This window comes from Salvia miltiorrhiza, chromosome 1 (assembly GCF_028751815.1).
Source record: "Salvia miltiorrhiza cultivar Shanhuang (shh) chromosome 1, IMPLAD_Smil_shh, whole genome shotgun sequence".
NCBI classification, from domain to species: domain Eukaryota; kingdom Viridiplantae; phylum Streptophyta; class Magnoliopsida; order Lamiales; family Lamiaceae; genus Salvia; species Salvia miltiorrhiza.
In genome coordinates this window covers 5,893,407-5,965,495 of record NC_080387.1, presented here as the reverse complement: position 1 = coordinate 5,965,495, position 72,089 = coordinate 5,893,407, and the positions used below count along the sequence as shown (strand labels likewise).

At 38.2% G+C, this 72,089-nt stretch overlaps 1 protein-coding gene and 6 long non-coding RNA genes across 18 annotated transcripts in view; 4 read left to right on the top strand and 3 right to left on the bottom strand.

Moving 5' to 3' along the window:
- Positions 1–10,214: 10,214 nt before the first annotated feature.
- LOC131016185 (uncharacterized) lies at positions 10,215–12,975 on the bottom strand. The gene is made up of 3 exons (XR_009098879.1): positions 12,612–12,975; positions 11,391–11,475; positions 10,215–11,034 (listed from the first exon to the last, which is right to left on the bottom strand). It is a non-coding gene; the product is annotated as an uncharacterized LOC131016185 (long non-coding RNA).
- A 7,512-nt stretch (positions 12,976–20,487) lies between these two features.
- Positions 20,488–23,904, bottom strand: LOC131016178 (uncharacterized). The gene is made up of 4 exons (XR_009098878.1): positions 23,715–23,904; positions 23,551–23,632; positions 21,353–21,417; positions 20,488–20,766 (listed from the first exon to the last, which is right to left on the bottom strand). It is a non-coding gene; the product is annotated as an uncharacterized LOC131016178 (long non-coding RNA).
- Positions 22,805–23,488, top strand: LOC131016222 (uncharacterized). Its single transcript, XR_009098888.1, has 2 exons — positions 22,805–22,882; positions 22,980–23,488. It is a non-coding gene; the product is annotated as an uncharacterized LOC131016222 (long non-coding RNA).
- Positions 23,905–45,740: 21,836 nt separating the features above from the next.
- LOC131016196 (uncharacterized) lies at positions 45,741–49,216 on the top strand. Its single transcript, XR_009098882.1, has 3 exons — positions 45,741–46,313; positions 48,350–48,414; positions 49,001–49,216. It is a non-coding gene; the product is annotated as an uncharacterized LOC131016196 (long non-coding RNA).
- Positions 49,217–55,610: 6,394 nt separating this feature from the next.
- LOC131016201 (uncharacterized) lies at positions 55,611–58,972 on the top strand. Of its 2 annotated transcripts, XR_009098884.1 has the most exons (4): positions 55,611–55,883; positions 55,971–56,026; positions 58,061–58,125; positions 58,712–58,972. It is a non-coding gene; the product is annotated as an uncharacterized LOC131016201 (long non-coding RNA). The 2 variants fall into 2 exon arrangements; XR_009098883.1 differs by having other exon boundaries at positions 55,611–56,026.
- Positions 58,973–60,800: 1,828 nt separating this feature from the next.
- Positions 60,801–64,575, top strand: LOC131016162 (uncharacterized). The gene is made up of 2 exons (XR_009098873.1): positions 60,801–61,991; positions 64,070–64,575. It is a non-coding gene; the product is annotated as an uncharacterized LOC131016162 (long non-coding RNA).
- A 3,906-nt stretch (positions 64,576–68,481) lies between these two features.
- Positions 68,482–72,089, bottom strand: part of LOC131016099 (CBL-interacting serine/threonine-protein kinase 3-like) — a 5,529-nt gene continuing 1,921 nt past the window's right edge. For all 11 annotated transcript variants that reach the window (XM_057944684.1, XM_057944737.1, XM_057944691.1 and 8 more), the window contains exons 4-15: positions 71,797–71,868; positions 71,447–71,554; positions 71,272–71,352; positions 70,578–70,631; positions 70,371–70,496; positions 70,203–70,292; positions 69,991–70,113; positions 69,796–69,906; positions 69,606–69,719; positions 69,464–69,520; positions 69,300–69,374; positions 68,482–68,917 (exon numbers count right to left, since the gene is read on the bottom strand). In XM_057944684.1, coding sequence (XP_057800667.1) covers positions 68,843–68,917; positions 69,300–69,374; positions 69,464–69,520; positions 69,606–69,719; positions 69,796–69,906; positions 69,991–70,113; positions 70,203–70,292; positions 70,371–70,496; positions 70,578–70,631; positions 71,272–71,352; positions 71,447–71,554; positions 71,797–71,868 — 1,086 coding nt within the window. In that variant the 3' untranslated portion in view covers positions 68,482–68,842. The remainder of the gene's footprint in view (positions 68,918–69,299; positions 69,375–69,463; positions 69,521–69,605; positions 69,720–69,795; positions 69,907–69,990; positions 70,114–70,202; positions 70,293–70,370; positions 70,497–70,577; positions 70,632–71,271; positions 71,353–71,446; positions 71,555–71,796; positions 71,869–72,089) is intronic.

The following is a 72,089-nucleotide window of genomic DNA, read 5'->3' as shown; positions in this document are numbered from 1 at the left end:
TTAAACTCATGATAAGATCTTTAATAGTATGATAAAAAAAAAATCATCAAAAATGAATTTGAAACAAATTAGTTATGAAAGAATAAAAATTTAAAATATTTTTTTCTTCTCTCTCTCTATTATTTTTTACAACTTTTTAGATGTTTAAGTTATGACAAGGATAATGTTTAAGTTTCAGATGAGATGATGTTCAGAGCTCAATTATAGCTTAAATTCCAAATGAGATGAAACTCAGACGTCAGAGATGATCTATTAAAGCTCCAAACAAGATAATTCTTATAACTTAATTACAATGTTGCAAACTCCATACGAGATAATGATCACAAGTTAGTTACGATCTTTAAACTCCTGATAAGATGATGCTCAAAACTAAGGATGTCAATCGGGCCAACCCATCGGATTTCGAGCTAACCCTATTGGGTTGTGGGCTATACGGGCCGCGGGCTATTCAGGTTGAAATTTTTTCAGGTTATAAATTCTCAACCTTAACCCTAAACATTTAGATTTTGGGCTAGCCCGACAGGTTAGTTCGGGCTCAAAATCTTTATAAAAAATTAATTAAAATATTTATTTTGATAAATTTTACATTTGTAACAAATAAATATACACATAAATAAGTGATCTTTCAACATCGAATTACATAATAACCAATATGAAAATCATAGAGGGATAAATATGCATATATTTTTAGTAAATGATTATAATTTTCTAATTTTCCATTTAAGTATCTTTATATATATAAGAAGCAAAGTAAATGTAAATAAGTTCAATTGCAAGGATATAATTGGAATTGGAAAAAAAATTGCATCAATCACGCAATCACGCTAATAACAACTACCGTGAAATTCTCTCTCTCAAAAAAAACAAAAACAACTACCGTGAATGGTGAACACAAGAAAGAAAACTGGCAAATGTTTAGTGTTAATTCCGATTGTTAAGGTCTTAAGGATATAGTTTAAATTTTCAATTTATTTCCTTTTTTTTTTCTCATTTTGTAGATAAAACATATTTTTATCATTTTCATGAAATAAAGATGATTATGAGTAAATCATTTACATAATTTTTTAAAAATATATATGCTATCAATTATTATTATTTTCGTAATTTTGATCTTAATTTTCAATATTTATTTCATCATCAAATAAATGAAAATTGAATTCATAATTAAATATTTAATTTTTATTGAATCAAAAGTTATAAAGGAGAGATAAATAAAATCATATATGCTTGAATTTATTCAAAATTATTGTTGCTTTCTAAATATGATAACTTTTTTATTTTTATTAATGTATGTATTTTTTTGTATCGCACAATTATCTTTTATAGGTATTAAATTAAGTTTGGATATCTTTGCATGTCTACTAATATTTTGAAAATAATGTGTTGAGATATGGTCTGTCAAGGACCAATATGCTTAATAACAACGATTTTTATCCCTTAAATTGTGAAGATCTTTGATAGAATTATAGCTTCACTAAATAAATTTTGGTCCAGAGTTTGAATTTCATATGTTGAATTTTTTTTTTATTCAGCATTTTTCACAACAAATTCATAATTTACGTAGTGAATTCATAGACAACTTATTTTATATTGATAAATCTGATTTAATTTGTATAATTATATAAAGTCCCTATATAAGTGATATTAAATCTATATATAGACACATGTTATATTTTTTATACGAATTACTTAGGTTAAATTAAAATATTAGATCACTTTGCAAATAATAATTTTGGTATAAAATTTTAATTTTATTTGTTTGTATTAATATTATAAAATATATATATGCACAACTTACGTGATGAGGATGAAATTGAGCACTTAAATATATTCACATCTAATTTCAGTGAAAATACGAACATGTAGATAAAACCGCAGATCTGAGGCTAAAGGGGAATCATAATAAAAGTGGGAAGCGAAAGATTTATATTTTCTAACTACATAGATACAGACTTTAAACACGTGGCAACCAACGATTTGCACTTCTCAAATATTATTATTTGGGCTTCGAAATCAGACTAAATGAGCCTTAGTATTGTATCTCAATAGACTATAAATAGACCCCTTAAGATTAAATATAAATAAGTCCTTTCATAAAAAGAAATCAAATCAACAAATGCTATCTTATTTTTCACATTTTTTGCACACTCAATTTCTTTGTTTTTAGCTCTTAACTCGATTTTCTTCACTTTTCCATAAATTTACCGTTGAATCTAATACCCAACTCAACAATACACGAGTCTAAAATTATATTCACTGCGCATAGCGCGGGAGGTACACTAGTTTATATTAAATATTAGATTCAAAATACAAACCAGAGAAATAATGAGTAGAACTTTCAAATAATGAATCAAAATATACTTCACATATATTTGGAAAAAAAAAATCTTATTATACTAACTTTCGGAAGCGAAGTAGTGAAATTGAAAAATAAGATAACGAGAAAATTATTATAAAATTAGGCAAACATATTATTTTCGGGTCAGCCCTATAGGGCTCAGGTATTTTCAAGCTAACTCTATTGAGTTGTGGGTTATTCTCGAGGCAATTCTATCGGGCTGAAATCTTTTAACCTTAAACCTCTCAAGTTATTAGTCTATTCGGATCAGTCCACAGGTTTCGAGTTGGATTGACATCCCTATTCAAAGGTCAAATGTGACCTTTCAAGTTTCAAACGAGACAATGTTCAAAGCGATATTTCTATTATCCAATAAAGGTAATATTTAATTGATAAAAGTGATTGAAATTAATATAACTTCAAATATTATACAAATGAAAATTGATAAATAATTATAAATAACAACGTAAATTAGTTCCTGTTTAGCCCTATTTTGTGATGAATCTCTGGGTGTTTACGTGTTATATTGACTTTTATTTTGGTCTCTTTCACTTAAGAGTTGAATGATTTGAGCTTTTGTGCTAATTTTGTTGTCTCAGGATTTTGTGCTCACATTGATTGATATGTGAACAAAATTAAAGTCAGAATTTAGTTGAATGGTCTGAAGAAGAATCAAAGTTCGTCTCGATACGAGTTCGTAGGCGAAAATGGATCTAAAATCCGACTTGAAACGAGGGAGAACGGACCAAAACAAAAACGCTGCGCATTGCAGTCTGCGAAAGGCATACACGGCGGCGCCGTGGCACGGCGCGCGCCGTGCACGGCGGCCGCCGTCCCACGGCGCCGCCGCCTCTGTTCAGATCCGAAAGTACGATTTTTCGATTAAAAACCCCTTTCTAGGGTTTTACTTTATCATTCTCGTCTCCAGCAGCCTCCATAGGCGATTTTCACCTCTTTCTTAAGGTTTTTAGAGTTCCACAACACTTACTTTCAATCTTGGATTCATTGGATTGCTTTGGATGTCAATTAACACTTCATCGGATTGGTTTTCCTTGGATTGCTATGTTTTGTAAGAACTCCCTTTGATTCTCTTTGTTTATGAATCCCTTGGTTATTTAAGTCTTTGTTTCTTGTCTTTAATGAATATGATGATTGAAGATTATTGTTGTTGATTCTATATTCTCTTGGTTTTATGAATCTTTTGGTTAATTGAGTTTTGTGTTTTATGTATTTGATGAATGTGAAGATTGAAGTTCATTGTTGTTGATTCTAGATTCTCTTGGTTTTCTAAATCCTTTGGTTTATTTGAATCTTTATTTTGTGTTTTGATTAATATGATGATTGGAGATAATTGTTGTTGAGTTTAGATAATCTACGTGATTCGTAGTTTGTTGCTATTGTTTACCCTTTTCCTTTCTTGTTGATGAATATTTAGAGATTTCTTTTATGGAGATTAAGATTTTCTTGCATTCGAATCTTATGCTTGATTGAGTTTCTTGCCTAGGTAGTTATTAATCTTTGATGTTTACAAGTTTATGATCGTTTGGTTTAGTGTTGGAGTTGGAAACTCTAGTTGATTTCGTTAATGTTCAAATGCCATGTTCTAGTTAGTTCGTCGTTGAGTTGCTTGCGAAATTCTCTTTGATTGTGTGTGTTTGCTTAACATTCATTTGATTAAATGTTATTATGTTATTTCGCCTAGATAATCGTTGTTTATGGTGTTGAATTGATGATTGCTTTCTAGATTGCTAGTTTAGAACCCTAGCTTTGTTTGCCTTCTTGCATTCTTATTGGCTTTCTATCTTTTGCCTAGTTAACTTTATATGCTTTATTTTAATTACGCATTAGTTAATCGGAGAGAAAGTGTCAGACCCAAATTACCCGATTAGAGTGTTTAGATTTCTTTTAAGTTTCTTGTGAGCAATACGATTAGAGCCCTGCTAAGTCTTCCTTGTGAGACGACTTGAGTCACCTTACCACCCTAGGACGACCTCGTATAAATTCGAGTCCATCCGTTAGGTGTTTTTGGATGAGTCAAATTTTGGCGCCGTTGCCGGGGAAGGCTTTAGGCATTTGATTGTGTTGCATTGTTTTCCGTGTTTTCTTTTGTTTATTTCTTTTGACTCGATTATTTTCTCCCTCCGGTGCGTTTGATTTGGTTTGCTAGTGTTGTGTATGCAAGGTCGTCGTAGCTTGAAGAGAAAGCTAGTGCCTTACTTTGACAACATTCATCGACCTCGTGAGGTCCTTTCAAGCCTGGAGAAGGAGTCCGAGTCCAGTTCGAGAAGCCTTGTGGAATCACAGTTTAGTGAGGAAAACTGTGAAGAGAGAATTGCTTCCAATCCCATTCTGGAAGCCGTTGAGGAGACACTTTCCGTGCATTCTGAAGAAGAAGAAGAAGCTCGGCCCAATCCTGACCAAGAAGCAATGGCGGAGCAGAATGTCCAGTACATGGGAGATTTTTCCAGGCCAGTTATTGGGACCACTAGCACTTCTGCGATAGTGTTTCCCACGGCGGTCCGGAATTATAATCTGAAGCCCAACGACTCAAACCTGCTGCCGCTCTTTCACGGGATGCCCAGTGAGGACGCCTTGCAGTTCATCCGTGATTTCTGCACCCAAGTGCAGACCTTCCCACTGCTGGAGCTCACCGAGGATCAGTTGAGACTCAAGTGCTTACCTTATGCACTCAAGGACCGGGCGAGAACGTGGTTATTGTCCTTGCCGCCGAACTCCATTACCACATGGGGAGAGGCAAGTGAGAAGTTCATGCTCAAGTACTACCCTAATCACAAGACTCAAGAGATTAGGAGCCAAATAATGAACTTCATGCAAGGAGCTGACGAGCCTTTCCACGAGGCTTGGGAGAGATTCCAAGAGCTCCTCCGCCAGTGCCCACAGCACCAGTTACCACCTGTCATGTTGATGCAGTTCTTCTATGACGGATTGATTCAGACGGCACAGTTTATGGTGGACAGTACAGCAGGGGGCAACATTGCCCGGAAGACAGTTGATGAGCTCAAGGAGATTTTCAACACACTTGCAGCGAGTTCTCAACAGAAATCAGCTAGAGGAAGGAGGGTTGAAGCCAATGCAGTAGCTCCCAACAATGAGCTTCAGAAGCAAGTAGCAGAATTGATGAGGCAAGTTCAGCACCTCAAGATGAACCAGGCAGAAGCCCCACCAGTTCACGCGCCACCAGCAGAAGGATGTGGAATTTGTGGCGATTTTGGTCATGGAACCAACGCGTGCCATCGCATGGGGGGATTCACACCTGAAGGAGAAGCAGAGGTCTATGCTGCTCAGAGCTATCCGGGGAGGCCTCAATTTGAACAGAGGCCTATCTTTAATCAAGGGAAACAAAGCTCCAATTCGGGTTGGAGAGCTCAGCAGCAGAACTACACTCAAGCTTATCAGCAGCAGCAGCCCCCGCAGTATCAGCAGTATCAACAGTTCCCTATGCAACAAGGGAATTTTCAGCAGCAGCAGCAATACCAGAATGCCTCCCAACAGTGTCAGAAGCAAGCTCAACCGCAGAAGCCGTCTCTCGAGGACACCATGCAGTTCTTCATGGAGATGACCAAACAGAACATGGAGTCTCAGAGTGCTACCATTAAGCGCCTCGAGACTACAGTTGGGCAACTTACAGGAGCCCTAAATCAGCTGCAGCAAGAACAGCCAACTGGGAAGTTCCTAAACCAGGACAAATAGCCGCGTCAAGCTCATGCCGTGGCGGTAATCAAGGAAACTACCCCAATAACCACGGGGAAATGGAGAAGCAGAACCGTGCAAGCAATCAAGGCAACCCAATGCCCCAGTGAGCCACTGCTACCTGTCACTGTTGCACCAGACCAACCACCACCCAAGCAAGGAGATCCAGGTAGCTTTATCGTTGATATTAGCTTAGGAGGGGTTGAAAAGGTCTTGGGAATGCTTGATTTGGGCGCGGCAGTCAATTTGATGCCGCTTGATATTTTTGAGAGGTTGGGAAATAAAGAGCTGAAATGCACGAACATTAAGATAGAACTAGCTGACGGCTCCATTAGCAGCCCACGAGGCCTTGTCGAGGATGTTGAGGTAGTCGTGAGGGGGATTAGTGTTTTAGCTGACTTTGTTGTACTTGATGTGGGAAAAGGGATTAGAGGCGAGAATGGGCATCTCGTGCTACTTGGCCGACCCTTTATGGCTACCACCCATACTCGTATCGATGTGGGTACGGGAACTGTAAGTATGGTAGGGGAAGGTAGAGCGGTAACATTCTCAGTTTTTGATAAAAAACCTACTACCCCCACTTCCTTAATTCAAATCTGCTCTTATGTTGAAACATTTGATGCTTTGGATGAGGATTGTATTGTGCAGGAATTCCTTAATAAGTTTCAGGAGGAGGACGAGATTGTGGAGGAATTCCTTGCTACCTTGCAGGATGAAGCTGACATTGAGCAGGAATCTCTGGATAAGCTGCACGAGGAAGGTGATATTGAGCAAGGCTTTCTGTGTGCCTTGCTCCTAGAAGAGAAGCTTGATGAGGTTGGGTCATTCAATCTCGTGGGATGTGTGGATAGAGGGCCATCCCAGGATACGAGCATGGAGGACTCATTTGGAGGACCCGCAACTGCAATTCAAGAAGATGTGTTTACAAGGGCGCTAAGGCAGCTGGATCTTCAATCGGATTTTGGTTAAGGGGTTCTCTTAGTCGGGCTGGCGACTTAAAAACTAGCGCTGCATGGGAGGCAACCCATGTTTTCTTGCTTTTTCTTGTTTCGTTTTTCTTTCGTTTTGTTTGTGTTGTGTTTTGTTGCTTCTGCTGTTTGGTGCAGGTTGTTGCGTTGGAGACTGCTTGTTCTATGGATGAGAGAGAGGCAGACATCGTGGGACACTACAGACTCACCACTGGATCGGTATTTAGGGAAGTTTCCTCTTTCACCTCTCTTTTTGTTTGCACTGAGGACAGTGCCAGATTTTAAGTGGGGGGGTGTTTGTTGGTAGTTGTGAATCCTGTGGGTGTCTTTTGTTGTGTTCTTGGGCTTTCTTGTGTGGGGCAAATGGTCTCCTTTATCTTGATTGTTGTTTGGCTTCAAGTAATAATGCACACTTTGATGATTTGTTCACAAGTAAATTTCATGCTTTGTGTTGGCTTGGTTGCTATCTTTGTCTCTCAGGCTATGCATATTCCTCTCTTGATGTAAGTTGTTTAATGTTTTGGATGCAACACCCTTATGAGCTATTCTTGACGTGATTTGTCCGGTAGATGCTAGAGGGAGTGTTTTCATTGTGATAGCCTACGATCTTATCCCTTGAGTTTGAATGTTGGTTTGTTGTGAAGTTTTCTATAGCTTTGGGTCTCTGCTCCTCTGACAGTAGTGTTATGAGCATGGAAAACCACGTGAGAACATTTTGGATTACCTCCAAAAGTGTTGATCTCACGAAAGTTGGCCCATCTATTGAGAATGGAATAACATCACCTTTAAAAGAAAGATGTATAAAATTTGATTTGGTTTGATTGTTTATCATCTTCAAGGAAAATGGGATTTGATTATAAAGGCAATCACATTAGGGAATTCACCTCTAGCGGAGAATTGGGTCTGATCGGATTGAATTGTATCATGTGGTTGTTGCTTCTTAAAATCTTAACAATGAACATCTCGTGAGGAATGTGAAAGGCTAAGAGACTTAGATTGGTTGGAGATGTGAATGGTGAGGAAGTTTTCTTGTGAACTATCTTTTGGTGTCGTGACTTTGCTTGAGGACAAGCAAAGGATCAAGTGTGGGGGGGTTGTTTAGCCCTATTTTGTGATGAATCTCTGGGTGTTTACGTGTTATATTGACTTTTATTTTGGTCTCTTTCACTTAAGAGTTGAATGATTTGAGCTTTTGTGCTAATTTTGTTGTCTCAGGATTTTGTGCTCACATTGATTGATATGTGAACAAAATTAAAGTCAGAATTTAGTTGAATGGTCTGAAGAAGAATCAAAGTTCGTCTCGATACGAGTTCGTAGGCGAAAATGGATCTAAAATCCGACTTGAAACGAGGGAGAACGGACCAAAACAAAAACGCTGCGCATTGCAGTCTGCGAAAGGCATACACGGCGGCGCCGTGGCACGGCGCGCGCCGTGCACGGCGGCCGCCGTCCCACGGCGCCGCCGCCTCTGTTCAGATCCGAAAGTACGATTTTTCGATTAAAAACCCCTTTCTAGGGTTTTACTTTATCATTCTCGTCTCCAGCAGCCTCCATAGGCGATTTTCACCTCTTTCTTAAGGTTTTTAGAGTTCCACAACACTTACTTTCAATCTTGGATTCATTGGATTGCTTTGGATGTCAATTAACACTTCATCGGATTGGTTTTCCTTGGATTGCTATGTTTTGTAAGAACTCCCTTTGATTCTCTTTGTTTATGAATCCCTTGGTTATTTAAGTCTTTGTTTCTTGTCTTTAATGAATATGATGATTGAAGATTATTGTTGTTGATTCTATATTCTCTTGGTTTTATGAATCTTTTGGTTAATTGAGTTTTGTGTTTTATGTATTTGATGAATGTGAAGATTGAAGTTCATTGTTGTTGATTCTAGATTCTCTTGGTTTTCTAAATCCTTTGGTTTATTTGAATCTTTATTTTGTGTTTTGATTAATATGATGATTGGAGATAATTGTTGTTGAGTTTAGATAATCTACGTGATTCGTAGTTTGTTGCTATTGTTTACCCTTTTCCTTTCTTGTTGATGAATATTTAGAGATTTCTTTTATGGAGATTAAGATTTTCTTGCATTCGAATCTTATGCTTGATTGAGTTTCTTGCCTAGGTAGTTATTAATCTTTGATGTTTACAAGTTTATGATCGTTTGGTTTAGTGTTGGAGTTGGAAACTCTAGTTGATTTCGTTAATGTTCAAATGCCATGTTCTAGTTAGTTCGTCGTTGAGTTGCTTGCGAAATTCTCTTTGATTGTGTGTGTTTGCTTAACATTCATTTGATTAAATGTTATTATGTTATTTCGCCTAGATAATCGTTGTTTATGGTGTTGAATTGATGATTGCTTTCTAGATTGCTAGTTTAGAACCCTAGCTTTGTTTGCCTTCTTGCATTCTTATTGGCTTTCTATCTTTTGCCTAGTTAACTTTATATGCTTTATTTTAATTACGCATTAGTTAATCGGAGAGAAAGTGTCAGACCCAAATTACCCGATTAGAGTGTTTAGATTTCTTTTAAGTTTCTTGTGAGCAATACGATTAGAGCCCTGCTAAGTCTTCCTTGTGAGACGACTTGAGTCACCTTACCACCCTAGGACGACCTCGTATAAATTCGAGTCCATCCGTTAGGTGTTTTTGGATGAGTCAGTTCCCGTCAAAATTTCGACGGGTTACACACTAGCAAAAAAGGTCTTAAAGTTTTAATATGTGATTAGAATGGTCAGACAAGCAACACAACAACTAACGTGGTATACAATGAAGTTTTTTATAGATTGAAAGGTAAGAAAGATGTAACTTTGATCATCTTATTCATATCTTTATAGACCAGTAGCATTCATTAAACATTTATAATGCTATTTACTTAACATTGCTATTCTATATGGATGGGAATGAGTGTTGGATTTCTATGTATGAAAATTGCTTATGTATATCGTATCTTTTACTTGCAGAGGCTATGTGCGGATCTACAATTCTGGATTTAGAAACTTCATCTTCAAGCTAAAGCTTATGAAGGTTATTGTAGATTCAGGTTTGAAGTGAGGAATTGAAAATTACTGTTGTATTGCTTGCTTTTGAAGATGTGGCCAATTGCCTGTTTAGTGGGTTGTTGTGTTGAGTACCGTTAACTTTACTTTTGATAACTAAATTATGGCCTAATGTTCTACGATTTAGTTTCCTTATATGTCGTACATAACACTAATAATTGTTTAAGTATTCATTCTACAATAGAAAAAATACACAAAAACTTAAATGAGCGCTGTACAATTCTTGCGCTCACATGGTGCGCGCTGTATTTTATAATATACTATTAAAAAAAATGCTGCTACCGTTGGACAGCTAGCCTGGACTCTCTCTCTCTCTTATCTCGTTCATCGTTTTTCTCTTTTCTCTCAAAGTAAAACAAAAACAACCGCCCCTCTTCTTCACCTTCTTCAAGTTCGCATCCAGCTCCGCCGCCGAAGCCCCCCACCCAACTCCGACCAGACCCACCATTGAACGCCCCATAGTGGTCCAGTGCGGCCGGCGTAACAGACACCGTTTGCTTCGACGATACGCAACCCATAGCGGCCGCGCCACCCGCTCGCCTTACCAACCCATCGGATTCAACGGAGTGAGGAAAGCAGTAGCCTCTTTTTCCTCCTCCCACACTATCATGGACGCTGCTGTATCTATCTATATAATATAGTAGTAGTAATTTGCTTCTCTAAAAGAATAGTGAGAATCTGAAACCAAGAAAAGTTGGCAGAATTATACCAAAACAACTCTGGGTATGTATTTGACTTTTACGTTGATTTGGATTTGGTAATGGGATTTGTGACACCCAAATCCATTTTAATTTTAAATGAAAACGCACGCGGAAAAACTATGAATATAAATAAATATTTAACGAGAAAATAGTGAAATAAATTTTTATTTAAAATATATTACTCAAAATAACATCTTTAGTTAAAGCTAAATACAAAATATTTGACTCGCCATTCGACCTTCCACGCGTCTCCGGCCTTTAAAACCTGAAAATGTTGAATATGGGATGAGTATACAGGGTACACTCAGTGTGGGAAACATCCAATAATTGTCCACGTTAATAAAATGAGAATCACATATGATCAATACATTCGTGACTGAAAGTCGCACGGTGGCATACCAAGGACTTTAATGTCCTGGACCGATTGAGCCAGCCCCTGGCGACTGGTTGCAACCATAACTTTAACATGAAATCGCATTGTGGCATACCAAGGACTTTAATGTCCTGGACCCATTGAGCGGGCCCCTAGCGATATAATTTAATGCAACTCACATACGGTAAACACATAATATTAAAATGGACAAAGATTAACCACAGCATGTACTGAAATAAATCCCACACCTGAATTTTGAACTTGAACTTGAACTTCAACTTGTATGCTAACTTGAGTAAATCAAATAAAAGTAACGTCCTAGTCGCGCCGCACCTAGTCAGATAAATTCAAATAATAACATATAAGGCCTAGTTGAACTTTAAAAATAATAATAATAATACTAGTTTAAATCATAAAACCATTCAAAGTCGTTGATCTAATAAATTATATAATAGCTTTTCCTTATAAAAAGATTTGGGCTCAATACTTAAGTAAAACTAACTTCAAATTAATAATGCAAATTTGAATATGAAATTTAATAATATCCTTTGTAAAAATATATGCAAATGCAGCCCATAAAAATAAATAGAATTAAGCCCAATCATCTAATAAATTTGAGCCCATTTAAAAAAAACAAACTATCCTAGGCCCAAGCCCAAGTCCACTTTTCCAACTCCCCCAATTTACACACACTCACACCCTAATTGCTCACAAAACTCACGCAGCCCCCACTTCCCTTTTCTCTCTCCCTCGGCCCCCTTCCTGCCGCCGCCACCGGACGGCAGCGCCGTCGCCGGAGGCCGGCGGCTCTGCCTCCCCTTGTCCTCTCCTCAACCTCTCTCCCTCTTCCTCATCTCTAGCTCCCCATCGACCTCTCTCCCTCCTCCCTCGGTTGTTGCCTACCTTCTACCCCTCGCCGCGCCCAGCCGCGGCCGCACCCCCTTTTCCGGTGACCCTCGCAGCCACCATTTCCTTCCCGGCATCGCCCTCACCTTCCTTCTCTCTCCTGGCCGATAGCAGCACCACCATCGCCGCCCTTGCGTTGACAGCGGCGCTGCCCAGGCGCCTTCTCCCTCCTCCCGATCAGAAATGCACCGCAGCAGCCGAGTCCATAGCGCCGCCGCCCCTGCCTCTCTCCGCCGGCCGCCGTGGCGCATGCAGCGCACGGCGCCGACTCCCCTCTTCTCTGTCCCTATTCTATGCCACGAACTCCCACCTCCAGTTTCTTCTCCTATTTTTCCTTTTCTGTGTAATTAGTAATATCTCTGTTCTATTTGATTTCCTTATGGAATTTACAGAAAATAGTTTCAATGATATGTATGCAAGTTTGGAAATAAAACAAGAATTTCTTTTGTGGGAGTTTTGGCTGCTGCGTTTTTGCAAGACAAGAGAATAACTTGGATTTTGCTGAATTAAAAAAATCAGGAAAAGAACTTATCATAGTGTGAAAGAGCAGAAAATGAAGTTACCGGAAAGAGAAATCTGCTTGCTGTGTAAAAATTATGATTTGTAAGTTACAGAGCTAGGAATAAGATGAATAAATATGATGCAAAAACAATGGCGGTGATGAAGATGGATGTGGATAAAAAATAAGTAAGGCGGCTGTTTGATGCTTGGGTGCTACGGTTAATACGTGGGGATTTGAAGTCCACAAAATTAAACTTGAAGCAAACTTAGTTAAATCTCTAACAGAATTAAAATAAAAATTTATATTTAATATAATAGCTAATGTTTTAAAATTATGCAAAGTTACATAAATATATATTCGGCCCAACATCATAAATCTGGTCCAATATAAATAAGCTATAATTTATTGAGGCCCAAATTCATATTAAAAGAATATTTAGGAAAATAAATTTCTATTTTTATAGGTATAATTTATAGTTCAAAGTCACATCTAACTAGGGGCGCGACTAGATTCATCACAAACTCGACTAATATATATATATTAATAACTCGAAACTATAATAATTTTCAAATAAAAATTGCAAAGGAAGTAAACGGTTTTGGGCTGTGACAGGATTGGGGCTCAATTTCTGCACCATTTTTCTATAATTTTGGTTTTATGATTTTAGATGCCTTCAAAATTAGACGCCCATTTTGGTGGGGGATTGGTTGCAGCATACATAATAGTGACAGAGAATGAGAAAATAGAGGTGGTGGTGTGGGTGGTGAATATAATAATGTTATTCGGATAAATGAATAATATTGTTTATGAAAATGACACTATTATCTTATTAAAATGGCACTGTATGATTTTTCAAGTGACACTATCTAACTTGTCAAGTGATACTTTATATAAATAACACTATACATATATAAAAATAATACTTTTAATAATATATAATGACACTATTTTTTATAGTGATAATACTTGTCAAATGATACTATTAATATATCGAATTATTAATATATCGAATTGATATTATGTATTTTTTCAAGTGTTATTCTAAATTTTAAACTGTCATTTCAAGTGTTGAAATGTCATTTGAAGCGTTGAAGTGTCATTGTAAATTTTATAGTGTCATTTCAATTATTCAAGTGTCATTTGAAGTGTTGAAGTATCATTTCCATTCTTGAAGTGTCATTTGATGTGTTAAAGTGTCATTTCAAATGTCATGGTGTCATTTGAAGTGTTGAATTGTCATTTCAGATGTCATAGTGTCATTTCAAATGTCATAGTGTCATTTGAAGCGTTGAAGTGTCATTCTAAATTTCAAAGTGTCATTTGATGTGTTCAGGTGTCATTTGAAATGTCATAGTGTCATTTTAAGTGTTGAAGTGTTATTTTAATTGTTGAAGTGTCATTGTAAATTTCAAAGTGTCATTTGAAGTGTTGAAGTGTCATTTCAATTGTTGAAGTGTCATTTGAAGTGTTGAATTGTCATTGTAAATTTGAAAGTGTCATTTTTAAGTGTCATAGTGTCATTTGAATTCTTCAAGTGTTATTTGAAGTGTTGATGTGTCATTTGAAATATCATAGTGTCATTTAAATTCTTCAAGTGTCATTTGAAGTGTTGAAGTGTCATTCGAAATTTCAAAGTGTCATTTCAAGTGTTGAAGTGTCATTTGAAGTCTTGAAGTGTCATTGTAAATTTCAAAGTGTCATTTTAAGTATCATAGTGTCATTTGAATTCTTCAAGTGTTATTTAAAGTGTTGATGTGTCATTTGAAATATCATAGTGTCATTTCAAAAGAATAAAGAAGAAGGGAAAAATGAAAAAGAAAAAAAGAAGAAAAATGACACTTTTTTTTTTGCAAATGAAACTTTTAATATATATATAAACGTCACTATTTTTTCTTGCTAAATGACACATTTAATAATAGAAAATGACACTATTTTACTTGTAGATGATATTATTCTTAAGTATAATAACACTTTAGATATAGTTTCATTTACATATATTCTTAAAAATAATAAATGACACTATGTTACTTGTTAAGTAACACTATTAATTAAAACATCGAATTGAAATCTTGTAGTGTCATTTCAATTGTTGAAGTTTTATTTGAAATGTCATAGTGTCATTTGAAATCTTGTAGTGTCCTTTGAAATGTCATAGTGTTATTTGAAATCTCGTAGTGTCATTCAATTTTTGAAGTTTCATTTGAAATGTCATAGTGTCATTTGAAATCTTGTAGTGTCATTTGAATTGTTGAAGTGTCATTTGAAATGGAATAATGTCATTTGAAATGTCATAGTGTCATTTAAAATCTTGTAGTATCATTTGAAATCTTCTAGTGTCATTTAAATTGTTGAAGTGTCATTTGAAATGACATAGTGTCATTTGAAATCTTGTAGTGTCATTCGAAATGTCATAGTGTCATTTAAAATCTTGTAGTGTCATTTGAATGTCATAGTGTTATTTTTAAATCTTGTAGTGTCATTTGAAATGTTATAGTGTCATTTGAAATGTCATAGCGTCATTCGAAGTGTCTTTGAAATGTCATAGTAACATTTGAAATCTTATAGTGTCATTTTAATTGTTGAAGTTTCATTTGAAATTCTCGTAGTGTCATTTGAAATCTTGTAGTGTCATTTGAACTGTCATAGTGTCATTTGATAGTGTCATAATGTTTAGGGTTTAGTATAGTGTCATTTACATGTAAGTGTCATTTGAAATATTGTAGAACAAATGATACTATTTTTCTTACTAAATGAAACCTTTAATATAGAATAAAAGAACAAATGATACTATTTTTCTTACTAAATGAAACCTTTAATATAGAACAAATGATACTAGTTTTCAAACTAAATGAAACCTTTAATATAGGACAAAAAAAAGAGCGAAACTTTTAATATCATTTATTAATGATACTATTTTTCAAACTAAATAAAATAAAAAAAATAATTAAAAACTTGAAACGAAAAAGAAAAAAGAAGAAGAAGAAAAAAGAAACTACATGCTTAAAAGAAACTACAAGTATTAAAAGAAAAAAACTATAGAAAAAAGAAAAATACTACAGTATTAAAAGAAAGAAACTATAGAAAAAAGAAAGAAACTACATACTTAAAAGAAAGAAACTACAAAAAATCTCGCCTTTTAATAAAGAAATTACATACTTAAAATAAAGAAACTACAGAAAAAAGAAAGAAACTACAAGTATTAAAAGAAAGAAACTATAGAAAAAAGAAAGAAACTACAAGTATTAAAAGAAAAGAAACTACGTACTTAAAAGAAAGAAACTACAAGTATTATTTTAATAAAAAAAATTACATATTTAAAAGAAAGAAACTGCAAAAAAAAAAATTACATACTTAAAAGAAGAAACTACAAGTATTATTTTAATAAAAAAGAAACTACAAAAAAAAGAAGGAAACTATAAAAAAAAAAAAACTACAAGTGTTATTTTAATAAAAAAATTACATACTTAGTTAAAAGAAACTACGTAGTTAAAAGAATGAAACTACCAATAAATAGCAATACCTACAAGTATTATTTTAAAAGAAAGAAACTATGTAGTTAAAAGAATGAAACTACCAATAAATAGCAATACCTACAAGTATTATTTTAAAAGAAAGAAACTACGTAGTTAAAAGAATGAAACTACCAATAAATAGCAAAAGAAACTACGTAGTTAAAAGAATGAAACTACCAATAAATAGCAAAAGAAACTACGTAGTTAAAAGAATGAAACTACCAATAAATAGCAATACCTACAAGTATTATTTTAATAAAAATATTGGGAGGGGGGAGCTGGAATTCAAACCCACAACCATTGCCTACATATAAGCCCAAACCAACTGCGCTACCTTATCAATTGGTAACAATTCCTTTCGAATTATATATAATTAGTAATAAAGTCATTACAATTTTTTTTTAATATATAAATTGGAGCCGGATCTCGGGTCCGACCCGGCCCAAATCCGCGCTCACTGTGCGCGCAGAAATTGCACGGCGCTCACCTAAGTGCGTCTCGAAAAAATATATAAAAAAATATGTCACACTAAAACTTCTACAGATAATATCAAATTAAAATAATAATTAACAATCAAATTTATTATAAATTATACTATAAAATAATGACCCGTCGAGTTTCGACGGGTTATACACTAGTTATACTAGTAGTGTAGCGTAAGTATAGTAAATTTAGCTAAAATCGCGATGGATAACAAAATCGGATCAAATCAATAGTTAAATGATTATCACTCTAAATATTAAAGTTTGCATACAAAATCAAAACTTGATAATAAAAAATGAGTAATCTCTAAGCAATTAACCCTACTTAAAAATTATATTTTACAAAAGTTTGAAAAATATTGCGTTCTCAAAGGATTGAGAAACAAGAAGAGATCTATTAAGAGAAAGATTTATTCTCCAAACAATCTTAACAGGTTCACGCACAGACTACATGAAATTAGTTTGTGATCCCTTTTCATGGAGATTTACCCATCACAGAAGGAGAAAACGATCATATATCTCCTTTCTACTCAATTCTGAGACAAGATCGGACATTATTTAATTTCGATTCGTCTCCATTGTCGTGAAAGAAACCCTCTTCTCTCATATGTAGAAAAAGAGGGAGCGGAGAGACGGCACTATTATTGATTTTCCGTAATTTCACCACTGGTAGTCGAGAAAAGAGTAATCACAGTTTCTAAATAATGTTTTGGAATTGAGCCTCAAAGCTTCAAATTAAGGAAGAACAAGCGTTATGAGTTGGCAGGTTTGGTTAGGTAACATAATAGAAATGTATCCAATCAATCCATCTATATATGGTGGATAGTACGAAGCCTTTTTTTCAAATTATGCCCGAATGCGTTTAAACTAGTTATGGTGAAATCAAGACACCAAAACAATTTTGTTAGAAAAATATAGTATGAAGAATTAAAATGATGCTTATATATTGTTAGTTGTCGCAGCAACATATGAAGTTCGACCACCAAAATATCTCAATATAAGGATAATTGTAAGGGTTAATTGCCTATAAATCCATAACGTATATATGGAATTGATTTTTGCACCTAATTTAAAAAATTCGCTTTTAAATACATAACCTTTTCCTTTTGTCTCGATTTTTTCCGGTGATCGGTTTTTTTTCACACCGGCGCTGGAATTGACACTGTGGCAGTCGGAATTAACACTGTGGCAGCCGAAAACTGACACCTAAGCTTATTATTGACATGTGGAAAAAAAATAATAAAAAAAAAACAAAAAAAACACACATCATCATCTTCCCCAATCTCCCCCACCCCCAAACCCTAATCTCCCCTTCCCCCACCCGCCGCCGCCACCCTCAGCCGCCGGCGACGGCGACGACGCCTGCCGCCCCCCTCCCCCAACCCACCTCGCCGCCTTCCTCCCCTTCCCCACCTCGGCACCCCCCTCCTCCTCCCCACCTCGACAGCGCGACGGACGAGCTCCAGGGCTCAGCGGCGACTCGACGACGACGTCAGCCTAAAAACAATCTCAAATTTCTTTTCAGACATCCCCAAGAATCAATCGCATCCCCCATTTCTCTCCAATTTTTATCAACTACACACCAAGAACACACGCAGGAAGAAAGTGCAGCGAAATTAAAGAACGCGGCGGTGCGCAGAATTAAAGAACGCGGTGGCGGCGACGACGACGATTTAACAGATATTCCAGGGCTCTTCTCCCCGCGGCGGCGACTTAATAGAAGTGGGTCGAATCCACCGAAAATTCCAGGGCGGCGGTGCGGCGATTTAACAGATAGAAACTAGGGCTCTTCTCCCTGTGACAGGCGCCGCTGTCACCCACGACCGCCGCCTCGCCATCCCTTCTCTCCTCGCCTCTGCTCTCTCTCCTCCCTCATCTCCCGACGCACACACACAGACGGGCGACGCGAAGAAAATCAACGGCCGCCTCTGATGCCCTTCGTCCCTCGTACTCAAACTTCAATTTCCGGTGTCGATAGTCAACAGACCACCATCGTCGTTCGATTTCCGAAGGAGAGGTGGCGGTGGCGGCAGCGGGTGGGAGAAAGGGGGAAGAAGACGATGTCACGATGGGGTTGGTTTTTTTTTTTTTTTTTTTTTGGTTTTTTGTATTTTATTCCACATGTCATAAATTGGCTTAGGTGTCAATTTCCGGCTGCCATTGCATCTATTCCGGCTGCCACTGTGTAATTTTTGACATCGATGTAAGAAAAAATCGGTTATCGGACAAAAATCAGACAAAAATAAAAGGTTATGTATTTAAAAGCGAATTTTTTAAATTAGGTTCAAAAACTAATTTCGTGTATACGTTATGGATTTACGTGCAATTAACCCTAATTGTAAAAGTACCTCACATTTCAAAAAATTATGTTTATGTTACAAAAATGATCTCTGGTACACGGAAGATGATGTGTTTTTCTGGTACGCGCATGTACATATATCACAGGGGATAAAATATGAGATGAAGTGTGAATCATTTTTTAAAATACTCCCTCCGTCCCATTATTCATGGCTCAAAACTTTTCGGCACGGGTATTTAGGAGAGTTAAAGTGTAGTGACCCGCTCTTTTATATATATTAAAATCCAGTATTTTGTGTTTATTATTTTTCATCAGCGAATGGAACCGATTATTATCCGGATATGAATTCAGCTTATGATCCTGAATTTATATTATTGAAGCAGTCAGTGATGTTTTTCAAAAGTTATAACTGGCTTAGCGAAGTCATGTTATTTATTGAGCGAGATGAGACTATCGATTATATTATTTATAATTACTTAAGTTGTGGATTATTGCCGCCTCATGAGTTAATTAAATCTGCGGATTTAATTTAGATTCATTTTACACCCTGTCAATTCTAGCAAGGCGGGAAATCATAGGTTGAAACACAGGATTTATTAAAAAAGTTAGACAGTATCAAAGCAGATACGAGCACGTGATTCATATTACAATTACAAAAGCACCGAGATATACGAATATATCTCATTTATTCACCACAATCGACCTCCATTTCTATCTTCAAAATTACACCAACACTAAGTACCAAAAGGAAATAACAGAATAAGAAAAGGGAAAAGGAAAAGTGGGCTGCAAAGGCAGTCACCACTGCACTCTTTCCTCCTGCTCCACCGCCTATTTTGCACCTTTTGACTAAGCACACTCAAGCGTGCATACCACATCCAACCACCATCTCCAATCTTTTGACTTTACAGCCAACAACTCACTTATTAAAGCACCCGCCTAACACTTCATTCCTTCTCTCATACACCAATCACCAGCAAGGGAGATGAAGAGAAGTTAATTCCTGCTGCCAACTGCCAAGTATCGAGAGGTGAGTCTTGGCCTAAGTTTTCTTCATTCCATACTTGCTTCTTTCTGCATTTGTTGAGGAAACAACATTTGCAATTTCAGTTCATTCCCCATTGAATTCAATAATAACAGCAGCCACCAACACATTCTCAAGGTATTTTTATGCTATCTCAGTTCACTACTTTCATATACACATTTTACACCCCAACAGAGCATGCTTCATGTATTAAAGGTTCAGAAATATAGGATTAAGCATACTACAGAGAGACATAGCAAACCATATGCGAATACATGATTAATGGCATAATCTTTTATTTCATAAGAATCTACATTCTATATTTTTTTTTTACGCGAGCCACAAGCAATGAGAATTCATATGATACAGAAGCAATCAACTCCTAGATTAATTTCTTGCCTTCACAATAGACTATTCAACTGGGGAATGAAAACTAGAATAAAGACCTTACCTTGCTTAACTAAGTTCAAGAACCCAAGTCTGGAACCAAGCCGGGAGAGCTATGCTCGTGTTTAGGTGTGGGGCCGAGAAGCGATGACTGTCACAGGCCACTATCCCAATGACGGGTTAACCGGGGTTATGACTTGGGTGAACAATAAGAAATGGAAATTTAAAAGGGATTTACCAAATAACCAACATTAATAACAACAAACTAGTGGTATATATATATATAACCACTTAGGTAATTAACAAATGAGCCAGCCATAACGACTAAACCCCAAATGAAAGTTAAACAAAATGAAGGAGTAATAAGTTCCACAATACGATAATAAATTCAGAGTGTTTGCAGCGGAAAAACGTGTGAGTTATGCATATGGAGATGCATACTCAAGGTTTCATTACATAAACATCAAAAGGGAAATCCGCTCAACACCGATCCATTCCATCGCCTGCTCAACCTGCACATTTAGAAATACATGCAGGGCTGAGTATAAAAATACTCAGTGACATAAGCCGAAAATACAACATGCATACATATATAAATTGAACTGCCATAACAGTAACACACAGGGGTTTTCATAAATGACCTGCGCTTACTAAAACATTTCATTCATTTTCATAAAGGTGGATGCATCCCATTTTCAGTCTATATGATCCATATCTGTCCTTTCTGTCACGCGCCGGGAAGGAGGCCTCCTTACCACGGACGCCAAGACCGGTCGCAAGCGACTCGCGGTCTCCATGAGTGTACACGTTAACCCTAGCTAGCGACCTTTGTCTAGCATAGGATCCCAATTGGATTTCCTTTAAAGTTGGCGAACCAACACAGATAGGATACATATAAAAACATAAACATTTTGGCAGTCAATCATTTCATAAACATTTCATTTTCATAACATTTTCATTTTCATAAAGGGCATTGAACATATAAGCATTTTATAAGAACTGAATAAATAGTCAAAACATATCATGCATATATATTCGCATATGAGGCCTACGTCACGCAGGGGATCTCTATATACGTAATAATAAAATAATGCCCACCTCAATTGTTCTTAAAGCTGGCGTGGAGTCGTTTCTTCTTCTGCTTCACTTTCTGTCGCCCGGACCTTCATTGATGAAGAGTCGATAAGTTCGTGAAGAAATTGTCATAAGACAAAGTCTAATTCTACGTGCCTAAGGTATCTTTTAATGTTTTAGGGTTCTAGCATCCATATTAATCTCGTTTCATTCAATCAATAAAATGTAACCACTTATCATGTAACTATCATATAGGTTCGAACCCAATTGTTCGAACATCAACATGTACATAATCCATAACTTCCTTCTACACCCGTCATTTAGTCAAGTACTCCATCAATTAAGAACAAGCTATATATTATTACCCTGAAAATTTAATCATTATAAATCATGCTTTCTCATACTTCGCACATTTTCATCACTTAAATAAATAAATCATTTATAAACATATGCTTAGCAATTTAATATCTCAATTAAATCCCAAGCTCATTTGATAAAGTAAATCATATACTTAATCATTCTATAACACAATTCCATATATTTTTTTTTATCATGTAAATAAATAAGAAATTCCATTATTCATTTATAAATAATAAAACATTTTAAAATACATTGAGATGAAATAAAACATTTTAACCATTTAAAAAAAATCCATACTCGTAAGCTTTGAAAATAATTTTATCATGTAATAAATAGGGCTTAATCCCAAAATATTTGCTTTAAAGTCCATTAATAATTTAAATAATAGAATGGACTTCATTTAGAATAAATAATCCCAACTTTAAATATTAAAATTTAAATCAAGAGATTTAAATTCACTAAATAATTTAGTGTAAATTCAAACATTTTTTTTTTAAAAAAAAAATAAGGCCAAAAATTCGTAGGCTTTATTAATCAATTAACAGTTCAAAACTTAATTAAAATGGGCCCATTACATTTTATTAAATAAAAATCGGCCCATTCTTTTTTTTTTTTACAAAGCAGGAAGGCCCAGCAACATAAAATAAAATCGGCCCATTTTATTTAAAACTTTCGGCCCAAGCTAAATAAATAAATCGGCCCAAACAAAATTAATAAAAAAAAGCCCAATTAAATCCTAACCCTAACATAACACACATATATCACACACACAAACACATAACACACGCACATCACACAAATACACACACTCAGCACACACAACACTCTCACTCTCCCTCTCGGCTCTCTCTCTCGCCTCTCTTACTCTCACTCGGCTGAGGGCGGCACCGCCTCCGGCGCGCCGCCTCGCCGGACGTCTCCCCTCTCCCTCTCACTCTCATCGCTCTGTCTCGCCGGAAGTCAGCCGCACGCCGCCGCCTTCGCGTGCCACTGCCGCCTCCGCCGTGGCCAAGCACGGCGCCGCCTGGTCGTCCCCAGCCTTGGAACAGGGTGACAGAGGCCTCTCCGCCGCTGCATGTGCCTTCTCCGGCCGTTGTGAAAAGCCGAGCGTCGTCGCGCCGCTTCCCCCGTTCTCCGCCGTCTCCGCCATGGCCGGAATCGTGGTGGATGGCCGAGCCTTGCCTCGCCGTGAAGGTAGGCTCCAGATCTGAGCTCCCTTTCCTCTCCTTTCTATTTTAAAAAAAAAACAGATCTGAACTCCTCCATTTTCTCCTCTTTTCCGGCCGAACAGAACCGCCGTTCGTGTCGCTGCGCCGCTGCTTCCGCCGCGTCGCCGGAAAAGATAAGTCTCTCCCCCTTTTTCCCGTATCTCTCTCTCTTTTTTTTATTTTTACAGAAGCCCTAACCATCTCTCTCTCTACCCTCTTCTCTCTCGTTTTGGCAGGACAAGGGCTAGCGGCTGTGCCGCCGCCGCCGTCGCCGACCGTGAGCAGCCCCCGGCTGCTCTCACCTCTTTCCCCATTTTCGGACATACACAGAAGGCAAAGACACAAGAACCCCCAAATTTTTCAGTCCAGATTCAAAATATAGAACAAGTTAGGGTTTTAAAAATCTGTTCTTTCATCATTCATTTCCTTTTTATTAAAACTGATTGTACATGTAATAGATTAGAGAATATAGTAAAATGTGTGCGTGTGTATTATTCTGTTGGTGGTTCTCTGATGGTGATAAGCTGATGTAATTGAAACAATAATAGTCTAAAAGAAGTGGTAATGGATGCGTGTGTTCGATCTGTTTTCATTTGAATCATAGTTTTGTAATTTAACAAATGAATGTATGGAGAAAGTAAAGTAGGAGGTAACCTTGATAATTTTCTGAACTCACAAAGTTTGATCTGCGAATCAACAATTTAACAATGAATTTGGATCTGAATCTGCTTGATTACTGGAATTTGGAAACATAAACATAGTTAAAATGGAGGGTTGTATCCCCAAGGAAGAAGAAGAGAATTGGTTGGAACACTTACCTCTGCACTTTAAACTTTGTTGGGTGTGTTGAAAAGAGAAGGAAAGAGCGGATGAACTAATAGAAGGAAACTTAGCTTTTAAAACTTGGCTTTTGTCTAATTGAAATGGCAGAGGATTGATGATAAGATTTTGATTAAATAAAAGCTAATTGCATGTTGAGATGTTAAAGGTGTAGAAGATGGCTGGCAAAAGAAAGTGTAAAGAGTGTTTAGTGGAATGATGAGTGTGTGGAATAATGAGTGTTTAGTGGAATGATGAGTGTTTAGTGGGATGGTTGGCATATGATGAGTGTTTCCAACACCATCAATTTATTTAAGAGTAAGATGGATGTGGAAATGTGTAGGTGCTAGATGAATGTGATGAATAAAATCCTTATTCTGTATTTGTAATACTAATTTCGGGTTCTCATATAACGAAGCTTCGTTATAACTCTCTATAAATTACATATTTTATAACTCGTTTTATAAGTCGAAAATTAATTACGACTTCAAGTAAATAATAGAAATATTATTTCTATCGTATATAAATTAAATAACATGACTTTGCTAAGTCAGTTATAATCCGAAATAATAATTATTGACTACTCAATAATCCTTTAAATCTCAAACGGATTCAAAAAAAATAATAAGAATTTAGCACATCAAAACACATATATAACAATTAAATCATATCAGATAAATCAAATCAGTTTTATTATTAATGGATGCCGAACCCTAATTATTAAGTCTTTAATCAGTGATTAAAAACTGGGATATGACAATGACTGCCCTGCTTTGTCGAGGTAACGGAGCCGTAGACGACTCACGACCTCGGCGATGGCCCTCGACGATTCTGGATGGCAGCAGGGGCGGCGTACCTTCACCAAAAACCAGCAGCAGCGACCTGGGTTTGACGATGAAGAAAAAGGGCGGCGCTGGGTTAGACGCGTGGAAGGCTGACGCCGGTGATGGCAAACGACGACCGGCGCCGTTTGAATCGCCGGATTCCAGTTACAGCAGCGGCGACGATTTCTGAATTGGGAAGTTAAGGCTCCTCTTTGTTTCCTTCAACAGATATGGGAGAGAGAGAACTTCGGAGGGGGAATTGAGGACGAGGTTGGACGGGGCTGCTTCCAGTCGACGACCTCCCGCCGAATTCTGGAGCAGCGGCGGCACCCGCCTCGGCTGAAGGTAGAGCGAGATGGAGAGAGGCGTGAGTGATTTAGGAGAGATAGCAGAAGCGTGTTTGCTTAGAGAGAGAGAACCGAGTGCTATATAGAAATGGGCTCCTATTTTAATTGGGTTGGGCCAAAATTTTTGGGCTTTATTTATTTTAATATTTGGGCCAATTTTAATTTAAGTTGGGCCTTGTTTTATTTTATTCGGGCCTGCTTCACTTTAATTCCTATGGGCCGAGTTTCTTCATAATTAAAGCCCAACTACATTGTATTTTAATTGGGCTGTTATATTATCTGAGCTGAGCCTTGATTGATTTATTTATTTGAGCCCAACTACCCAATCATTTATTCATTGGGCCAAGATTTATTTAATTACTTGAGCCAATAAATTATTTCAATTGAGCCTCACCTTTAATTCTTTTGGGCTCAGTCTTTAATTGTAGTCAGGCCATTTCATATATATTGGTTGGGCCGAAAGTTGGGCCTTATTTATTTTATTCAGATGGGCCTCTATTACTTCATTTCAATTGGGCCTTTTATATAATTATTCAGGCCCACTTTTACTTAATTAATTATTAGGCGGCCTTATGTCGAGCCTTTTAATTACTTAAACTTACAACAGTACTTTCTCCCATTTATTAAGCCCGATTGAGTTTTACGAGGATAAAGCGAGTAAGTCGAAGTATTTATTTATTCTTTCCTATCGACTACGAGGAGCGGTGTTTATTTAATCGGCGGATTAGAACACCCTGTAGAAAACGGATTAATTTTAGATAATTATCCAGCTTCATGAGATGAGACTTAGCTTTTGTTTAAATCCGATAGCCTGGATTAATAGTAAAATTTCCCGATTATTATTTCAGAATAATAATTCATGCATAAGAGGATCATGCATCATTAATTTCGTATTCTCATTATTTGAGGATTTTGCTCGAGCAGTATCTTATTTATATTCTCATAATAAAGGTCAAGCACGAGATTAATAATCAGTCAAGGAGCTACTGTACCACAGAAAGTTTCTATCAGGTGGGCATTACTTTCATATATATCAAATGAGTTTAAATGTTACGTTCAAGCAAGTTATTTCATGACTAAATTAATTGAAGTTATTTCAAATATTGTCTTGCCATAAAATGTTTCAATTTCAGTATGATATCTATCTGATGTTACTTTTATCATGTAATCGAATTCGGGTCTTGAGCAGTTGATAACTATCCTGCCAGGGCTAGTGTACACCAGTGACCGTGAGTCATCTAGCGGGTTGGCCGGTCAAGTGACCGTGAGAGTGAAGGAATATTAAACTGAATTAATGCTCCGTTTGCCCGATGATCGTTTCTTGGATTATTATTAATTTATCATACAACGATTAATCCTAACATGCTCCTATGAATTTAACAACTGCACGTTGGAGTTAGAAAATACCTGAAGAATTCCTAAGAATTCGTCAATCTATCGCTGAACAGGTCAGCCAACTTCAACGCTCCGTTTGACCCCTCAAACGACCTCCAATCGTATTTTGTGCAGAAATACGACTTCTGCGTCTTCGAAAGAGCTTTCCGTGGCCGCCTGATTCGTCTGAATCGGAGTTCTGTGGAGGAAGTTATGGCCGTTTTACGGAGACTGCCAGAACTTGGTTTCCTGCGAAAATCTGACTCCAGCTCTGATCTTCTCGACTGTATCCCGCTCAGCTTTCACCGTTGGATGGACAACGATCTATGAAAGTCCCAAAAGAGAATTCTCCACACTTTTTCCTGCGCCCCACAGCTCTCTCAAAAACCCTAATTTTTATCAGTGTATTTTCCTGAGAGCTGACAGCTGTATTTAAATAAAATTAAATACGTGTGGGCACAGAATTAGTGTAGGAGGCGTCTTTCTCTCCTTCTAGGGCTAGGAGACATTGGGCCAGTCCAGGGACCAGATACAAGGAATAAAGATGGGCCTCAAATAAATTAATTTATCTATGGTCAGCCCAGACCATAATTAATTTATAAATATCAGTTCATTCCACTAGAGAACCGATACTGACTTACCCCTTTATTGCCGGTGATGAGTCGGGGGGCTTGTATTTAGACTTATTAAATCTCCGTATTTAAAATATCCGACATCCATTAATTAATTAGAGCTCTGACAGCTTAAATTAATTAATCTCTTTATAAATCCTTAAGCAGTACCACTCAAACTTTATTATTGCGCCTGAACTTAATCAACCTGCAGGGTTTAGCGCAATAAACCTTATTGAGCTCCTTAAGGGGATGTCATTATCCTATACCGGATACGGGTACTAATACAGATAATCAAATATCATATATTAACCGCTATCACCCAAGATACAGAGTACTCGAGTTAGTATATAACTTTCACCCATAGTAAGTCAAAGTGATATACGAATTAACATATATATCTGAATACTTATTAGTATTAAGATCTTATAAGTCACCGAGATCTTGATTCTTCACTTAAGTCAGATAGAAGAATACATCTCAACTGTGGTCCTATCAATACGTAATGACGTACCAGTATAGACAAGTAGTCAAGACAAACTACTTCCATCTATACCGCAGCCTAAACCAATAACTTGTCCTAGAGTTATTTCGGCTGTGATTATATTATATCTCTTAAGGTTATTCCAATTATATGGTCTTCTGTGATCTACAACACACCATATAATCTACTTATATAGAGATAAAGAACATACATATGCAATCATGAACACAATCAGATAGGAGATTAGATAGTGAACTTAGGAAACATTGTATACAAGCATAAAACGTTCTTGCTTTCAGTATACAAATCCAACAATCTCCCACTTATACTAAAGCAAACTTTTAGTATACAATGCGTCTATTTACCAATCACCTAACACTTCTCCCACTTATACTTAAAGTTTCCTAAGTGGGTGGCATCAAACTGGCATCAATCGCATTCCCATCTTTCAATGACCATTTGCGATAAGCCTTTTGTGAAAAGATCAGTAGGTTTCTCCAAAATGTGAGAATTTATTCTTTGAGCACATAACCTCGATTTACGAATAATCGTATAACTTGGTACTTACTCTCCATGTGTTTGACCCCTTGTGGTTCTTGGATTCCTTAGAGTTTGCAACTGCACTTGAGGTACCACGAAGGTGATGCTCTCACGCAAACTAGGACTCACTCTTAGACCCTGGAGGTAGTGGTCAAACCAAAAGGTTTTACCTCCCAAGGAAAACACATAGCTCGAGGTAATTATTCTTTGTTCCGGTCAGCCTGGAAATCCGAAATCATATAATCCTAAAAGGAACTAAACTGTCTAACTGGTAAACTATCCTTATTCTCTAGTCAGGGACTTGAGAATATAATTTACCACAATTCAGTGTCCTTAACTAGGACTATACTGATATCTTACAATCATGCTAACTGCATAGCAAATATAAGATCTCGTACATAGCAATCCATACATGAAGCTATCTACTGCGGAAACGTAGAATACTGCCTTCATTTCCTCAACCTCAATAGGCATCTTAAGACATAGTCTTTAGATAAAGGAACGCCATATCTAAAAGGTAGCAATCCTTTCTTGGCGGTATTCATACTACAACGAGTATTCTCAGTATCAATGTAAGACACTCGAGATAAGCCTAACATCCTTTTCTAGTGATCCCTTATTACTTTGATCACATAGATGTATACTGTACCTCCTTAGTCTTTCATATGAGACTGTTCGGATAACCATTACTTTATGTCTTAACAATAGCTCCATATTGTCGCCAATTAGGAGGATATTGTTTACATAAGATGCAAGATTAACCACATCACCGATGACACGAGAGCGATTGACACGAGATGTTTCTCTCCCTCCCTCACGTAACCTCGATGGTTTAAGTGAGCTGCTATGGGTAAAATGATCCGAATGTTCTGAGCATGGCACTGGCGAAAATATCATCATAACCTATACCCTCACACTGGGCATAACCTTTCGCCACCAGTCTAGTTTTAAAAACTACGACCTTGCTCATTCGGACTTATCATTCTCTTGTATACTCACTTGCAACCTATGGCTTTACGTCATTCTGGTAGCAAGATTTTCTTAGTATACAACCATATTCTTAATGGATTGCTCCATTGAGGCGTGCCAGAAATCTACATTCTCGTCTTCCACTAATTCCAAGTAGATATCTGGGTCGATTCTCTTATATTCACTACCAGGGACTGAATCCAAAGATTCTCCCAAGAACATAAATCGATCGGGTTGTCCCACAACCCTCCCACTACAATGGATCTGTGGTGGCACATGTGTGTCAACAGTGCGTGCAGTGTCTTGTGGTACAAAACTCTTGCACACTTGGCTTGGGTGATGGAATCGCCTGTCTAATGTCTTCAATTTCTTGAAGCACACTATCTGACTTGGATTAGTAATTATTCCCATAGTCCACTTCTAAGAATCGTGTGTCATTGCTAATGACCACCTTCTGATTCTTTAGGACTAATTGCAAAGATGCATAACTCATCATCGGACATATTTTTCCAAGAGTGACCTATTTCTTCTCTCCACCACACCATCTTATATAGGGATTACACGGTGTAGTAAACTGGGTTGGAATCCCAAACACTGACAATGAATCAGAAAAGATCATTCCTAACACATTATTGACCCTTGATCCCCTTTGTCATGAATGACCCGGTCTCCATCTTTTCCTCTATACAGGATTCGTAGGTTCCAAGTGGTACAACCTGGATTGAATCCAATGTACTGTTTAGGCACGAGCCTTTGGATCCTGTTAAGATAGATGTGACCTAATCTAGGGTATCAATATGTGTAAGATCCTCATGAGAGATTAGCCTTAACTTTTTCTCTTTCTTTTGTTCAATGATGTAAATGTAATATAAAGGTATTTTGTAGACAAGTTATAGTATGAAGAGAGATGTTCAAAAATACCAGAATAGACAACTTTGTCATTTCTTATGATAGAAACACCACTATCAAAAATGACATAAGATTCATCTATTCAAAATTTTGGAACATGATAAGGAACTCTCAAAAACTAAACTATGTCTTTAGGACTTAAAGACAAGTCTTCAATTGCAACAACTGCGACTCTAGTCACGTTGCCTATGAAGACAATCATCTCATCACTTCTCAGCTTCCTTGTCAGCCTAAAAACCATGCAAGGTGCAACAATCATTATCAGTTTCTCTCGTTATCCACTACTCACAACTGAGTAGAAAACGAGCTGACATGTCTCAGTTACTATAGCAAGTGAAGTACCTTAACCCTTTGCCTTGAGTATCGAAAGAAGAAATTTCCAATACTCAATCTTATCACACCACTACTCCCACTATTTCCCTTGTCTTTCTTGCCCCTTGGACCCTTCTTCTTCCCGTCATTCGACGAAGAAGATGGCTCACTTTTGGCAATAACAAGTGCTTGCACATCTCTTTCCCACAACTTCCTTAGCCGTAACTAGAGTAACTCAAAAGAAGTATCTTTCTTGCTCATAACAGCATTGAGGCGGAAGTTCTTAATTAAAAGACTTGGGAAGAGAGTTCAGGATAATATCGACTTTTTCCTCACCGTCGATACTCCCACTGAGCAAGTCAAGTCCGTCAAAATTTGCATGACATGCTCGTGCACTGAGCTGTGCTCACTCATAAAAATAACAAGATTACTCTCATCAAATTTAAATGAGCAGCTCAGTCCGACTCTCCGAACACTTTCTTGAGTTTCAGCATGATGCTAATAGCATCGTCCATGCCCTGATGTTGGAGCTACAAGATTTGTGACATTATACTCATAATATAGCATATAGCCACATTATTCGTCTCATGCCACCTTTTATGTAATTCCTTTTTCTCATCAGTTGACTCATTATTCGGCCCATAAGAACGTGGAGTAGTAAGCAACACAAAAAATGTGTTTAGTTTGTGATAAAGATAGGAATCCAAAACTGCGTTTCCATTTTATATATGTGGATCGGTTAAAAGACTTTGTGCAAGAATAAAGAAACAGGAGACATAGACATATCTGAAAGTAACGAACATAAAGCACATAATTCGTAACAATAATATTGTAACCTTTTGATAAAACAATATTAATGAAACCTCCAACTGCCCAAGAAATCTCACGAGTAAGCCACGTTAGGGTGGTCGTTTACACATGAATTCCTCAACCAGACTATTTACCTAGTCGTTTAATTTCCATCCATGTCAACTTGACCTTTTGACAAAGGAAATTAATTGTTGGACTTAAACCAGACCATATCATATTCAAGAAGGGACTCCGTTGGGGAGTTGTACATTGTACTTGAAATGATATCTAAACAATAACCACAATTTAACCTTGATGATTAAATTCTTGAAATTAGCATACTCACTAGGACCATACCGCTTTCAATTTAATCTCTTGGCTATCTTATTTAAAATCCATCCTCTAAAGTACTTATGAAAATCATACGAGTAAGCCACGTTAGGGTGGTCGTTTACCGCATAACTCCCACTACTTAAATGGATTTAAATATTTTTAATAGAAATCTCAACTTAACAAACTTGTGAAATCAAATATGAAGTAAGCCACGTTAGGGTGGTCGTTTACTCATATTCTCAAACACTTTGTCTTGAGACCGCATGTGGAGGTCTACATAATTTTAAGAATAAAAATTATTTAGTAATAACCACAATCTAACTTTGAAATTAAATTCTTGAATTTGACATACTCACTAGGACCATGCCGCATTCAATTTAGTTATCTTATTTAAAATCCATCCTCTAAAGTACTTATGAAAATCATACGAGTAAGCCACGTTAGGGTGGTCGTTTACCGCATAACTCTCATTACTTAAATGGATTTAAATATTTTTAATAGAAATCTCAACTTAACAAACTTGTGAAATCAAATATGAAGTAAGCCACGTTAGGGTGGTCGTTTACTCATATTCTCAATCACTTTGTCTTGAGACCGTTTGTGGAAAAATAAATAATTTTTAATCATCCATAAAATTATCAACAGCTTAGTCTTTTTAATTCAAAAGGTTTGATCATGCTCAACACATAATCCTAAACATGCTCATCTAGAACGCAACATGTAAAACATGCTCAGAATTCTAAAACATGCTTAAGAAAACGATAAACCTAGCATGCTTGTCTAAGCGCAATTAATAAACACATATTAACAAGCAGAGACAATAACAGCATGCAACGAGCATAAAGGACTAACACCACGACATGCAAAGAACAGAATTAAAACAATAAAGTTCTTCGTGACCCATTCGTGGAACCCCAAAATTCTAATCTATTACAAAGAACAGAAAAGAAAAAGAAATAAAACTCAAAAACGTAAACTCGGCCCGAAACGCTTCAAACAGGCCCGTCTTTGAAAACTAGGGTTTGGGCCCCCTAGGGTTTGACAAAACGCAGCTGCCACCTCCCACAGCAGCCGCCCCGGCGCTCGGCAGCAGCAGCCCGGCGCGCTGCCCGGCGCGCAGCCCCGGCGTGCAGCAGCAGCAGCCCGGCGCACTGCCCGGCGTGCAGCAGCAGCAGCCCAGCGCACTGCCCGGCGTGCAGCAACAGCAGCCCGGCGCACTGCCCGGCGTGCAGCAGCAGCCTCCCGGCGTGCAGCAGCAGCAGCCCGGCGCACTGCTCGGCGTGCAGCAGCAGCCTCCCGGCGTGCAGCAGCAGCAGCCCGGCGCACTGCCCGGCGTGCAGCAGCAGCCTCCCGGCGTGCAGCAGCAGCAGCCCGGCGCACTGCCCGACTCTCCAACCTCCGTCCATTCGATGTTGATTCGTCGTCGTCTTCGTCTCGATTTTCAATTTTTACAGATTACAACAGAAAAACAAAAAACAAATGAAATTCTAATCTAACCACGGATTTTCTCGTGGTGAAAAACGATTACAACGTCAAAACGACGTATCCCACGAATCAACAGACCACGAAGAACAACGGCAGTAAAAACAACGCACATTATTAATCGTACATAAATTAATAATAGAGCCAAGAAATTAATCCTGGGCTCTGATACCAATTGAAGGAATATTAAACTGAATTAATGCTCCGTTTGCCCGATGATCGTTTCTTGGATTATTATTAATTTATCATACAACGATTAATCCTAACATGCTCCTATGAATTTAACAACTGCACGTTGGAGTTAGAAAATACCTGAAGAATTCCTAAGAATTCGTCAATCTATCGCTGAACAGGTCAGCCAACTTCAACGCTCCGTTTGACCCCTCAAACGACCTCCAATCGTATTTTGTGCAGAAATACGACTTCTTCGTCTTCGAAAGAGCTTTCCGTGGCCGCCTGATTCGTCTGAATCGGAGTTCTGTGGAGGAAGTTATGGCCGTTTTACGGAGACTGCCAGAACTTGGTTTCCTGCGAAAATCTGACTCCAGCTCTGATCTTCTCGACTGTATCCCGCTCAGCTTTCACCGTTGGATGGACAACGATCTATGAAAGTCTCAAAAGAGAATTCTCCACACTTTTTCCTGCACCCCACAGCTCTCTCAAAAACCCTAATTTTTATCAGTGTATTTTCCTGAGAGCTGACAGCTGTATTTAAATAAAATTAAATACGTGTGGGCACAGAATTAGTGTAGGAGGCGTCTTTCTCTCCTTCTAGGGCTACGAGACATTGGGCCAGTCCAGGGACCAGATACAAGGAATAAAGATGGGCCTCAAATAAATTAATTTATCTATGGTCAGCCCAGACCATAATTAATTTATAAATATCAGTTCATTCCACTAGAGAACCGATACTGACTTACCCCTTTATTGCCGGTGATGAGTCGGGGGGCTTGTATTTAGACTTATTAAATCTCCGTATTTAAAATATCCGACATCCATTAATTAATTAGAGCTCTGACAGCTTAAATTAATTAATCTCTTTATAAATCCTTAAGCAGTACCACTCAAACTTTATTATTGCGCCTGAACTTAATCAACCTGCAGGGTTTAGCGCAATAAACCTTATTGAGCTCCTTAAGGGGATGTCATTATCCTATACCGGATACGGGTACTAATACAGATAATCAAATATCATATATTAACCGCTATCACCCAAGATACAGAGTACTCGAGTTAGTATATAACTTTCACCCATAGTAAGTCAAAGTGATATACGAATTAACATATATATCTGAATACTTATTAGTATTAAGATCTTATAAGTCACCGAGATCTTGATTCTTCACTTAAGTCAGATAGAATAATACATCTCAACTGTGGTCCTATCAATACGTAATGACGTACCAGTATAGACAAGTAGTCAAGACAAACTACTTCCATCTATACCGCAGCCTAAACCAATAACTTGTCCTAGAGTTATTTCGGCTGTGATTATATTATATCTCTTAAGGTTATTCCAATTATATGGTCTTCTGTGATCTACAACACACCATATAATCTACTTATATAGAGATAAAGAACATACATATGCAATCATGAACACAATCAGATAGGAGATTAGATAGTGAACTTAGGAAACATTGTATACAAGCATAAAACGTTCTTGCTTTCAGTATACAAATCCAACAGAGAGGTGGCCACCTCTCCGGCACACAGTTCCAGATATGATAGATTACAAGAGAACTTAGACTGATCAGTCGAACTTTAAGAATCACAAATGAATTTAGTAAGCTTGGGCCTTTTAGCTAAAACTCCCTTGCTGTACTGTTTATGATGGCATGACAATTTACAGTTTTGAAGCATGTATTTTTATACTTAGGCCTACGTGCCCACTGAGTGCTTTTGTACTCAGCCCTGCATATGTTTTCTAAATGTGCAGGTTGAGCTGATGTGATGATGGTGCTGCAATGAGCGGAGTCACCATGGTTGTTAATAAATAGTTAACCTGTCTAGAATATGTCTTCATACATATGTCTAGCTACTTTCCGCTGCAAAATGTTGTTGATGTTATAGTATGTTATGTCATACTTTGAGTCCTAAGATAATGGTTTCATATGATGTATAACTTGATTAATGATATTAATTAAGTTTTATGCTGTCTTTCATAGACTGTTTTCAATTGAGTATTAATGAATAAAAATGACGAGTTTTATTAAGATGAGTAAGTTTTACGGCTATAAATGACGCCCCTTTTCTTCCCCTTCTTCTTTAACCCCATCCCTAGTCACGGATCACTCGCCCTAACTATCCCTAGTTAGGGCGGGCTGTGACAGAATGGTATCAAAGCGAAGGAAAGCTCTGAATTAGAAGTCTTGAGTTTAGTCTAGAATGAGTCACTAGACTAATAGTTATTAACAACCATGAGCTCAGCGCACCATCACACCAGGCTCAACGAGGTATGTAAAATTTCAAAGTTTATTTGACGTTAAATTTTGAAGAGCATGATGTTGAGGTTATATGATGAGTTATGATGTTACACTTTGAAGGTGCATAGTTTGAGTTTGAGGATGACAACCTGGTTAATAATGAGTTATTATGTTGTAAGAGCATATGTTGACATTACATGATGAATCATGAGAGCGTTTATATCATATCATGTTATATGATTGAGGATGCATAATTATGAGTTATGATGTGATGTATTTGAGATGTTTTGTGATGAGAATTGTTTGAGCAGTTGTGATAAGTCACAATGATTTAGATGAAGGAATCTAATGTCATTGTTAAGAGAGATTTTCTACTAAGTAGAAGGATGAAATGAGAACTTAGAGCTAAAGCTTGAGAGAATTAGAAATTGCTTTAAGTACTTGTTTGTATAAGTTATGAGTTTGAGTTATGAGCTTGAGTATAATAGCATGATTAATGATGAGTTATTAACATGCTGCAATGAGATATTGTACGATATGTTTGAGATGTTTTATGACGCGAGTTTTGCTCACGCAACCTTAATGGTACTTAAGGAGGTATCATGAGCCATAGTCTTTGGAAATGGCTTTGAGAGAGAATTGTTGAGTTGTCTTACTGAATCACGATCATTTAGATTAAGGGATCTCATATCATTGTTTAGAGAGATTCCCTACTGAGTAAAGATGGGACGAGATGAGAATTTAGATGTTTTGAGCTTGAGTTTTAAGATAACAGTACTACTTAGTAGGAGTTTTGCTAAGTTATGTTTTGTTTATTTCTGTTGCTGGAGCCAAGTAGAGTTAGTTCCTAGAGTCACCTTTAAGTTCTCCTTATAGGTTGGCCAGGACTGTTGGCACTGCACGAAAGTGGACTGTTGTGAGATCGAACTCAGGAAAGATCGGATACGAGGATGAGGCGTACAGTATGTGGTACAGAGATACCCTAGCATATTTTCAAACACATGTTCATAGACTATGAAAGGATGAAAGCCTTATGGTTGTTACTAGACTGGATGGCATCGTGCACCTAGTCCCCTTGCTACCAATCGAGTGGTAGGATTGAGCAAGGAAGAAAGCCACTCAATATGATGGGACATGTCGTCTTGAGCATTGGACCCACAGGAGATGGGATTTGTTACAGATACCCAGATTTTCTATGCGGATCTACTGACCGGATGCTTGTTTTCTACCAGGGACTCTAGAAGAGTGTAGTAGATATCGAGTCGATCCTTGAGTATCAGTTACCAAAGATGATAAAATGATAAACGATAATGAGGATGAGAAGTAGCCGAGGAGGGCTAGAGTTGATGAGGATGAGAAGAGAAGTCAATGTAGGCTAGAGCTAAGGATGATCTTGAGAGTATGCGCGGTACACCCTCGTTTTTGATTAGTTGCAATTACATTGCAATGTATATAACTTACTTAGGAGATACTGGTACTTGAGATTTTGACATGATGATAGATAAGCATGCGAATTTAGTACCCTACTGATGTTAAATAGATGGATGTTCCTAGTGTGTTAAAGTAGCAACTAGATGAGTTAACTGGTAGCAATTACCGTAGGAGGTCCAGACCGAGACATAGTACTATTAATGGTGTTGATTTAGAAGGGACATTACGATAGATACTATGGTTTTTGTAGGGTTTAGATAACCCCTTTATGTAAGCCCTCTAAAAAGAGGCATTCTACTGATGGATATATTAGGTTGACCAGAGTGGTCTTTTTGTTAGCATTTCGTGAGTGCTTATTGCCTTACAGATGAATGTTAAGGTGACCGTGAGGGTTTCCTTAAAGTTGAGTTAGTAAATTGAACTTGAGTTTTGAGGATGCTTAGAGCGTTGGTCGAGTTGAGTTTTCCTTTTGTGATTTCAAAAATGCCTCAAAGATGTCATCAAGAGTGTGATGTGAAGGATAGGCGGGATAATACTCCGCCACCACCACCGCAACATGAGAGGAGAGTCAAAAAAATTATTGAACTTTCGAAACAAGAGTCTAGAACATAGGACCCTAAGTTTAAGCTTTTAGCTTGCTGGTATGAACTTAAGTTTTGTTAAATATAGTATGTTGAGGGTTTAGAAGACACAGAATTTCCAAGTTCGGGATAGTATATCCCGTGTGACTGGGGAGTGATTATGTTGGACCTGGCCAGTCCGCATGATCCAAATCTCAGTAGACGTATTTTGGGTTTATAAACCCATGTGTTTCAACTTTCGGTTGAAAAGCCAGATGGGTTCTTACTCTAGGTCATTTTTGTTCGACCTGGTAGTTACTTCATTCTACCCTCTGGTAATTCATTTGAGTCTCTTGAACAATTTGTTTTGATGTCGTTCTAGGGTTGAACCCTTACAACTTTTGAGTTATCCTAGTAGATTCTTTTGATGTATAAGACTAGTGAGAGGCACGTCAGAGAACTTTAACATCCGAGCAACTGGTAAACTACACCTGAGAACAATTCAAGGCTACTCTTGAGAAATATGTACCAAGGAGTACAGTGAGCAGCGAGAGGCTGATTATCGAAGTTTGATGCAAGAAAAGAAATCGGTTGTAGAGTATAACCGAGAATTCTGTGAGCTATCACGTTCGCTCATCAGAAGATGGATACTGATGAAGAGATGTTTGAGTTTTAAGTGCTGGTTTAAGGCAGGACTTTAAGGTAGTATGGGCAAGTTATTGGATGCACCAGTTAGAATCCTGTTTAATACAGGAGCCTCGCATTCTTTAAGTGTTTGAAGCATGTTACCTTCAAACTCGAACCAAAACGAGCTAGTCCCAAGTTGAGAGTAATCACTCCTGTAGGAAGAGCTACTACAGTTTCTCACATGATTTCTAAATTAGAGTTTGAGTTAGGATCACTAAAGATGAAAACAAGAACCTTGCACTTAATACCTATGTGGAACGTAGACATTATTCTAAGGATGGACTGGTTAGCAGAGAACTTTGCCCCGATTGATTGTAAGAAGAGACAGATAACTTTCCAACCACCTGGGAAGGAACAGACATGTTTTCACGACATTGATAGAAAGAAGAGAATTCCAATCATTTCGGCACTTCAGGCGTCGAAATTGGTAAAGAAGAAAGGAGCACAAGCTTACCTAGTTTACTTGAATGATGAAGGAGAATCAAGTAAAAACTTTGAGGATGTAGTAGTGGTAAGGGAATATAGAGATGTATTTCCCGAGGTCTTACCAGGATTGCCACCAACAAGATAGTTGGAGTTCACTATCGACCTAGAACCTGGATCAGCATTAGTGTCGAAGGCACCCTATAGAATGGCGCCTAAGGAGCTACAAGAGCTGAAGATTCAGCTACAAGAATTGCTCGAGTTAGGTTTTATTAGACCTAGTGTATCCCTGTGGGGAGCACCAGTCCTTTTTGTCAAAAAGAAGGATGGCACGTTGAGAATGTGCATAGATTATCGAGAGCTGAATAAATTGACACTCAAGAACAAATATCCTTTACCGAGGATAGATGACTTGTTGATCAATTACGAGGAGCGAGCTTTTTCTTGAAAGTTGACTTGAGATCAGATTACCACCAGTTGAAATTTTGACAAAAGGATATACCTAACACAGCTTTTCAAATGAGGTATGAGCACTATGAGTTCATAGTTATGCCATTCGGTTTGACGAAGGCACCAGTAGTTTTCATGGATCACATGAATCAAGTGTTCCATCAATAACTGGATAAATTTGTCCTAGTTTTCATAGATGATATTCTCATCTATTCGAAGAATAAGCAGGAGCGCCAAAACATTTTAGAACGATGTTGGAAACGCTAAGAGTTGAGAAGCTTTTTGCCAAATTCACCAAGTGCGAGTTTTGGTTGAACGAAGTAACTTTTCTAGGACATATTGTATCATCCAAAGTAATTAAAGTTGACCCCGCCAAGGTACAAGCTGTACATGAGTGGAGATCACCAACTACGCCTAACGAGATTTGCAGCTTTTTAGGCTTAGCAGGATACTAGAAGAGGTTTATTGAAGGATTTTCGACGATAGCAAGACCGAGAAAAGAAGCTAAGTACAATTGGAAAGAGGAGTGTAAAGAGAGTTTTTAAGAGCTTAAAGGAAATTGACTACAGCACCAGTGCTGCTAGTCCCGGAAATGGATAAAGAGTATACCATCTACACAGATGCGTCAAAGAATGGGCTAGGATGTGTTTTGATGCAAGAAGGAAGAATTATAGTCTATGCATCATGACAACTTAGACCCCACGAGATAAATTATCCAACACATGATTTAGAGCTTGCAGCCGTTGTGCATGCCCTGAAAATTTGGAGACATCACTCTACGGAGTTAGATGTGAGATTTTCACGGATCACAAAACTTTGAAATACTTTTTCAAGCATAAGGATATTAACATGAGGCAAAGGAGATGGCTCGAATTAGTAAAGGATGTTAACTGCGACATTAACTATCACCCTGGCAAGGCCAATGTAGTAGTCGATGCATTGAGCCGAAAGGTCTCGTCAAAGTTAGGATGTCTTCTCACGAGAAAGGATGAGCTTATAAAGGACTTTGACAAGATGAGGATAGAGATGATAAAACCACCAGGGACGATAGCGAGTATTATTGCGACGATGCCTAGTTTGAGGAAAATGGTGATTGAAGCACAAGGAAAGATGAGACAATGAACAAGTTACGAGAAAGGATAAGAGCATGAGATCTCAAGAGTTACCAAAAAGCATCAGACAATGCTATCTTATTTTAGGAGAGAATATGCATTCCCCGCGACGATGAACTTAAGAATACGATCATGAGTGAGACTCATGACACGCCTTGCACCGCCCACCCAGGAGGCACAAAGATGTATCAGGTTGTGAAAAATAGATTTTTGTGGGACGGGATGAAATGAGACATAGCTTCGTTTGTAGAGCGATGCTTAGCTTGTCAGCAAGTGAAAACATTACACCAACGACCCTATGAGAAGTTAAAACCGTTGGAGATTCCCGAGTGGAAATGGGATCACATAGATGGATTTTGTGATAGCTTTACCAAAAAGTCAAAGAGGAAATACAGCAATTTGGGTGATTGTAGATCGACTAACAAAATCTGCACATTTCATACCGATCCTAATCGCGTATGGACCAGATAAGTTAGCACAATTGTATGTTCGTGACATTATAAGATTGCATTGAGTACCGGTGTAGATCACCTCAAAAAAATAATATTACATCCCGTTTTTGGATGAGTTACAGAAAGAGTTGGGTACAAGGATGAATTTTAGCATAGCAGACGATAGAAGATATGATAAGAACTACTATCCTTGATAGAGGAGTAAATCGGGAGAATGTGTTGCCACTAATTGAGTTTGCCTATAAGATGTGAGACAAAGTTTCGAGATAGGAGACAAAGTTTTTTTTTTAGGTTTCACCCTCAAAGGGGATGAATAGATTTGGAGTTAAAGGACAGCTTAGACCCAGAGTTATAAGTCCTTACGAGATATTGCAAAAGATAGGTCCAATAGCGTATAGGTTGGCTTTGTCACCTAGCTTTGGAAATGTGCATAACGTGTTTCACGTGTCACAATTGAGAGGATATATATTTTCGACCCAAACCATGTGGTTTACTAAGAAGAAATGATCTTAGAAACAGACTTGAGTTATGAAGAGAGACATCAGATGATGCTTGATCATAAAATTCGGCAATTGAGTAATAAGTCGATTGCATTGGATAAGGTCCAATGGAGATATGATAGTTAGAAAGAAGTGGAAAGAGAGCTTGAAAACAAGATGAAAGAAAAATACCCCGAGTTGTATTAGCAAAGATATGCAAATTTCGGGACGAAATTTTTGTTAAGAGGGGTAGTATGTAGTGACCCGCTCTTTTATATATATTAAAATCCAGTATTTTGTGTTTATTATTTTTCATCAGCGAATGGAACCGATTATTATCCGGATATGAATTCAGCTTATGATCCTGAATTTATATTATTGAAGCAGTCGGTGATGTTTTTCAAAAGTTATAACTGGCTTAGCGAAGTCATGTTATTTATTGAGCGAGATGAGACTATCGATTATATTATTTATAATTACTTAAGTTGTGGATTATTGCCGCCTCATGAGTTAATTAAATCTGCGGATTTAATTTAGATTCATTTTACACCCTGTCAATTCTAGCAAGGCGGGAAATCATAGGTTGAAACACAGGATTTATTTAAAAAGTTAGACAGTATCAAAGCAGATACGAGCACGTGATTCATATTACAATTACAAAAGCACCGAGATATACGAATATATCTCATTTATTCACCACAATCGACCTCCATTTCTATCTTCAAAATTACACCAACACTAAGTACCAAAAGGAAATAACAGAATAAGAAAAGGGAAAAGGAAAAGTGGGCTGCAAAGGCAGTCACCACTGCACTCTTTCCTCCTGCTCCACCGCCTATTTTGCACCTTTTGACTAAGCACACTCAAGCGTGCATACCACATCCAACCACCATCTCCAATCTTTTGACTTTACAGCCAACAACTCACTTATTAAAGCACCCGCCTAACACTTCATTCCTTCTCTCATACACCAATCACCAGCAAGGGAGATGAAGAGAAGTTAATTCCTGCTGCCAACTGCCAAGTATCGAGAGGTGAGTCTTGGCCTAAGTTTTCTTCATTCCATACTTGCTTCTTTCTGCATTTGTTGAGGAAACAACATTTGCAATTTCAGTTCATTCCCCATTGAATTCAATAATAACAGCAGCCACCAACACATTCTCAAGGTATTTTTATGCTATCTCAGTTCACTACTTTCATATACACATTTTACACCCCAACAGAGCATGCTTCATGTATTAAAGGTTCAGAAATATAGGATTAAGCATACTACAGAGAGACATAGCAAACCATATGCGAATACATGATTAATGGCATAATCTTTTATTTCATAAGAATCTACATTCTATATTTTTTTTTTACGCGAGCCACAAGCAATGAGAATTCATATGATACAGAAGCAATCAACTCCTAGATTAATTTCTTGCCTTCACAATAGACTATTCAACTGGGGAATGAAAACTAGAATAAAGACCTTACCTTGCTTAACTAAGTTCAAGAACCCAAGTCTGGAACCAAGCCGGGAGAGCTATGCTCGTGTTTAGGTGTGGGGCCGAGAAGCGATGACTGCCATGCTTTGTCGAGGTAATGGAGCCGTAGACGACTCACAACCTCGGCGATGGCCCTCGCCGATTCTGGATGGCAGCAGGGGCGGCGTACCTTCACCAAAAACCAGCAGCAGCGACCTGGGTTTGACGATGAAGAAAAAGGGCGGCGCTGGGTTAGACGCGTGGAAGGCTGACGCCGGTGATGGCAAACGACGACCGGCGCCGTTTGAATCGCCGGATTCCAGTTACAGCAGCGGCGACGATTTCTGAATTGGGAAGTTAGGGCTCCTCTTTGTTTCCTTCAACAGATATGGGAGAGAGAGAACTTCGGAGGGGAATTGAGGACGAGGTTGGACGGGGCTGCTTCCAGTCGACGACCTCCCGCCGAATTCTGGAGCAGCGGCGGCACCCGCCTCGGCTGAAGGTAGAGCGAGATGGAGAGAGGCGTGAGTGATTTAGGAGAGATAGCAGAAGCGTGTTTGCTTAGAGAGAGAGAACCGAGTGCTATATAGAAATGGGCTCCTATTTTAATTGGGTTGGGCCAAAATTTTTGGGCTTTATTTATTTTAATATTTGGGCCGATTTTAATTTAAGTTGGGCCTTGTTTTATTTTATTCGGGCCTGCTTCACTTTAATTCCTATGGGCCGAGTTTCTTCATAATTAAAGCCCAACTACATTGTATTTTAATTGGGCTGTTATATTATCTGAGCTGAGCCTTGATTGATTTATTTATTTGAGCCCAACTACCCAATCATTTATTCATTGGGCCAAGATTTATTTAATTACTTGAGCCAATAAATTATTTCAATTGAGCCTCACCTTTAATTCTTTTGGGCTCAGTCTTTAATTGTAGTCAGGCCATTTCATATATATTGGTTGGGCCGAAAGTTGGGCCTTATTTATTTTATTCAGATGGGCCTCTATTACTTCATTTCAATTGGGCCTTTTATATAATTATTCAGGCCCACTTTTACTTAATTAATTATTAGGCGGCCTTATGTCGAGCCTTTTAATTACTTAAACTTACAACAGTACTTTCTCCCATTTATTAAGCCCGATTGAGTTTTACGAGGATAAAAGCGAGTAAGTCGAAGTATTTATTTATTCTTTCCTATCGACTACGAGGAGCGGGGTTTATTTAATCGGCGGATTAGAACACCCTGTAGAAAACGGATTAATTTTAGATAATTATCCAGCTTCATGAGATGAGACTTAGCTTTTGTTTAAATCCGATAGCCTGGATTAATAGTAAAATTTCCCGATTATTATTTCAGAATAATAATTCATGCATAAGAGGATCATGCATCATTAATTTCGTATTCTCATTATTTGAGGATTTTGCTCGAGCAGTATCTTATTTATATTCTCATAATAAAGGTCAAGCACGAGATTAATAATCAGTCAAGGAGCTACTGTACCACAGAAAGTTTCTATCAGGTGGGCATTACTTTCATATATATCAAATGAGTTTAAATGTTACGTTCAAGCAAGTTATTTCATGACTAAATTAATTGAAGTTATTTCAAATATTGTCTTGCCATAAAATGTTTCAATTTCAGTATGATATCTATCTGATGTTACTTTTATCATGTAATCGAATTCGGGTCTTGAGCAGTTGATAACTATCCTGCCAGGGCTAGTGTACACCAGTGACCGTGAGTCATCTAGCGGGTTGGCCGGTCAAGTGACCGTGAGAGGTGGCCACCTCTCCGGCACACAGTTCCAGATATGATAGATTACAAGAGAACTTAGACTGATCAGTCGAACTTTAAGAATCACAAATGAATTTAGTAAGCTTGGGCCTTTTAGCTAAAACTCCCTTGCTGTACTGTTTATGATGGCATGACAATTTACAGTTTTGAAGCATGTATTTTTATACTTAGGCCTACGTGCCCACTGAGTGCTTTTGTACTCAGCCCTGCATATGTTTTCTAAATGTGCAGGTTGAGCTGATGTGATGATGGTGCTGCAATGAGCGGAGTCACCATGGTTGTTAATAAATAGTTAACCTGTCTAGAATATGTCTTCATACATATGTCTAGCTACTTTCCACTGCAAAATGTTGTTGATGTTATAGTATGTTATGTCATACTTTGAGTCCTAAGATAATGGTTTCATATGATGTATAACTTGATTAATGATATTAATTAAGTTTTATGCTGTCTTTCATAGACTGTTTTCAATTGAGTATTAATGAATAAAAATGACGAGTTTTATTAAGATGAGTAAGTTTTACGGCTATAAATGACGCCCCTTTTCTTCCCCTTCTTCTTTAACCCCATCCCTAGTCACGGATCACTCGCCCTAACTATCCCTAGTTAGGGCGGGCTGTGACATAAAGTAATTGTAAAAGTTGTAGGGACCACAAGATTAAGCTATTTTTTTCTATTCTTTTAATCCTTAACCCATTTCCTTAATAAAGTGAATTTAAACAATAAAATAAACATGGAAAGTTGAAATGCCTTAAAACTGAAATGCCTTAAACTGAAATTTAAAAGGCGGCAGTACAGAATGAAAAAGTGGCGCCAGAATAGAAGAATTTTAAGCAACACACATTTCATAAATGAGCCCAAAAAAAGGCGGCAGTACATTTGTGGAACTTTAAATAGAGAGGGCTGCTCTCATTTCATTCTATCGCCCAACACTTACAATCAAAAAAAAAAGAAAATGAGGAGGAAAGATTTGACAAGTGAAGAAAGGGCTGCTCTCATTCAATTCTTGATCATCGAGAAAGAGACCATAGCCTATCTACGGGAAAAAGGGGAAGTGGAAGGCATTGAAGAGCTCGAACATCGTTTAGGTATTCACCAAGCAACAGTTGAAGGCATTGAACAACAATTCAATGCCTTAATGTTGCTTGAATAGTGCATATGCAGATGGTTTTTTGTTTTTTGTAAATGCCTATATGCATAGTTGAAAGGCAAGAAGTTGTGCATGGTTTTTTGTTTTTGTAAATGCAGTTTACACACTTAAGAAGTTGTAATGCAGATGGCAAGAATGTAATGCAGATGGCAAGTGTGAATGAACTTAGTTCTTGGGTAGTCGCCAACACTACTCTACCTTGTAGAGTAGTGGGCATCAGTCCCATGAAATCAGTAACAGCAGATACTACTACACCAACAGCAGATAAGTACTACACCAACAATACCACTGTCATATCCCAGTTTTTAATCACTGATTAAAGACTTAATAATTAGGGTTCGGCATCCATTAATAATAAAACTGATTTGATTTATCTGATGTGATTTAATTGTTATATATGTGTTTTGATGTGCTAAATTCTTATTATTATTATTTGAATCCGTTTGAGATTTAAAGGATTATTGAGTAGTCAATAATTATTATTTCGGATTATAACTGACTTAGCAGAGTCATGTTATTTAATTTATATACGATAGAAATAGTATTTCTATTATTTACTTGAAGTCGTAATTAATTTTCGACTTATAAAACGAGTTATAAAATATATAATTTATAGAGAGTTATAACGAAGCTTCGTTATATGAGAACCCGAAATTAGTATTACAAATACAGAATAAGGATTTTATTCATCACATTCATCTAGCACCTACACATTTCCACATCCATCTTACTCTTAAATAAATTGATGGTGTTGGAAACACTCATCATATGCCAACCATCCCACTAAACACTCATCATTCCACTAAACACTCATTATTCCACACACTCATCATTCCACTAAACACTCTTTACACCTTCTTTTGCCAGCCATCTTCTACACCTTTAACATCTCAACATGCAATTAGCTTTTATTTAATCAAAATCAACATCCAACATTCCTCCCATTCCTCCTAACATTCTGATCCAAGCTATACGTTCTTATGCTTGAATTATAATTCACTGATTCCAGCTTTCCAAATCAGTTTCCAAGATTTCCCAAAACAAGAAAGAGGTAATAAACGTCCATTAATTCTTCCAATTCTTTCATAGTTTTCAGATCCAAAATTTCATTGTTAAGCTTGGCTGAATAAATTCGCAGATCCAATTTTGGTGAATTCAGAAAGAAGATTTTCCTCATTTCCTACTCATATCAAGGTTACTCCAATTCCTCTCCACTCTATCTTGTTAATTTCGATTCAAGCATCAAAGAACAGAAGAATACGCACGCACACATGTTAATATATTTTCTAAGCTATTACATTTACAAGGTTTGATTTTTGCTAAGAAAATGATAAATGAATGATGAAAGAACAGATTTCTAAACAAAACCCTAGCTTTGCTATACTTGTGAATCTGGACTGAATTTGGGGGTTCTTGTACTCTGTCTTGTATGTGTGTCCGGGAACGGAGTGATGGGGGTGAGAGCAGCCGGCGGCTGCTCACGGCCGAAGGCGACACGGCGGCGGTAACCGCCTAGCCCTTGTCCTGCCAAAAAACGAGAGAGAAGAGGGTAGAAAGAGAGATGGTTAGGATTTCAGTTTTAAAAAAAAGGGAAGTGAGAGAGAGAGAAGGGAGGACTCATCTTCTCCAGTGACGACGACGCGGCGGCATCGGCAGCGGCGACACGGCGGCGGGAGCAACGAGCTGTTCCTGATCGGCCGGAAAAGAGGAAAAGAAAGGGGGGGCAATTTCAGATCTGGGTTTAAAAAAAAATAGAAAAGAGAGGAAAAGGGGGAAGAATTGGAACCTACCTTCCCGGCGAGGCAAGGCCCGGCCTCCACCGCGACTCCAGCCAGACAGACGACGGAGGAGGCGACTAGACGGCGGCCGTGCGCTCCCTATGGCGGAGAGGGCAGATGCCCTGTTCCAAATGAGGGGATGGAGAGGAGGCTACCCGCGCACTTTTCCGAGCAGGAGCCGAAGCAGGAAGACCAGGCGGCGCCGTGCTTGGCCACGGCGGAGGCGGCAGTGGCACGCGAAGGAGGCGGAGGCGACTGTACCAGCGAGAGAGAGGGAAGAGGAGACCGAGGGAGTGAAAAGAGAGGGGACGAGACGACGGCGAGGCGGCGCGCCGGAGGCGGCGCCGACCTCAGCCGAGTGAGAGTGAGAGAGACGAGAGAGGCAGACCGAGAGGGAGAGAGTGAGAAAGGTGTGCGTGTGTTATGTGTTTTGTGTGTGTGGTATATGTTGTATGTATTAGGGTTAGGTTTAGAGTGGGCCGAAAATTTTTAAAAAAAAAAGAGTGAGTGGGCCGATTTTTATTAATTTGGGCTCATGTTTTAATTTGTTTGGGCCGATTTTATTTTACTTCTGCTGGGCTCTTTTTGTTTTAAAATTGATGGGTTTTTATTTTAGTTGTGTAGGCTAATTTTATTTAAATGCTTGGGCTATTGTTTTAAATATAGGCCTACGAATTTTGGCCTTATTTCTTAAAAAAAAAAAATGTTTAAATTTTCACTAAATTACTTAGTGAATTTAAATCTCTTGATTTAAATTTTAATATTGGAAGTTGGGATTATTTATTCTAAATGAAGTCCATTCTATTATTTAAATTATTAATGGACTTTAAAGCAAATATTTTGGGATTAAGCCCCATTTATTATATGATAAAATTATTTTCAAAGCTTACGAGTATGGATTTTTTTTTTTTAATGGTTAAAATGTTTTATTTCATATCAATGGATTTTAAAATGTTTTATTATTTATAAATGAATAATGGAATTTCTTATTTATTTACATGATAAAAAAAATGTGGAATTGTGTTATAGAATGATTAAGTATATGATTTACTTTATCAAATGAGCTTGGGATTTAATTGAGATATTAAATTGCTAAGCATGTGTTTATAAATGATTTATTTATTTAAGTGATGAAAATGTGCGAAGTATTGGAAAGCATGATTTATAATTTTCAGGGTGATAATATATGGCTTGTTCTTAATTGATGGAGTACTTGACTAAATGACGGGTATAGAGGGAAGTTATGGATTATGTACATGTCGATGTTCGAACAAATGGGTTCGAACCTATATGATAGTTACATGATAATTGGTTACATTTTATTGATTGAATGAAACGAGATTAATATGGATGCTAGAACCCTAAAACATTAAAAGATACCTTAGGCACGTAGAATTAGACTTTGTCTTATGACAATTTCTTCACGAACTTATCGACTCTTCATCAATGAAGGTCCGGGCGACAGAAAGTGAAGCAGAAGAAGAAACGACTCCACGCCAGCTTTAAGAACAATTGAGGTGGGCATTATTTTATTATTACGTATATAGAGATCCCCTGCGTGACGTAGGCCTCATATGCGAATATATATGCATGATATGTTTTGACTATTTATTCAGTTCTTATGAAATGCTTATATGTTTAATGCCCTTTATGAAAATGAAAATGTTATGAAAATGAAATGTTTATGAAATGATTGACTGCCAAAATGTTTATGTTTTTATATGTATCCTATCTGTGTTGGTTCGCCAACTTTAAAGGAAATCCAATTGGGATCCTATGCTAGACAAAGGTCGCTAGCTAGGGTTAACGTGTACACTTATGGAGACCGCGAGTCGCTTGCGACCGGTCTTGGCGTCCGTGGTAAGGAGGCCTCCTTCCCGGCGCGTGACAGAAAGGACAGATATGGATCATATAGACTGAAAATGGGATGCATCCACCTTTATGAAAATGAACGAAATGTTTTAGTAAGCGCAGGTCATTTATGAAAACCCATGTGTGTTACTGTTATGGCAGTTCAATTTATATATGTATGCATGTTGTATTTTCGGCTTATGTCACTGAGTATTTTTATACTCAGCCCTGCATGTATTTCTAAATGTGCAGGTTGAGCAGGCGATGGAATGGATCGGTGTTGAGCGGATTTCCCTTTTGATGTTTATGTAATGAAACCTTGAGTATGCATCTCCATATGCATAACTCACACGTTTTTCCGCTGCAAACACTCTGAATTTGTTATCGTATTGTGGAACTTATTACTCCTTCATTTTGTTTAACTTTCATTTGGGGTTTAGTCGTTATGGCTGGCTCGTTTGTTAATTACCCAAGTGGTTATATATATATGTATACCACTAGTTTGTTGTTATTAATGTTGGTTATTTAGTAAATCCCTTTTTAATTTCCATTTCTTATTGTTCACCCAAGTCATAACCCCGGTTAACCCGTCATTGGGATAGTGGGCTGTGACAGAGTGGTATCAGAGCAGTTCGTTTGCTCTGGCCCTAGAAACCTTATTCTAAAAAGCCAAGTCTAGTTTGATTCACTAGACATACGTGGGTTCATACGACACCGCTCAACACTCCATTACATCGTGCTCAATCAAGGAAAAAGGTAACTGCAGTTTCAACGTTTTAAAGATGTTATTGTTCTAAACTGTTTCATGAAAATGTTTATGTAAAGAGCATGCTATGATGAATTATTGAATGTTTTGCCTTTCATTGAAATGTTGAATGTTTTGCCTTTCATGGCATATCATTGCAGTTATGATGTTATGATAAGAAGAATGATAGAGAATTGACACATGCTTTCCCCAGAAAACATAGATTGCTATAAGTTGCATGATCATGATTCTAAAAGAACATAGACTGCTGGATTAGTAGGATATCTCTACAATCTAGATTCTTAAGGTGATGATGTAGAAGAATGAAAAAGAACTTAGAGCATTTCAGCTTCCACAATGAAACAATGGTTCTTTTGAACTACAAAGAGGAATGAGAAGACATGTACGCGTTGAAGGAAAAACACGGGATGATGATACAAGATGAATTCAAGGCAAACACTGCATCAAGGGTTTGAGCATAGTCTCTACGTTCAAATGTTCACACGCGATGGAACACCGAATCGACTTTTAGTACACGATAGATTTTAATAACAGTATGCTTTGCCTATATATATGTATATATTTGTGTACATGTTATACGTGGGGGTTTGGGTTCAATAGGACATAGAACTTTAAATTAAGCTTTTGGTTTGCCAGTACGAACTTGAGTTTTATTATTATGAATAGTTGTCCACGGCTTTCTAAGTTCGGGATGATGTCTCCCGTGTGACTGGAAGGTGATGATGTTGGACCTAGCCAGTCCACATGATCCAAATATCAGTAGACGTATTTTGGGTTGAAAACCCATGTGTTTCAACTTTCGGTTGAAAAGCCAGATGAGTTTTTACTCTAGATCATTTTGTTCGACCTAGTAGTTACTCCTTTTTACCATCTGGTTATTCGTTTGAGTTTCTCAACAAATTTTTCTGCACCACTTTGTTTTGATATCGTTCAAGAATTGAGCCTTACAATTGTTGAGTTGTCCTAGTACCCTCTTGTGATCAATAAGGATTTAGATGTTTTGTTATGATGCTTTCATGATTAAATCAAGAGTAATATGTTATGAATTGAGGTAAGGAATATACTGAGGATCTTTTATCTTTGAAGCACAGAATGCCTCCCAGAAGAGCCCCAAGAAACAATGTGGGAACCGCAAACGAACCCCCACGAAGGGTTGAGGAACTTTTTCTTAAACAGAGCCCGCCAACATTCAACGGGACCGGCAACCCGACTGATGCCGAAATCTGGATTAGAGCAATGGAAAGGATTTTCGACTTTCTTTACTGTTCTGACCAAGAGAGACTCTCTTGTGTTGCATTCCAACTAACTGGGTCGGCAGATTTTTGGTGGGAAACCAAGAAGAGGGCAATGACCCTCGAACAATTGGAAAACCTGACTTGGGAAGACTTCAAGACGGAGATCTACGATAAATACATTCCCAAGAGCTACAGAAAGAAGAAAGAGACGGAGTTTTTCAATCTGAAACAAAACAAGATGTCCGTGACGGAATACGATCGCGCTTTCTGCGACATGTCTCGCTATGCCCCTCATCTGATCGACACTGATGAAAAGATGGCCGAGAAGTTTCGTTCAGGCCTTAGGCATGAGATCAAGATGGCGCTTGCTGGTCATGGTAATCTCACCCACTCTGAGGCACTTAGCAGAGCCCTGGATGTTGAAGCAGCAATGCCTGAAGACCGCCCAAACCAGACTCAAGTTCCGGGAAACCACGATCGTGGGAAGAGAAAATGGGAAGGCAACAACAACAATAACAGGGGTTACTACAACAACCAAGATAACAAGAGGCCATGGCAAGGAAACATGATGCCACAAGGGCAATGGCAAGGACGACCAGTCAATCCAGGATCAGCTGGAAACAATCAGGGCCAGCTCAGGGCACCTTTGTGTCCCAAATGCTCCAAGTCACATCACGGCATATGCTTAGCTGGCAGCAATACCTGCTTTAAGTGTGGCCAGAAGGGCCATTTTGCCAGAGACTGCCAAGGAAGACCTCAAGGAGGAATGAGAGGGCCAAATCAGCCGAGCCAAGTACAACCACTCAGGGCTATTCAAGGCCAACAACTACTCTACCCACCACCACAGCAACAACATCGACCTGCGATACGTCCACCGCAAATTCCACAGGCAAGAGCCTATGCCTTGCACAAGAATAAGCAAGGAAACAACCAAGGGAATTTGGCAGGTATGGGCACATTACTCGACACACCTGTTATACTTCTGTTTGACACGGGTGCTTCGCATTCTTTTATTGCAAGTGCATGCATAAAAACTTTAAAGCTCCAACCTGAAAAGACTAATCAGGACTTGAGAATTTCTTCACCAATAGGAGGGACGACAGTAGTAACACATGCTTGCTTGAACCTAGAACTGACCATAGGATCGTTTAAGGTCATAGCGAACAACTTGCACGTCATATCGATGGAGGACGTTGATATAATCCTGGGGATGGACTGGCTAGCAGAGAACTATGCCACGATATTGTGCCAAGAGCGGAGAATCGCTTTCAACTTTCCAGGAAGGGACGCTTTGAGTTTCCACGGAATATGCAGGAGAAACAGAGTGCCGATTATTTCAGCTTTACAGGCAATGAAGATGATGAACAAGAAAGACTGCCAAGCCTTCCTCGTATACCTGAATGGGGGAATTGAGACCGAAAAGACAATGGAAGATGTAGAGATCGTGCGGGATTTTCAAGATGTTTTCCCAGAAAATTTGCCAGGATTACCACCTGACAGACAAGTAGAATTCACCATCGATCTAGAGCCAGGAGCGGCGCCGGTATCAAAAGCACCGTACAGAATGGGCCCGAAGGAATTGGAAGAGTTGAAAATCCAGTTACAAGAGTTGCTAGACCTAGGCTTCATCAGGCCTAGTGTGTCCCCATGGGGAGCGCCGGTGCTGTTTGTCAAGAAGAAAGATGGAACCTTGAGATTGTGCATCGATTATCGAGAGCTGAACAAGCTAACGCTTAAGAACAAGTATCCATTGCCCAGAATTGATGATTTATTCGACCAACTCAAGGGCGCGAGTGTTTTCTCCAAAATCGATTTGAAGTCTGGGTATCATCAGTTAAAGGTTAGACATGAAGATATACCCAAAACGGCTTTCCGAACAAGATATGGTCACTACGAGTTCGTAGTTGTACCGTTCGGACTAACAAATGCACCAGCTGTGTTCATGGACCTCATGAACAGAGTATTTCATCCTTATTTGGATAAATTCGTCTTGGTGTTTATTGATGATATCCTCATTTACTCCAAGAATGAAGAAGAACACAGGGAACATCTGAGAACTGTTTTGCAAACTCTTAGGGATGAACGCCTTTATGCCAAATTCAACAAATGTGAGTTTTGGCTCAAAGAAGTTACATTTCTGGGACATATTGTATCTTCAGAAGGTATTAAGGTGGACCCCGCCAAAGTGGAAGCAGTACAAGGATGGAAGTCGCCAACTACCCCAAACGAGATCAGAAGTTTCTTGGGATTGGCTGGCTATTATCGAAGATTCATTGAGGGATTTTCCAAGATAGCAAGGCCGATGACGCAATTGCTCCGAAAGGGAATTAAATACACATGGACTAACGAGTGTGAAGAAAGTTTTCAGCTGCTCAAGGAAAAGCTAACTACAGCGCCAGTGCTAACAATTCCGGAACCAGACAAGGAGTATGTGGTCTACACGGATGCATCAAAGAACGGACTAGGATGCGTTTTGATGCAGGGAGGCAAAGTGATTGCATATGCATCGCGGCAACTTAGGCCACACGAATTGAATTATCCGACCCATGATCTAGAGCTAGCGGCGGTAGTGCACGCATTAAAAATCTGGAGACATCATCTATATGGTGTCAGGTGTGAGATTTACACCGATCACAAAAGTCTAAAATACTTTTTCGAGCAAAAGGATCTCAACATGAGACAGCGAAGGTGGCTCGAATTAGTAAAAGATTATGACTGTGGTATAAATTATCACCCGGGGAAGGCCAATGTAGTAGCCGACGCATTGAGCCGCAAGGTCCCATTGAACCTGGGATACATCCTTACAAAGGAAGAAGAGCTCATACGAGATTTTGATAGGATGAAATTAGAGGTGATAAACCCACCTGCTACAATAGCGGGGGTGGTCGCGATTATACCGAATTTGAGGAAATTGGTGGTAGAAGCTCAAAGGAAGGATGATAAATTGGAGAAATTACGAGCTAAGATAAGAGAAGGAAATCTTAAGAACTACCACGAAGAAGCCGATAATGCTATTTTCTTTGAAAGGAGAATATGCATCCCTCATGACGAGGAACTCAAGAACAAGATCATGAGCGAAGCCCATGACACTCCTTATGTCGCCCACCCGGGAAGCACTAAGATGTATCAAGATCTAAAAGAGAATTTCTGGTGGGAAGGAATGAAACGAGACGTGGCTTTATTCGTCGAAAAGTGTCTAGTTTGCCAGCAAGTAAAGGCTTTACACCAACGACCTTACGGCGAGCTACAACCTTTGGAAATTCCAGAATGGAAGTGGGACGATATTGCAATGGACTTTGTTACAGGATTGCCAAAAACAAGACGAGGTAACACGGCAATATGGGTCATTATTGACAGACTCACGAAGAGCGCACACTTTCTGCCTATCCCTATCACGTATGGATCAGATAAGTTAGCCCAACTCTACATCAAGGAGATCGTGCGTTTACATGGGGTGCCGAAGACAATCACGTCCGACAGAGACTCTAAGTTTACCTCCAGATTATGGATAAGCTTGCAGAAGGAATTGGGAACAAGGTTGAATTTCAGCACAGCTTTCCACCCGCAGACCGACGGTCAGTCCGAAAGGACAATTCAAATGCTAGAAGATATGTTAAGGACTGTTGTGCTAGATAGAGGAGAAGATTGGGAGCGTGTGTTGCCACTAATCGAATTTGCTTACAACAACAGCTATCAAGCAACTATCGCCATGGCACCTTATGAGGCGTTATACGGGAAGAAATGTAGATCGCCGCTTTACTGGGATGAAGTAGGCGAAAGAAGAATCTTGGGGCCAGATACAGTAGGCGAGATGATCGAGATCGTCCGTCAGATTCGACAGCGTATTAAAGAAGCCCAAGATAGACAGAAGTCTTATGCCGACAAACGACGAACCAACTTGCAGTTTGAGTGTGAGGATAAAGTCTTTCTGAAGGTTTCTCCCTCTAAAGGGATTATAAGATTTGGCGTAAAGGGTAAGCTTAGACCCCGTTTTATAGGACCCTATGAGATCCTAGAAAGGGTGGGCCCGGTAGCTTACAGGCTGGCAGTTGCCGCCAAGCCTTGAGAATGTGCATAATGTGTTTCATGTGTCGCAGTTGAGAAAATATGTTTATGATCCAAAACACGTGATCCAACGGGACGACGTTATCCTAAGCCCAGATATGAGCTATGAAGAGAGACCCGAATCTATTCTAGATCGGAAGGTTCAAGTACTAAGGAATAAGTCGATACCCTTAGTAAAAGTCCTTTGGAAGCACCATGATCAAGAAGAGGCGACATGGGAACTCGAGTCTAGCATGAAGGAGAAATACCCAGAATTATTTCCTGAGGTACAAATTTCGGGACGAAATTTATTTTAAGGGGGATAGTATGTCATATCCCAGTTTTTAATCACTGATTAAAGACTTAATAATTAGGGTTCGGCATCCATTAATAATAAAACTGATTTGATTTATCTAATGTGATTTAATTGTTATATATGTGTTTTGATGTGCTAAATTCTTATTATTATTATTTGAATCCGTTTGAGATTTAAAGGATTATTGAGTAGTCAATAATTATTATTTCGGATTATAACTGACTTAGCAGAGTCATGTTATTTAATTTATATACGATGGAAATAGTATTTCTATTATTTACTTGAAGTCGTAATTAATTTTCGACTTATAAAACGAGTTATAAAATATATAATTTATAGAGAGTTATAACGAAGCTTCGTTATATGAGAACCCGAAATTAGTATTACAAATACAGAATAAGGATTTTATTCATCACATTCATCTAGCACCTACACATTTCTACATCCATCTTACTCTTAAATAAATTGATGGTGTTGGAAACACTCATCATATGCCAACCATCCCACTAAACACTCATCATTCCACTAAACACTCATTATTCCACACACTCATCATTCCACTAAACACTCTTTACACCTTCTTTTGCCAGCCATCTTCTACACCTTTAACATCTCAACATGCAATTAGCTTTTATTTAATCAAAATCAACATCCAACATTCCTCCCATTCCTCCTAACATTCTGATCCAAGCTATACGTTCTTATGCTTGAATTATAATTCACTGATTCCAGCTTTCCAAATCAGTTTCCAAGATTTCCCAAAACAAGAAAGAGGTAATAAACGTCCATTAATTCTTCCAATTCTTTCATAGTTTTCAGATCCAAAATTTCATTGTTAAGCTTGGCTGAATAAATTCGCAGATCCAATTTTGGTGAATTCAGAAAGAAGATTTTCCTCATTTCCTACTCATATCAAGGTTACTCCAATTCCTCTCCACTCTATCTTGTTAATTTCGATTCAAGCATCAAAGAACAGAAGAATACGCACGCACACATGTTAATATATTTTCTAAGCTATTACATTTACAAGGTTTGATTTTTGCTAAGAAAATGATAAATGAATGATGAAAGAACAGATTTCTAAACAAAACCCTAGCTTTGCTATACTTGTGAATCTGGACTGAATTTGGGGGTTCTTGTACTCTGTCTTGTATGTGTGTCCGGGAACGGAGTGATGGGGGTGAGAGCAGCCGGCGGCTGCTCACGGCCGAAGGCGACACGGCGGCGGTAACCGCCTAGCCCTTGTCCTGCCAAAAAACGAGAGAGAAGAGGGTAGAAAGAGAGATGGTTAGGATTTCAGTTTTAAAAAAAAGGGAAGAGAGAGAGAGAGAAGGGAGGACTCATCTTCTCCAGTGACGACGACGCGGCGGCATCGGCAGCGGCGACACGGCGGCGGGAGCAACGAGCTGTTCCTGATCGGCCGGAAAAGAGGAAAAGAAAGGGGGGGCAATTTCAGATATGGGTTTAAAAAAAAATAGAAAAGAGAGGAAAAGGGGGAAGAATTGGAACCTACCTTCCCGGCGAGGCAAGGCCCGGCCTCCACCGCGACTCCAGCCAGACGGACGACGGAGGAGGTGACCAGACGGCGGCCGTGCGCTCCCTATGGCGGAGAGGGCAGATGCCCTGTTCCAAATGAGGGGATGGAGAGGAGGCTACCCGCGCACTTTTCCGAGCAGCAGCCGAAGGAGGAAGACCAGGCGGCGCCGTGCTTGGCCACGGCGGAGGCGGCAGTGGCACGCGAAGGAGGCGGAGGCGACTGTACCAGCGAGAGAGAGGGAAGAGGAGACCGAGGGAGTGAAAAGAGAGGGGACGAGACGACGGCGAGGCGGCGCGCCGGAGGCGGCGCCGACCTCAGCCGAGTGAGAGTGAGAGAGACGAGAGAGGCAGACCGAGAGGGAGAGAGTGAGAAAGGTGTGCGTGTGTTATGTGTTTTGTGTGTGTGGTATATGTTGTATGTATTAGGGTTAGGTTTAGAGTGGGCCGAAAATTTTTAAAAAAAAAGAGTGAGTGGGCCGATTTTTATTAATTTGGGCTCATGTTTTAATTTGTTTGGGCCGATTTTATTTTACTTCTGCTGGGCTCTTTTTGTTTTAAAATTGATGGGTTTTTATTTTAGTTGTGTAGGCTAATTTTATTTAAATGCTTGGGCTATTGTTTTAAATATAGGCCTACGAATTTTGGCCTTATTTCTTAAAAAAAAAAATGTTTAAATTTTCACTAAATTACTTAGTGAATTTAAATCTCTTGATTTAAATTTTAATATTGGAAGTTGGGATTATTTATTCTAAATGAAGTCCATTCTATTATTTAAATTATTAATGGACTTTAAAGCAAATATTTTGGGATTAAGCCCCATTTATTATATGATAAAATTATTTTCAAAGCTTACGAGTATGGATTTTTTTTTTTTAATGGTTAAAATGTTTTATTTCATATCAATGGATTTTAAAATGTTTTATTATTTATAAATGAATAATGGAATTTCTTATTTATTTACATGATAAAAAAAATGTGGAATTGTGTTATAGAATGATTAAGTATATGATTTACTTTATCAAATGAGCTTGGGATTTAATTGAGATATTAAATTGCTAAGCATGTGTTTATAAATGATTTATTTATTTAAGTGATGAAAATGTGCGAAGTATTGGAAAGCATGATTTATAATTTTCAGGGTGATAATATATGGCTTGTTCTTAATTGATGGAGTACTTGACTAAATGACGGGTATAGAGGGAAGTTATGGATTATGTACATGTCGATGTTCGAACAAATGGGTTCGAACCTATATGATAGTTACATGATAATTGGTTACATTTTATTGATTGAATGAAACGAGATTAATATGGATGCTAGAACCCTAAAACATTAAAAGATACCTTAGGCACGTAGAATTAGACTTTGTCTTATGACAATTTCTTCACGAACTTATCGACTCTTCATCAATGAAGGTCCGGGCGACAGAAAGTGAAGCAGAAGAAGAAACGACTCCACGCCAGCTTTAAGAACAATTGAGGTGGGCATTATTTTATTATTACGTATATAGAGATCCCCTGCGTGACGTAGGCCTCATATGCGAATATATATGCATGATATGTTTTGACTATTTATTCAGTTCTTATGAAATGCTTATATGTTTAATGCCCTTTATGAAAATGAAAATGTTATGAAAATGAAATGTTTATGAAATGATTGACTGCCAAAATGTTTATGTTTTTATATGTATCCTATCTGTGTTGGTTCGCCAACTTTAAAGGAAATCCAATTGGGATCCTATGCTAGACAAAGGTCGCTAGCTAGGGTTAACGTGTACACTTATGGAGACCGCGAGTCGCTTGCGACCGGTCTTGGCGTCCGTGGTAAGGAGGCCTCCTTCCCGGCGCGTGACAGAAAGGACAGATATGGATCATATAGACTGAAAATGGGATGCATCCACCTTTATGAAAATGAACGAAATGTTTTAGTAAGCGCAGGTCATTTATGAAAACCCCTGTGTGTTACTGTTATGGCAGTTCAATTTATATATGTATGCATGTTGTATTTTCGGCTTATGTCACTGAGTATTTTTATACTCAGCCCTGCATGTATTTCTAAATGTGCAGGTTGAGCAGGCGATGGAATGGATCGGTGTTGAGCGGATTTCCCTTTTGATGTTTATGTAATGAAACCTTGAGTATGCATCTCCATATGCATAACTCACACGTTTTTCCGCTGCAAACACTCTGAATTTGTTATCGTATTGTGGAACTTATTACTCCTTCATTTTGTTTAACTTTCATTTGGGGTTTAGTCGTTATGGCTGGCTCGTTTGTTAATTACCCAAGTGGTTATATATATATATATATACCACTAGTTTGTTGTTATTAATGTTGGTTATTTAGTAAATCCCTTTTTAATTTCCATTTCTTATTGTTCACCCAAGTCATAACCCCGGTTAACCCGTCATTGGGATAGTGGGCTGTGACAACCACCCACACTCCAAACATCACCACCAAATCAGTAACAACACACCAACATGCTCAAGACACCAACTAAACCAACAGCACACAATTCATACTCGTACATCTCATTATTAATCATAGATGCATTTTTTTTAAAAATATGAGCAGGTTCTTATCATTTCAGCAATGCAATCACCCATTAAACCCCTAGGTCTCTTGCATACAGCCACAAAATTACATTTTCAAATAGGCACAAATTCACCAAAAACATGGAAGATCTCACCCAAAACAATTCAGGAAGCAGTGTGGCGAGTAGTCGACGGTGGCCTCCGTTTTGGCCCCTGTTTCCTCCGCTTTAACCCCTGATTTCGCCGCCAAATCTTTCGATTTGGCATCGGATCTAGGGGTTTCCTCGCTCAGAAAAACCGATGCCCATGATTCGTAACAGAGAAGATCAGTATATTGACCTAAATCAGGGGACTGAGTATATGAGAGAGGTAAGGAGGGGGTTTCATACTTTCTGATCCTTGCGGGACAAGGGCGGCGATAGATCGTAGGTCGGAGCGGAGGGGATGGACTTTCTTTGACCCTAAGCTCTCCTTCATGTTCAACCTCAGATGCGCCGAGCCACGACTCCTGGGAGGCAGCCGTCAACGCCTCCGACATGGAGAACGGGAAGTACACAGGCGGCGGAGCGTTGATGAAGCCGAGCGAATCTTCGGTATCGGGGATCCACTCGTCGCTCAGATACTCTTTCCAAGGGAAGGAACACTTCATCACTGCGATTAAGGGCGGCAATAGAGGCGGTAGAGGGCGGCGCAATTTAGGGTTTCCGCCACAGGAGGGCTGCGCATATGAGAGAGAAAGAGAGCATAGAGCGGCGGAAGGAATTGAGGAGGGGTTGGGTAGATTTAGGGTTTCTAATTTTGCTTTATATAGTTGCCTTAATTAAGTTGTTAATAGTTCCCTAATTATGGCTCAAAAAGGAAACGAGCCAAGTAGCTTGGGACGGCCCAAAAAGGAATACGAGCCATGAATAATGGGACGGAGGGAGTAAATAAATATGAGAGATCCAACGTTTCTGACGAGGAGTAAAATATGCACCATCGTTATGCTCAACTGGACCGAAATATCTCTATTTATTCTTATTATTATTAATACCGCTAATATGTTTATTTTAAGTATTTGGTGCAGCTCCGAACTTGACAGGTCTGATTTGGCATTGTTCGACCCAACTTTCCAGCTAAGATATACACCAGCTCTGACCACTCAAGGCTCTTGCCCTGGCCAAGCTTAGCTCTACACCAGCTCTGTATTACTCTCGATGACTCAGCTCTGTAATAATGATCTAGGCTTAGTTATATGGGTTAATGGGCCCTAGATACTAAATGGGCCAAGGCTAATTAGAGCATCCACAATGGGGGCTCAATAGCCAGTGCGAGCCCCCATTTATTGCACCCACTCCCGTTGCCGCACCGGCGGTGCAGAGGGCCGAAGCGCCCCATCGCTCCGGGTGCAAGCCGCTGCGCATGTTGCCACCTCCCTCTTTTATTCCTATTTTCGTGTTTTACTAAAAAAAAGAATAAATAAATTAAAGAGCCAAGGGTGGGCTCTTTCATTGTGTAAAGTGGGTGCAATAGTAGTGGGGACCATCATTTGCACCCACTTGGGGCTCACCATTGTGGATGCTCTTAGATGCTTATAAATAGGACTTCGATTATTAGGTGAAGGACCTCTCTCTCTCATTCAAAAACTATGTACAATGTAATCAGCCACAAAGATAGTGAAATTTTGAGCAACTCCATGGACGTAGATCATTTAGTGATCGAATCATGTATATTCGGTGTCGTTTATGACTTTTATCTATTTTCTAGTATAAGAATTATTTCGAATCTCATCAACTGGTGCCGTCCGTGGGAAATTGAGCTAAGACGTGAGGTTCTTTTCTGGCAAAGTTTTCCGGCGAGTTCGTCAATTTCATGCACTTGGCGAAGAATACTACAACAATTCCCGATCATACCCCAAATGTCTTTTTTTTGGCTGAATCAGTTTATGGTAGTTTCAAAATCTGAAATCCTCAATCCAGGAAAAAGGCCCCAATTCGAAAACATTATCTGATCCCTAATCCTAAATCACAATTTCGATGCTAGCACAAACTCCGGTGAATCTTTTTTAGTTTTCCAGTCTCTGTGGGGAATGGCTGGCAACTTTCCACCATCTCCGGTGAGAAATTGGGTATACCAAGATCCCAATCGAAAGTATCTGGTGGTCAGAACAAAAATATCGATCCAAATCAAGGAAAATCTCCATTCTCTCAAATATCGATCTGTCTGAATCTGGACAAAGCGTCCCCGTTCACGCCTCCGAGAAAGCACAGAACCGGGCACACTGTCGTCTGTCCCCGCTTCATCTCGTACGAGCCGCGACCAGAGCTACGGACAACTCGTCTTCTCAAGTCCGATTTCTTCAATTTAGGGCAAAGCTCGGTCCTAAACTGCATTCCAGCGATGCCCAATTTTACAAAGCTAAGTTGAAAATTGAAGTGTAACTCAGGCTCAGCGAACCCCTGTTCGGCACGCGACGCCAAACAGCTTTTTCTTGTCATCGTCCCACGATGCCCCTCCAGCTATCTCTCAGCTGCAGAGCAGCGCCTTGGCGGCGTAGGAGGCCACCGACATGGCCGTCGCCGGCCTAGTTATTGACACAGGCTGCATCAAAAACGCCCGTCGTCGCGGCGAGCTCATTCTATTTTTGCTCTCAGTTTCTCAAATACAAACATATTTCCATAATTTTCTCCCTCGATTGGAGAGTTCTAATTTCCTTTTTGTTGTGGATTAAAAGATGCAGGTATAGAACCCTGAATTTGCACGAAATCTGGCGACGAACCAGAACCACGATCTCTGCTCGAATCGGCTTGAATGAGTTCGAATCAGACCTGATGGTAATGTGAATAATACAACAAATTTAATATAGATGGGATCACATTGGCTCAAATGAATTCAGTCTAGATTTGGTTGCTAAATGTCCAAATATCTAGTTGCACAAACTCATAATTAAGGCTATACATGCATTGATCTCGTTGAATTTAGCTAGAGGGGCTAGAGGATATAATTATGTAGGTGTGTTCTTGTTTGTCCTCTTGTTTGTTTAATTATACTCGGCATTTTGGCGTACTTTAGCAGCATCTTATACTAGTATTTGCAAATTGAGAAAGTTAATGCCTCACACAAGCTGGAATCTGTGCTATCACTAAAAAAATATATTTGGCAAATGTCTTACTGATTATGTGTGCTATCATTGTCACTTGCTTTGAAAAATGAGTTTAATTTATTTAGAGCTTGGTAGTTTTTGAAAAATATTTTTGGCTTGAATGCAAGCCTCGCGAGCCTGGAATTTACACATTCATTTTTCAGTTTAAGGTTGATCTGATGGGGAGAGTCATAAATGAATTTATATTGATATTACTGTTTTTGATAACTTGGTTATTTAATTGAGGTCTGTGGCTCCTTCATGGGAGAATTAGGCAGCTGAGATGGTGGTATTAGAGCTCTTGATGCAAAAATGTATTGGTCTTTTGATATGAATCTTGCTATACAAAGAACTGGACTTTATTGATTTTTGTCTCCTCGCGGTTTTTGATTTATTTCTCCAATTTAATGATAATATTTGAATTACGCACAAGATTTGATAGGGTTGCTTGGTTCTGTGACCCTCTTTTATCTCTTCTGCTAATGTCATGCCATGACAATCTTTTATACAAAATCGCTCAAGTTTTCTGTTTGGACGTGATCTGTTTGTGCCAACTTGGTATTGGTGAAGGAATTTGCCTTGTCCGACTTTTTAATTTATCAGTTGAAGGGTTGAGCTTGTGATTTTGCTTGAGCCTTTATGTACCAATTGCTCGGTCAGGAGTTCAAATTAGAATATTTTGCTTCCAATATAGAACATATGATGGTATCTATAATATTGTTCATCATTGCCCTGATATTTTATTCGAGAATTGGATTTGCATGTTGAGTTCTATCTTAGCAATGTCTAAGGCAAATAATGATAGATATGATAATCAAGGTTGCGTATTTGCTTCTGTGTCTGCTTTTGTACATTTAATATGGCCTTTTGTTTGGCTTAAGATGAGTATTGTTGGTCGAGCTCACATACTGATCTTTGGCCTCTAGTATTTGAAACCTCGTAGTAATCAGTTTTCACTAGATATTACTTGTGAGTTGTGTATAAATTGAAAAAAAAGAACAAAGATTGAAGATCATAATCATCATGATGGATTACATAGGATGGAACTGCATGTCATTGTGAGATAAAGAAATTACATTTGCTTGGTTGCTTATTTTTCAAGAGAGTATAAAAGCATTTTGGCAAAGGAATAGTGGGAGAGAAGTCTTTGAAATAACTGACAGCATGACCTTCATGATAGATTTTGCTAAAATCTACCACACGCAATTGGTCAACACTTCATGTTATAGTAGTTTGAAAAACTAGAAGAGAACATATTATATGCTCTATTTCACTTTCTACTTATCATCAAGTTTATATATGATATCAAAGATACCTTAGCATGCTCACACGGTTATGAGAATAAGTTGGTAATTGGAAATCCGCTTTACTTGATGTATCCACAAAATAGGCTTGAAACTGATATTGAATTGACTTGTTGTTTGATAAATTGATCTTATTGTTCACATGTATGAATTCTTGGCTAAATACATGCAGCTCTCTTGAGATCTGATTTTATGAAATTAGTTGGGCAAATTTAAACATTCTACCCTGCTGAGACCCTACTTGTGATCATAATTGTCAAGATACCAGTAACTCCTGCTAATAAGAACGATGTGTCAGTTTTAACTATCTCTGGCAAGTGTGGACACGACAAGTACATATGGGCTCTTACTTGAGATATTATCTACAAGCTCTTCTAACTTTATTCCTTTACTTGTTTGATCAGTCAAGTCTTATCTTTTTTCTTCTTGAGGATCTGATTTTGCTCATCTTCATTGCAAAGTTCAGTGGGCATGATATGTAGCATGATAGTCCTAAATCTTGGCTATTGAGGACGATTGCAAGAGAAGACGATTTCCTTCAACCCGAGCATCGATAGCAAAAAAACAATGCTGTCAAGAAACCTCAGCGCTGAAAAAGATGACCTATTGGTTAACTTTACTATTGGGTAGAATGATAATTTAATTGTTGAAATAGGACATTGGAAGATCTCCACATCGCCGGCTCTATCGGGTATGCGGCCAGTTGTAACTAACGTTAACCAAGCTCTGGACTTCCAGCCCAGAATTGAGAAAACATAGGGGATAGGAGGCGCTGATTCTTCGCTCTGAAGGTGCCACTAACGTAGTTGGCAAAGACTCGGGTCAAGAATGAACATTGCGGAGCTAAGTTTCCCATCCCTTTTCGTTTTGTCAATTTTTTGTGAATCAATCATGTTTGGGAGTCACTTGCCATGTTTAGTTTGAACTGGAATGTTACATATGTTTGGTTAATCTATGACTGATTTATTCTAATTTGGTTCTGCATTGCTAAATCTTAAACTTCAGATATAAACACAGAAGTGTATCAAATTGAAGTAAAAAATGACAGAGCAGTTGACAATGAGGAATTTGTCAATTTCTAATTGAATAAGTGAATTGAACTACTTATATAGCGAATTATGGGATTCAAGGATTTCAATTACTCCCTCCGTCCCCAAAATAAGTTCCTCTTTGGGGACGACACGGGTTTTAAGGAAAATGGTAAAGTGTATTGATAGTGGAAAAAAATATGTTATAATTAGTATTGGGAGTGGTGAAAAGGTGAAAAAGTGTTATAATTAGTATTGGGAGTGGTGAAAACGTGAAAAGTAAGAATAAATAAAGTATTATTAGTAGTGGTGTAGTTGTCCAAAAATAGAAAGAAAGAAAGAGGAACTTATTTGGGGGACGTCCCAAAATGGAAAAAGAGGAACTTATTTCAGGGACGAAGGGAGTATTTACTAATGAATTTGTGCTTAAGAATTTTTATAGCAAAGGATAAGCAAATTTGGAGAAAATCTTGAACAAATATGATAAACATCACAACATGGAAAGATAATCCACTAATCAGTGGCGACTCAGGTACTTCGCAGAGCTGAAGTTATTTTTTCATCGAGGCATGTGAGCATGATTGGGATTTTGGAAAATGTTTATACTTCGGCACTTTGGGACAATCATGATTTATATTATCTCTGCTAGGATTTATGAAATTACAAATTGTGTCTTGGAAGCTGCACAACTTCTGCATATGTGCTTATATTTGAACTATGAATTGAATAATAAACGAAGCTGCACACCTTCTGAATATGTGCTAAGATTTGAAACACAATTTGAAAAATCTTACTTTGTTATCATAGTTATGTCAGCTCTGTCACAATCGTCACAAGTATGAACACCAACCATACACATCACTATTGTTATTGATTTCTTTTGAAATTATTCAACTCAAGAGAATGACTTATTCGTGCTTGATTTCTAAAGTACGCGCACGACACTGGGGGACTAGGGGTGTATACCCTTCCTACCTCTCATATCCTATTTTTTAGGGATAAAAAATTCACATTAAAAGCAAACACTATAGAGCAAATAGCTATGCAGACATCTCTGGTTGTCGAAGCATTAGAGCAAGAGCAAACGCTATAGAGCAAATAGCTATGCAGACACCACTGGTTGTCGGAGCATTAGAGCAAGAGCAAACGCTATAGAGCAAATAGCTATGCAGACACCTCTGGTTGTCGGAGCATTAGAGCAAGAACAAAAGCTATAGAGCAAATAGCTATGCAGACATCTCTGGTTGTCGGAGCATTAGAGCAAGAGCAAACGCTATAGAGCAAATAGCTATGCAGACACCTCGGGCTATCGGAGCAACAGAGCCAAAGCAAATGCTAAAACCCAGAGCAGAAAGTTATGTAAACACCTCAGGTCGCCGGAGCAAAGAAACAAGAGCAAGAGTAGAATGTTACGCATTATCTCTGGATTTATGGGAGTTTTGGATTGGATGTGATAAAGTTATTGTTCTTGTCAAAGTAGAATATACTTCAAACACTAATTTGACTCGCACGCATTATCTCTGGATTTATTGGTTGCACTCCACATAAAATTCTGCACGCTTTTCCATTTTTAGTACTTCATGGCTAATGTGATTTTTGAAAGGAAAGAATTCTTATGATTGATTATAAAATATTTAAATCAGAAAAGTAGCAAATATTAATATATTGTTGGCTACCCTATATTGGATATACATGAGAATAACAACGTGCCATTTGATAAATTGATTTTCTTGCTCATGGATCTGAATTCTTGGCTAAGTATTGTTTTGAGAAATGAGTTCTTTAGCCCTGCATTATTGTTATGGTGGAATAAAAGCTTAGGGCAATGCTGTCATTCAGGGAAAGTAGAGGTTATGGACCATAACAGAATGCTATGAACGCACCGCTGGTTGCCAGAGCATAAGAACCAAAGCAGAATGCTATGCAGAGCATCAGGGTACACATCACAAATGATAAAAAAAAGGATATTCATAGCACGAAAACAACAACATAATCGTGCTTGACTTCTAAAGTACGCAAACGATACCAAGGGGGAGTAGCTAGTAGCTTTAAAATCAGTTCTGACATATGGTCAAACTCTGGAAGGGTTTGTTTGACCGCACCAGAGACGGAGTAGCTGATGAGGAGTAAAATATGCACCATTGTTATGCACAACTGGACCGAAATATCTCTATTTATTCTTATTATTATTAATACCGCTAATATATTTATTTTAAGTATTTGGTGCATCTCTGAACTTGACAGGGCTGATTTGGCATTGTTGGACCCCACTTTCCAACTATGATATACACCAGCTCTGACCACTCAAGGCTCTCGCCCTGGCCAAGCTCAGCTCTACACCAGCTCTGTATTACTCTCGATGGCTCAGCTCTGTAATAATGATCTAGGCTTAGTTATATGGGTTAATGGGCCCTCGATACTAAATGGGCCAAGGCTACTTAGATGCTTATAAATAGGACTTCCATTATTAGGTGAAGGACCTCTCTCTCTCTCATTCAAAAACTATGTACAATGTAATCACCCACAAAGATAGTGAAATCTCGAGCAACTCTGTGGACGTAGATCATTTAGTGATCGAACCACGTATATTCGATGTCGTTTATCGCTTTTATCTATTTTCTAGTATAGGAATTATTTCTAATCTCATCAGTTTCCATATGACGTGGATTGTGAATCAACATTAGACAATGTCGAAATAAAGTATATTTTCGTATGTTAAGATTTTGTAGTAATTTTTTGTCAAATAATCTCGAGTTAATTTAATCTCGAGCAATTGAACATCCCCATATTGGAGAACCGCATGTCTGATTCAACAATTCCAACTCTTTTATGCGTTCCCGATATGCTCCCAAACATCTTTTGATCCTTCGACCTTAGATAAGAGCCCTCCGATCACATTGATCGCAAGTAGAGTTGTCAACTAAGCCGGCTTGGCTCGGGTCAGCACATGCCCGAATTAGCTTATAGAAAATTAGGCCCAGCTCGGTCCAAGATCACACTTGGAACAGGCTGGGCTTTTTAAAAAATCTCTAACTCAACTCAGACCACAAGTTTAGTGGGCTCGGGCTGGGGATGGGTCGAACTTAAATGGGCCTATAATGGGCTTCATATGAGCTTCAACTCGGCTCAAAAGAGCTTTCAATTTTGATACAATTTTAAATTTTTGATATCTATATTTAAATTGTTTTAAGTTTATTAATATATTTGACGAAGTGATTGCCAAATCAAAGACTAATTATAATTGTAATAAAACCTTATCTTTTCAAAGTCTATATATCAGAAGTCTAATTGCATACTTAAAAAAACTATTATTAGAATAAATACATAACAACATATTAGAAAATATTTTACTTCAAGTTAAACACAGATACTCCCTTTGGAACACAAATACTTGAAAAGGGCTAAACACAAATACAAAACTTGGTTTTGATAAATGATTCAAATGGAGTCCATCTCAAAGAGCTAACCTGATCCAGTTAATCAATCCGTTCGAGCGGGCCGATCCTGGGTCAGGTCAGTTGACAACTCTAATCGCAAGAGGGAAGCACACCACAATATATCACTCAACAACCTTTGTTCATACCCTTTCTAGAGAAATGATGGCGATCTCCTTTCCCAAACACAATTTGGTGAGGAAGATTAAAACTTTTCGGAATTTGTTCAGGATTCAAGATCAGTTGTAGGATGGTGATGAGGGATTGAAGATTGTAAGCCACTTTTATGATATCTTCTTACTCACAAAAGAGAAAACTTGTATAATCCAATGTATAGCAAGTCATCTGCAGCTGACTTGTTCAATAACTGAAACTGCTCAGTTATTGCACATCTTGTAATGGTGCGACACAATCCATCATAAATCTCATATCTATTAGGCATTAGGCAATAATGTTTGTCTCTCATTATTGTAGCGAAAAAAGATAGAGAGACAAAACAAGATTTTGCCAATCATTCTTTAAAATGTAATTCACTACAATGAATAGTTTGTGCTTGCCTAAATATACACAAAATAACTAGCAAAATCACACCTTGAAAGAAAACTGTATATGCTCTCCAATCTTCACACCAAGAAACGAGCTGAAAACCGCGCAAGCGAACGCTTCTCTCTCGGAAGAAAAAGGTCCCGCGAGAGAAACCAACTCAACAAAAGAATAGCAAATCCAGCAATTTATACACTTGTACTTAAAAATACTCTTTTGAGACCACAGTTTCTCTTACTTCATTTCTTGCATATCCTCTTCGGTTTTCCAAACTACATCCTCAAGGCATGTAGAGAGGTTCTTATAGAACTGCATATGAAGAACATCGGAAACTTTTGAGTCAAGACGTTAGACGTTTTTATCATTTCTGCATGCCTACTATCCCATATCATATAATGGAATTCTATGGACATCTCCAATACAAATGTAATACACTCCCTTCCCACAAAAACAATCCCCTCTCAATTTTCACACAAATTAAGAGAACACATTTAATGTTTTATGAAAATCATAGTAATTTATATGCAATTGTTCTATCTTGCCCTTATTATTGCTCCATATATCATTTTCACAAACATTTAATAAGGTTATTTTAGTAGAAATATGCTATAATACAGTTGTAATAAAGAAAATGGACTAAGTTTTGGGACGAGAGGGGTACATGTTTGAAACTTTCGGCAGAATAATTTACCTTGTGGAATTCCAAAGTATCTCCCTTTGCTTTTCTGACCTCGACCATGTGCAAAGAAGGCGCGACTTGAAAAACCTGATTCAAACACATAATTCAGATCACATACCACGGCATACATTATATTAAAATTTCCCATATACCCGCTTCACGTGCAAGATACATACCTCAGTAGCTACATTGAGGTAGCCTTTTCTTCCCGCTTTTGAATTTTCAAGCCTCATCTGGAAAAATTCGGAAAAAGATTACCAAAAGAAAGCACGAAACTAGGTTGCTGGTTGAGTTTGTAACAAAAAAATTAACCATTACTTTGTAATTTTTCTTTTGAACATCAAAACCAAGAGGTTTTGCAGCTTGTTCGATCTTTTTGATAATATCATTCGCTGAGGATTTAGATGTGAACCTAGTTTCCTTCTTGTACCCCTGTCGTTGAAAACATGAGAATCATCTTAATATATGTTACTCGAACTGTATAAGTAAAGAGTGTTTATGATCAAACCTGCTCTGCATCAAATAGATTCCCAAGATTGAGACCTTTCGACATGGAAATCAACTCAAAGGCATTCATTGCAGCTGGTTGTTGCTCCTTTTTCTCCGTCACGAGAAATTCCTGTCGTAAGGAACTTTGTGAGATGCCTTTACAAATCAAACCTATTAGTAAATGGGAATGTTGAGATTAGTTATGCATACGTACCTCAGAATCCTTAAACACGGCTTCCACATCATCCAAACTTGTATCTTCTTTCTCGTCAAATACTGGGGGCTTGTAATCTTTCTTGAACCACTCATCCGCCAAAATCTCGGGGATCCTAATTCGCTACATAAATCCAAAAGCCATTAACTTAAATTTCTGAGAAAGATGTCATAACCGAATAGGTTGCATAATCAATTGACTAATGTTCTCACTTTATGAGGATCTGGCTCCAAGATTCGAGCAATCAACTTCATGGCATCAAAGGAAAGCCAAGGAGGGCATGTAAATTCAGCAGAAGATATCTGGACATGTCAAAAGAGTAAATGATCAAAACTGTAGCAGACCCAAAAAACGAGTGGAAAATCATAAAAAATGCCCACCTTTTTATATAGGTTCACAACATTAGAATCATCAAAAGGCAAGTAGCCTGCAAGCAATACGAAAAGTATGACTCCACAGGACCACAAGTCTGCATTTGCTCCATTGTATCCTCTATCGTTAAGTACCTATGAGGATTTCAATAGACTTCAGAAAAACGGGAGAGGCAAAACAGAGACAGAAAAAACTCGCTGGCTCAAAAAGCATACCTCTGGAGCAACATAATTCGGTGTTCCACAGGCAGTATGCAGCAAACCGTCATCCTGCCAAATTAATCTGAATAAGTAATCTATTTCCTCTAGTTGGAACAACGTAAGTTGTAAAAAGCGACCAATAGCATGCTATTTGAAATTTATTTGGTTCAATTTTATGGTAAACATGGACAGGTAGGTACCATCTTCGGCCCAAACTCGGAGCTCTAGCTTCTGAAGATTGATCGGAGAATATAAAATTATTTTCTTCTTATCCAAAAAGAAAGACTCTTAAAACATACAAGGTTTCATCTGGAACTCAAAATTGATAGAGAAAAGATAATTGTTTGAGGAACGAACATGTCTTTGGTGATGGTCGAGACCAATTACATCGATCTTTTTGTCGTGATCACTACATGTAATGGTCCCTTCTTGATCACAAAAAGATCAAAAAAGCATTAAAAAAAGTTAGTCTCAAAATTTCATGAGTAAACAGTGCTAAAGAGGACCATACGATAACTTCGTAATATAAGACGAAAATCAAGGACATAGACGAATAGTTGTGTGATTGCATGTTGATAAAGGTAACTAGCATATCAGCAGCAGAAACTTCCCCGTAATTAAGTGAGAAGTGCTATTATGGTAAAGGCACAAAATAGAAGGCAAATCTATTTTCAGTTTGGAACCCAAACTGTATGCATTTGAAGTTTACCCTGACTTGTTGGGACAGAGCACTCAACCCGAAATCAGAAACTTTGAGGTTTCCGGAAGCATCCAATAGCAAGTTTTCCGGCTGCAAAGGTAAGATAAGAGAAGCAAGCATAGATGTAAAGTTTAGCATGCAAAAATCGAACATTTGTTGAATGTTTAAAAGCTGATTCAAGTACCTTTAGATCTCTATGGAATACCCCCCTACTGTGGCAATAGTCAACAACATGAATAAGTTGTTGAAAATATTTTCTAGCTTCATCTTCTCGCATCCTTCCATGATTTACCTTTTATAATAACAGAATTTAGTTTCAGAATGATTTACATCCATCATTTTAGAGACAACCAGATTGCTACATATTCGATTTCAACAGACGTGGAATCATGATTTTCTACCACAAACTACATTTTATAAGATAATGGAAATGTATCACTAGACATAGACGGACATCAAGTATTAAATAATAGAATACTCAAACGAAGAATAATAAAAATGTCGAGGATTAAAAGGGGTAAACTTCTGTCTTACAATTTTGTCAAAGAGCTCTCCTCCGGTGACAAATTCCAAAACAATGAATATCTTGGTCTTGCTTGCCATCACCTAAAGAAAGAAGAGATGCTTACACAACCGGAAACTGAGGGAAAGGTCTAACAATAAAATTTACTAATGGAACTTTTTCATCCCAATATCGAGTAACATGAGTGTTACTATTGGCCTATGATATGAGTAAATACTAGATACAGGAACTAGACTATGGCTGAAAATAATATGCCTTTCTCAATAGGACTCAAGATATTGAAATACATAAAGCATGTGCACAC